Below are 72,089 nucleotides of genomic sequence, written 5' to 3'. Positions count from 1 at the left end.
CAAAACTCTAAAATCCTTAAAGGCCCACTAATAGCCCAATTTTCCAATTTGGGCCCGAACCCTTACATGGGCCTAACCCTAAAGCCCAATAACTTATTCCCAATCCAAACATACATCCTTAACTGGTTCAACAAAGTCCATGCACTTACAAGCCCATAAGAAAGCCCAAACCCGAAATGAGCCACAAGGCATAATAAGGCCCAAATCCATCATGAACCTAACCCAAGAAGGCCCAATATCCAAAAAGGCCTGAAATACGAAATGGTCAACCCTAGTCAACTCTTGGTCCAAGGTCTATAACCCAAAAAGTCAATAATCCAAGAAAGCCCAACCTGGTCGAGTACGTCCTGCGTACTCATCTGGTACGCTAAGCGTATACCTATTGGGCTAGTACATGCTGCGTACTAGGTGGGTACGCCCAGTGCACTCTCTTGTACTCCAAACTTTTCCAATAAGCACTTAATCACTTTAGCCCTTTCTCTAACTCTCCATTTTGACTCCTAAAGGTGACTTTTCAAGTAAAGTTGGCAACTTTACTAATATGCATGGCTTAATGGGACCCTAGAGCTTAAAAGACCTTAATGGATGGTCTTAATTCATGATTGAGCTCAAAATCTCCACAAAGCTTGCACCTTTATGAGAGAAGGAACCTTAGAATGTCTAGGTCTACTAGTTTGAGTCCCTAAAACGACCCTAGCTCACCAAAACCAAGCAAAAGGGACTAAAATGGCCAAAAACCAACCCAAAGTAGATCTATGAAATGAATGGCCAAGGTAGAGACTTTATACCTTGAAAGTATTGAAATAGAGATGTTAGCACTGGATCTCCAAGCCCTTCTCTAGAGGTTGAGTCTTTCACCTCCTTCTCCTCTTGCACAAACCACTCAAAGTCTTATTTTCAAGCTCTAAGCTTCATCTAAGGCAATCTAGGGTTTTATGGATGTAAGAAGGGGTGGTGGCTGACTTAAAATGACCTACGAAGTGGTATAATGTTTCTTATATAGGGTAGAAACCCTGAAATTAGGTTTTTGGTCTGAAGGGAGTACGCCCCGCGTAACCCTTTGTACGCCCGGTGTACTCATGAACCACCTGCAGCTAATATACTTTATACGTTGGGCGTACCCAGCCAAGCACGTACATGCATCCTTGCATGCATGGGACTGATATGCAAGTTTTTTCCTCCAAGGGCCAATTCTATCAATAACATCAAAATGCCATAACTCACTCATCCTAAGTCCGTTTGTAACACCCCGACTCTCAAGTATAAACTTTATAGTCTTATATTTTCATTTTGAAAGGTCGAATCGACGAGTTGGATGCCCTGACTCGTCGAGTAGGAATTGTTTTGGCCGCTTAACTTAAGTGGACAACTTGACGAGTCGGAGAACACGAATCGACGAGTTGGAGCTGGAGGATGAAACCCTAATTTTCGGGGTTTTGCACCCTATTTAAAGGATCATTAGCCTCCCTTACAGCCCCCTTTGATCTTAGAAACCCTAAATCGTGTTTTCTCTCTATATTTGTGTGTTGTTAAGCTTGGTAGGAAGATCTTGGTGAAAGGAGCTTGAAGATCAAGAAGTTTGAGGCAAGGAACTATTGTGGATCTGAATTCTACCATCACTTGAATGTAACAAGTTGTTACCTTGATCTCCTTCTAACTAGATCTTTCTATATTCAAGTTTTGGGGGCCATTTTAGCATGTTGGTGTTTCGTTTCGGGTTATGGGCCATGATCTAAATTTTCAACTTCATATCTAGGCTCATCTTGGTCCTTATAATCATAAATTTTCATCCTTTAGCAACATAATGCCTTTTTCCTTACGTAGAACCTCTTCTTTAGCTTGATTTGGGCCATTAGCACCTTGCATGTACGTAAACTTTGCAACTTTACATAGGAAGTATGCTTTAGAAACTCAGATCTACAATATAGAGATTTGGGGTGGCTTATAAGCATCTAAATCGTGAAAGGACTGAAGGGACTCGACGAGTTGCATGGCCAACTCGGCGAGTCCAATGAAGATTAGCCGTTGAAAGTTCTACATGAACTCGGCGAGTCTGCAAGACGACTCGACGAGTCAGTTAGGGTTTTGTCGACTTGTGAACATGCATGGACTCGGCGAGTTGTCTAGAAACTCGACGAGTCAACTAGGGGTTTTCACGACTTCTTGAGTTCTGGAAGGACTCAATGAGTCAGTGATCTGCACTCGACAAGTTGTGTCAACATAGACTATTGACCTTGATCGTTGACCTTAACTTTGACCAAGGGTTGACTAGTTTGACTTCTGGGGGTATTTTGGTAAATTAGAAATTTAATGAAATGATTTTATGGTAAATATAGGTAGTGGAGTTCGTGGCTGTGATTCGAGAGTTTGAGCTTATCACTTTAGTTCGACAGTTGTGAGGTGAGTTATCCTCACTATACTAAGGGGTCGAAGGTACCAATGCTATCCCATTGGATCTGATATCCTAGTAGTTGGTGATATGTTGAGTATGAGTTAGTTATGCTTGCTAGTTGTTATGCCAGATTGGTAGATCTGTAGGACTACCTGTGTTATTTCCTGATTATCTGTATGTGCATTAGTTATGTTATATGTCAACATGTTATGTGGGATGGGTTGAGGTTGTACTAATTCGTGTGATAGCCAACAAACCCTAGAGTATTCCATATATGAGCTGAGGGTCGGAAAAAGCATGTCAAACTCATACTAAGGACTCAGGAGCACTCCAGATATGAGTTGAGGGTCGGGCAGGGCATGCTAGACTCGTACTGTGGGCTCAAGAGCATACCATATACGATCTGAGGGTCGAGCAGGGCATACCAGACTCATATTGTGGGCTTAGTGGCAAGCCATATGTGAGCTGTGGGCCTGAAAGGCAAGCCAGACTCACACTATGGGCCCATGGGTAATACAGTCTGTAAAGTTGTGGACCCTTTACATGTTGTTATTTGAATATGTGTTATTTGCTGTGTATCGGTATTTTGGGGGAACTCACTAATCTTTAGGCTTACAGTTTCAGTTTTGGTTTCAGGTACCTCAGATGATTGTGGGAAGGCAAACGCGTGATCGTACAGCTCATCACATTTTATGACTATGTTTCTGGGATACTCTGATATAGAACTGTTTTGAAAACAAATTTGTAATAACTATTGGTTTCTAAATGTTTTTAAAAGTATAAATTTGGTATGATTTTTATGGATGTTACATCGTTTCCAACGAACCTTATATCCATGAAAAGTTGGCGAGAAGCCCTACGCTCCTAACAATACACCCAAGCATTAAAACCTTCCGAATAAAACCCTAAACCCATAAAAGACCGAGATATCAATTCACAATCATACCCTTGGCTTCCGAAGACACAATCGAATACATAGATCACTTAAACCATGGCAACTAGTTATGAAATGGTAAATCATTCCTTTCCCGAAGCCCTAAACTCCATGACAACTAATGATTTGGCCATAGCCCCAAGCAACAAGGAAAATCTAAACCTAAGTGTTACAAATTTTCTTTAAAAAATGCAAATTTGTGACAAAGTTACCCGTAGGGACGAGTAATCCAAGATTATAAGTACAAACGGTTGTCCAGTGTCATTGATAAAATTGTAGAGAATATGCACCTCACCTACCAAAGAACTGGTTGAAGATATTCTTATATTGTGTAGGGATTTATGTGTATTTTTGAGTTGATAATATATGATTATTGTGAAAAAATATTTTAACATTATTATGTTTCCTACTTGTTTGAAATATTAAATTTATAGATTTAGATTATAGAGAAGTCTCCATAAAGTAGCACACTTGGTACCCCCAGACCGAGTGTGATCCATCGGGCAACTCGCATGTTGAAGATTAGGCTTTTATGGTCGAGTGATAGTGTCTTACTTTAAATTTTAATCAATAAATTATGTTAGGGAATTTTATGCAGCATCCCCACTTCGAGATCTTACAGCCTGCTCAGCACTGCTTGTGGTGGCCTAATAGTTGGGCATGGATAGACACAACTGATTTACCTTTTTGATTTGTGGTTTTGAGTATGTTTTGGAGATTTTTTTCTTTCTGTAATATAAACAAGTATGTTTGACCGAACAAGATGTTTAATTTAATTTTGAAACTTACAAGTTGATACAAATATGACTATGAGTTTTTTATATCAACAATGTCATACTCTTGACTATCTGTTTTTGAATAATTTTGATTTTAGACTTAGTTTTAGACTTACCCTTACATTTGACACTTGATTTAGTCCTATGTAGCACATGGTTCCTGGTACGTACTCCTCGTGTATAATATTTTAATTTTGTGCATTTTTTCCTTGGACTCGGCGAGTTGAAGGACCAACTCGCCGAGTAGGAGCGGGATAAGGCGCACAGTTTGAACTTTGGACTCGGCGAGTCGGTCCCTGGACTCGGCGAATAGACCCTGTTTGGACAAAAACCCTAATCCGGGTGTTTGCACCCTATTTAAACGCTCTAACTTGGCCTCCTTCGTCCCTAACACTTCCAGAGAGCTGTAGAAAGAAACCCTAGCCCCCATATTGTTCTTGAGAGTGATTTTGGCTTTGTGGATAAGGTTTGGAGCTTAGAGGAAAGAAGAGGAGGTTCAAGTGTGCAAGGAGGGGAAGTAGATCTGGAATCTACACTGTGAGGAGCATCCATTCAGGTAGAAAAGTTCTTACCTTGATCACTAGTTCATTCGATCCCATTTTTGTCCCAAATTAGTGGTTTTCAAGCCCTAAAACCTCAAACTCCATGTATTACGCTCTAAGTTCTGAAAGGACTTCGGATTGGGATCTTATGGACATCTTAGAAGTATAAAGTCTCTATGGTTGGAGATATTGAGGTCCCTTTTGAGTGTATGGCCTCTTAAAGAGCTTGGATTTGCCTTCTTGAGCTTATAGGGCCATGCATGCACGTAAAGTTTGCAACTTTACGTGATAAGCATACCCTGGGAGCATGGATCTATGGATTTGAAGCGTTGCATGTCTCAGGTTTGGTCTGTATGGGAAGTGGGTCGAAGGGACTCGACGAGTCCCAAAGTGGAACTCAGCGAGTTCCATGAAGATGGTCTTAGACTCGGGGAGTTGGATGAACAACTCGGCGAGTCCTATGAAGATTGCCTGGAACTCGACGAGTTGTTCTTCAAACTCGGTGATATGAACTTTCACTGAGAAAGAGGGGTTTAAGTGTTGAAGGTCCAACCCTTCGTATCTGCACGCGAAATTAGCAATTTAACGTGTAGCAATAGTCCCAGAACTCCAAATCCTCTTAAGGGATGCTCTGATGAGGATTTGGAAGCGAGTAGGAGGTCTGATTGTGGGACTCGACGAGTTGTTCTTGGACTTGGCAAGTCGGACCACGAGTCGGTTCTATAAGTCCCGAGTGGTGAGTTAAGAGTGACTCGGTGAGTGGGAAGAGGGACCTGGCGAGTAGGATCGGGTTAGTAGGAGAAGGACTCGGCGAGTCCGTGCCACGACTCGGTGAGTCCAGTCAACTGAAAGTTGACTTTGACCAAGGAGTTGACTTGGACCTAGGTTGGGTCAGTCAATTGACCAAGGGTATTTATGAGTGGCTAATCTATGTTTATGGATTTGTAGCCGGAGGATTACCGGTGCAGCAGCCAGACGTCTAGCAGTCAGACTTTCGGTAGCTACTTTTCGAGGTGAGTTACCTTCCAGTAGCCGTGGGTCTACGGCCACAATGCCGGCCCACCAGTAGGAGTTGCATGATAGATGATTGTCTCTGCGATATTCATCTGGGGTTGCTACTACCTGTGTTATGTTTATATGCTAGTATGATATGTTGTTATGTGATATGTGTTATGTGGTAGCAGTAGAGGGTGAAATAGTCCCCAGTATCCGGTCGTAAGGACCGAAGAGGAGGTTAGCACCCAGATATGCTAGGCAGTATCCGTTCATAAGGACCGAAGGGGAGACCAGCACCCATATATGCTAGGCAGTATCCGGTCGAGAGGAACAAAGGGGTAGGTCGGGCACCCAGATATGCCCGACAGTATATGTATGTGATGTGATTATATGGTATGTGGTATAGTGGGGGAACTCACTAAGCTTGGTGCTTACAGTTTTCAGTTTTGGTTTCAGGTACCTCTTCTTCGAAGGGGAAGGAGTTGGCGCGGTAGCGGCCCATCACACACATGCCTAGTATTCCGCACTATGTGACCCTCCTGGGAATTTGTACTCTGACAGTATTATGTTTTATAAAATGTTTTCAAGACATGCGTTAACTTTTATGAACTAATATGGTTGGTGAACGTTTTAATTCTAATGTTTGCTAAGTATATGTTTTTAAAAATGAAACTTTTGGCTCGTATTTTTGGGACGTTCCAAGTTGGTATCAGAGCCCTGGTTTGAGGGATTCGGACACACCTTCGGGGGTGTCTGAACTCAAATCGAGGGATTAAAAGATTTTAAAGAAGAAAATATTTTCTAAAAAGCTAAGTAAAGAGTTTTAAGAAGGAACGAAGTGTGTGATGTGCGCGACCGGCCAAGCTCAAGTAAGTATTCCCCAAAGTACCCATACCAGCTTATGTTATGTTTATCAGTTGTAGTAGAACAGCATGCTAGAATAGGACTAAGGATCTAGGAGTGATGTCTTATGTGCCTACTTTATGTGCTTCAGTGTATGAAAATTGCATGCTAAAATTGAGTAGACAACAGTAGGATAGCCTGTTAGGGTTATGCCTGATAGTATGAGTTTAGCATTGTATGCTAGTTCAGCTTTTCTCTATGAGGACAGATTTGCTTGAGACTGTTCCCTTTTTGTCTGAATGTTGCATGCTTTGTGCTTCGTGGGACTCTGAGTGATGGGAGTTTGACATTAGTTGAGTACGTCATGTCACATGTGACCAGGGTTGAATAATCTTAGAGTGCTGGATTTGGCCCTACTGCGCAGCTCTTGTCTGAGTCTAACCGTTGTAGGGCCGAGTCCGTTACTCGAAGGATTATCTGAGCCTCACCACATGTGATGGTATTCAGGTAATGACTAATTGACATTACAAGGAGGCCTTCAGCAGCTGAGGACCGGGTAGGGTGGAGTTAGAGATTTTCCTGGGGCAAGCCTAGGATGAGTATAGCAGTGATTAGCAGTAGTGAAAGGGACCTGGTAGAGTCAAGGCAGTCCTTGGAGAAGGTACGGATAGATGTGTAAGGTAGTATGGGCCCGTACTACTGAAAGCATAGGATCCGTACCCAAACCGAGGAAGGCCAAGATAAGACCAGGGAACTTGAAGTAGGTGTGATTCCTCCAGAGGTATCAGTATCGCTAACAATTATTATTTATGTATTTCAGAATGGTGGTGCTATGCTCGAGGCCCGCAGTTGGCAGTACAGGAGAGGGATCGAGTTCGGGATTAGGTTCCGAGCCAGTAGATGAGGGACTACGCGAGTTCATCGCGTCAGAGATCACCAGAGGCATCCTTGAGTCGACCCCCATTATCTTCGAGTCGATCAAGGAGGGGATATTGGAGTTGATGGAGGATCGCCTCAGGGCATTCAGGAGCGACATGGCATCTGGTCAGTCGGGATCTCGCACACTGTCCTTCAAGTACTTCCGGGGCAGTGGTGCGCCGGATTTTCACGAGGCGAAGGACCCCATAGCTGCCAGGCGATGGATTGCAGACATTGAGTTTGCACAGATGATTAGCTTCTGCCCTGAGGGGTCGAAGGTGAGGTTCGCAGCAGGGTGTTTACGAGATCGAGCTAGGGATTGGTGGGAGTCCGTGGGTGACTCGTTGGGAGCCTCGGCTGTCGAGGCTATGACTTGATCGAACTTCGCGACCAGGTTCAGGGCAGAGTTCGTGCCGGCTGTCGAGCTTCAACAGCTGGCCAGGGAGTTCTTAGATATGAGACAGATGACGGAGACTGTGGTGGAGATCACCGCCAAGTTCTGGGAGAGGGCGTTGCTGGTGCCCCAGTACGCGGGAGATGAGGATATGAGGAGGACCCGCTATCATGACATGCTACGAGCTGATATTCGGGAGCATGTCAGTTTTTCAGTTTGCCCTACCCTGGACTCTATGATTACCAGGGCAAGGGAGAGGGAGATAGACCTGGAGCACATCCAGAAGAGGAAGGCGGGAGAGGGGCATGTTATGGGGGCTTCAGGGAAGAAGCCCAAGGGATCGGATGCGGGGCTGAAAGGCCAATAGGGGCGGGGCCGCTGCAAGAAATGCGGCAGGGCGCACGAGGGAGCGAGCAAGATGGGATCATCAGGCTGCTACAAGTGCGGCAAGTCAGGTCACTTCAGTCGGGATTGTACGGCCCCTGCACCTGTGATACAAACGTATGAGTTTCTGTGTTTCCACTGCAACCAGAGGGGCCACAAGAAGGCCAATTGCCCCCAGTTGACAGCGTCAGCGCCAGTAAAGGCTCCAGCTCCAGCTACCTTGCGAATTAATGATTGACGGCAAGGCAAGGCAGAGGCTCTAGTGGTGAGGAGCCGGGCATTTCAGCTGACTACAGATGACGCACGCGCCGCACTCGATGTGGTGACGAGTATGATTCTTTCCCTCTACTTTATTTATTATGATGTTATGTTATTGATATGTGCCCTGTATTTATGTGTTAGGATCATTCCATGTGAACGGTATCCTAGTTCAGGTGTTGTTTGACTCGGGCGCCACCCGGTCATTTGTTTCCCTTGCGCTTAGCAAGAGGTTTACTGAGTCTTCAGGCATGTTGGATTGCCCTTTAGAGGTAGAGATTGCCGATGATCGATCGGTGCGAGCATCAGCAGTGTTCAGGGATTGTGTCCTAAGGTTATTTGAGGAGCGCTATTTGGTGGATTTGGTTCCCATCCCTTTGCGGGGGAACAAGGTGATTATAGGCATGGATTGGTTAAGCCCTAATGGGGCGGTGATAGATTGCGCACAACAGCTAGTGTGGGTCAGGACCCCGAGTAGGGGAGAGTTGGTGATCCACGGCGAGAGGCCACAACGTGGACCTGCAGTATGTTCAGTAGCGAGAGCTAGGCGCTACCTTCAGCAGGGTTTCGCGGGATATGTCGCGTATGTTATGGATACCCGGGAAACAGGTAAAGCGACGGTGAGCAAGGTTCCAGTGGTGCGAGACTACACTGACGTGTTCCCGGAGGAGCTTCCTGGAATACCTCCGGAGCGTCAGGTAGAGTTCAGGATCGACCTAGTTCCTGGTGCAGCTCTGATAGCCAAGGCACCCTATCGGTTGGCTCCTCCCGAGATGCAGGAGTTATCTATGCAGTTGTAGGAGCTGCTAGACAAGGGATTTATTCGACCGAGCAGTTCACCCTGGGGAGCCCCGATCCTGTTTGTGAAGAAGAAGGACGGGTCGCATCGGATGTGTATAGATTACCGGGAGCTGAATAAGGTAACGGTGAAGAACCGTTACCCACTCCCGAGGATTGATGACCTTTTTGATCAGTTGCAGGGAGCATCTTGGTTCTCCAAGATTGATTTGCATTCAGGTTATCATCAGACGAGGGTCAGAGAGGAAGATGTGCAGAAGACTGCGTTTCGGACGCGTTATGGTCATTATGAGTTCGTGGTGATGCCGTTTGGGATCACCAATGCTCCTGTCGCGTTCATGGACCTCATGAATCGCGTATGTAGACCGATGTTGGATCGGTCTGTGATAGTTTTCATTGATGACATCTTGGTTTATTCCAAGACACAGGAGGAGCACGAGGAGCATCTGAGAGAGGTTTTGGAGACCTTGAGGAGGGAGAGCTTGTACGCCAAGTTCTCCAAATGTGAGTTTTGGTTGCGCGAGGTGCAGTTTCTTGGGCACCTCGTCAACCAGAACGGGCTTTCAGTAGACCCGGCCAAGGTGGAGGCCGTGATGAGATGGGAGGTTCCGAAGTCTCCATCCGAGATTCAGAGTTTCATCGGATTAGCAGGCTACTATCGGAGATTCATTCAGGATTTCTCCAAGATAGTCATACCCCTGACACGGTTGACTAGGAAAGTCGTGGTCTTTCGATGGGGGCTTGAGCAGTAGGCAGCGTTCGAGATTCTGAGGCAGAGATTGTCGAGGCACCAATCTTAGCCCTGCCTGAGGGTGTAGAGGATTTTGTGGTATTCTGTGATGCGTCTATCTCGGGCTTAGGCGCGGTATTAATGCAGAGGGGACATGTCATTGCTTATGCCTCGAGGCAGCTGAATCCTCACAAGGCAAACTACCCGACGCATAATTTAGAGTTGGGGGCGGTGGTCTTCTCCCTCAAGATTTGGCGGCATTACCCTACGGGGTTCGATGTACCATTTACACGGACCACAAGAGTTTGAGGTACCTCATGGATCAGCCGAATCTGAACATGAGGCAGCGTCGGTGGTTAGACGTGATGAAGGATTATGATTGCGAGATCCTTTATCACCCGGGGAAGGCCAACGTGGTGGCTGATGCGCTTAGCCATAAGGCGGCATCGATCAGGGATATGTGTACGAGGATAATGGTGGTGACTCCACTGTTAGAGCAGATTCGAGAAGCTCAGCAGGAGGCGTACGCCAGATCTTGATGGAGGAGGCGCACAAATCCCGATTCTCTATTCATCCAGGGGCGACGAAGATGTATCGGGATCTTCGTCTAGATTATTGGTGGCCCTGCATGAAGCGGGATGTGGCGTGGTACGTCGAGCGGTGTATGAACTGTAGGAAGGTCAAGGCCGAGCATCAGAGACCGCATGACAAGATGCAGCCATTGGATATTCCGTTGTGGAAATGGGAGGATATTACGATGGATTTTATCACAAAGCTTCCCCGGACGGCGCGTGGAGTAGATTCGATTTGGGTCATCGTGGATCGGTTGACCAAGAGCGCCCATTTTATTCCGATTCAGGAGAGTATCTCAGCCGAAAGATTGGCCGATATCTATATCAGGGAGATAGTGGCGTAGCACGGGGTGCCAGTGTCGGTGATATCAGATCGAGATGTGCGGTTCACTTCCAGGTTTTGGAAGAAGTTTCATGATGAGTTGGGCACTCGTCTGCATTTTAGCACCGCCTTTCACCCACAGACAGATGATCAGAGCGAGCGGACCATCCAGACGTTGGAGGATATGTTGCGGTCATGCGTGCTAGACTTTGATGGTAGTTGGGATACCTATCTTCCCTTGGCTGAGTTCTCGTACAACAACAGCTACCACGCGAGTATTGACCGTCCCCCATTCGAGATGTTGTACGGACGGAGGTGCAGGACCCTGATATGTTGGGGTGAAGTTGGCCGGAGGGTCATGGGGAGCACCGAGGTGGTGCTCAAGATGACCGAGAGAATCCAGCAGGTTCGAAGCAGGCTTCAGACCGCGCAGAGTCGACAGAAAAGTTACACCGACAAGCATCGATCAGACTTGGAGTTCTAGGTCGGGGATATGGTTCTCCTGAAAGTTTCGCCTTGGAAAGGCGTCATTCGATTCAGGAAGCGGGGCAAGTTGGGCCCGAGATTCATTGGTCCGTTCAGGGTTGTAGCCCGGGTGGGCAAGGTGGCGTATAGGCTGGATCTGCCAGCCGAACTCAGCCAGATCCACAGCACCTTCCACGTCTCTCAATTGCGGAAGTGTTTGGTAGACGACTCGGCAGTGGTGCCTTTGGAGGATATTCAGGTCGACAACAACCTGAATTACATCGAGCGGCCTGTGGCAATCCTCGACAAGAAGTCGAAGGATCTAAGGAACAAGAGGGTGGAACTTGTAAAGGTGCAATGGCAGCACCGGAAGGGATTGGAGTGGACTTGGGAGCCGGTGGAAGAGATGATGGAGCACTACCCCGAGCTATTCTAGGATCGAGCAGCAGACTTCGAGGACGAAGTCTAAAATAAGTGGGGGAGATTTGTAGCACCTGGTTCCTAGTACGTACTCCTTGTGTATAATATTTTAATTTTGTGCATTTTTGCCTTGGACTCGGCGAGTTTAAGGACCAACTCGCCGAGTAGGAGCGGGATAAGGCGCGGGGTTTAAACTTTGGACTCGGCAAGTCAGTCCCCGGACTCGGCGAGTAGACCCTGTTTGGACAAAAACCCTAATTCGGGTGTTTGCACCCTATTTAAACGCTCTAACTTGGCCTCCTTCGTCCCTAACACTTCCAGAGAGCTGTAGAAAGAAACCCTAGCCCCCATATTGTTCTTGAGAGTGATTTTGGCTTTGTGGAGAAGGTTTGGAGCTTAGATGAAGGAAGAGGAGGTTGAAGTGTGCAAGGAGGGGAAGTAGATCTGGAATCCACACTGTGAGGAGCATCCATTCAGGTAGAAAAGTTCTTACCTTGATCACTAGTTCATTAGATCCCCTTTTGTCCCAAATTAGTGGTTTTCAAGCCCTAAAACCTCAAACTCCATGTATTATGCTCTAAGTTCTGAAAGGACTTCGGATTGGGATCTTATGGACATCTTAGAAGTATAAAGTCTCTGTGGTTGGAGATATTGAGGTCCCTTTTGAGTGTATGACCTCTTAAAGAGCTTGGATTTGCCTTCTTGAGCTTATAGGGCCATGCATGCACGTAAAGTTTGCAACTTTACATGATAAGCATGCCCTAGGAGCATGGATCTATGGTTTTGAAGCATTTCATGTCTCAGATTTGGTCTGTATTAGAAGTGGGTCGAAGGGACTCGGTGAGTTCCATGATGATGGTCTTAGACTCGGTGAGTTGGATGAACAACTCAGCAAGTCCTATGAAGATTGCCTGTAACTCGACGAGTTGATCTTCAAACTCGGCGAGTCATATGAACTTTCACTGAGAAAGAGGGGTTTAAGTGTTGAAGGTCCAACCCTTCGTATCTGCACGCGAAATTAACAATTTAACGTGTAGCAATAGTCCCATAACTCCAAATCGTCTTAAGGGATGCTCTGATGAGGATTTGGAAGCGAGTAGGAGGTCTGCTCGTGGGACTCGACAAGTTGTTCTTGGACTCGGCGAGTCGGACCACGAGTCGGTTCTATAAGTCCCGAGTGGTGAGTTAAGAGTGACTCGGTGAGTGGGAAGAGGGACCTCGCGAGTAAAATCGGGTTAGTGGGAGAAGGACTCAGCGAGTCCGTGCCACGACTCGGCGAGTCCAGTCAACTGGAAGTTGACTTTGACCAAGGAGTTGACTTGGACCTGGGTTGGGTCAGTCAATGACCAAGGGTATTTATGAGTGGCTAATCTATGTTTATGGATTTGTAGCCGGAGGATTACCGGTGCAGCAGCCAGACGTCTAGCAGTTAGACTTTCGGTAGCTACTTTTCGAGGTGAGTTACCTTCCAGTAGCGGTGGGTCTACGGCCACAATGCCAGCCCACCAGTAGGAGTTGCATGATAGATGATTGTCTCTGTGATATTCATCTGGGGTTGCTACTACCTGTGTTATGTTTATGTGCTAGTATGATATGTTGCTATGTGATATGTGTTATGTGGTAGCAGTAGAGGGTGAAATAGTCCCCAGTATCCGGTCGTAAGGACCGAAGAGGAGGCCAGCACCCAGATATGCTAGGCAATATCCGGTCGTAAGGACCGAAGGGGAGGCCAGCACCCAGATATGCTAGGCAGTATCCGGTCAAGAGGACCGAAGGGGTAGGTCGGGCACCCAGATATGCCCGGCAGTATATGTATGTGATGTGATTATATGGTATGTGGTATAATAGGGGAACTCACTAAGCCTGGTGCTTACAGTTTTCAGTTTTGGTTTCAGGTACCTCTTCTTCGAAGGGGAAGGAGCTGGCACGGTAGCGGCCCATCACACACATGCCTAGTATTCTGCACTACGTGACCCTCCTGGGAATTTGTACTCTGACAGTATTATGTTTTATAAAATGTTTTCAAGACATGCGTTAACTTTTATGAACTGATATGGTTGGTGAACGTTTTAATTCTAATGTTTGCTAAGTATATGTTTTTAAAAATGAAATTTTTGGCTCGTATTTTTGGGACGTTACATCCTACTTGATGGTTCGGTTTTTGTTGAATCTGCTAGATATGCAACGTCACATTTTCTACTTGTGTGGCCGATCCTTTTAGCAATGATTTCATTTTTATGAATCAGACCTTCACCTTGGGATGGGATACTGTTATGGCTTTGTGGACGTCTTGGTTGTCGTTTGTCTATCAATGTTAGTAATATAACCACGACTTCATCTGGCTGTTCTTATTCAAGTGGAACTGGAATAGGAAACACCACCTCTCTATATGTTAGTTGATACATTTCCATTTTTAAGTACTGTTGGACACATTTATGGCAGTGTTTATATCTTTGTTCCTTAAAATTCATCATAGCATGAGAATAGGCATACCAAAAACTTATCATTTCACATATGTACAAGAATGGTTTTTTTTGTTGACTATTCCATATTTCATTCAGTCAATCACTTCATATCTGCTTTCATCAATCCGGTATACCCGAAAACCTAATGATTTGTTAATCCTCATGTCAATAGCTTTCTCAGCATAAACATTAACATGTAGTTCACTTTTTTGCTATACAATAATAGAAAAATACTCTCATGCAAAGTAAAATTTGGTAAAATAAATTGAAGGTACTATAATTTATTTAAATACCTGCAACATTACTCTGTTGACCCCACCATTGATGCATTGTTGCTTGAAAAAAAAAGTCAATTAGCATGTTTATGGTAGTTTATATGCATCTTTTAATAACACATTGATGCACTTAGTGTTGTGTGATGTTATTAAATTATGATGACCCTATGGGAAACACGCCCTTACCCGTTTATGGTTATCGATTCTATCTATCAATGTATGAAAATTATCAAATAAAGCACACCTTAGCCTACCCAAGTTGTCTATAAAATCAAACTCCCGGTAAGCATTTCATGCCCCTTGAAAAAAAAATGATCATGTCTTATTTTCCGATCTTTTCTTGCATATTCATCAACAAATGTCGACAACAGAGTTCATGATTTGCTTTTGGGAACACATCTTGAATGGGTATTTCAGTAGACTTGGCTCTTTCAGATATGATAGCCAGAGGGGTCATATCCCTAATACATTCTTTCATCTTGGATAAAAAAACATATCTAGGATTCCCCACTTTCTATTTCTTTTTTCAACGTCAAATGTTATTAGAAGGATTTGGTTATTACCATCCATGAGTATTATTAGGAACAAAATTCCCATGTATTTTTCCTTTTAGGTGTGCTCCATCAATGATAATAATATGACACAAACATGTTTGAAAGCTCGAATCTACACATTAATATAATAGTAATTAGATCCAACACATGTATAACAAGTACAAAAAATATACATAAGAAATAATATTGTTCAACCGATGGTGGACAAAACTTATTCAAAATTTTTGTTGTTATCTATCTTTAGAAGTGTAATGGTCCCTTGATTCTTCCTCTTTAAATTATAAAAATATAAAGAAAGTCTTTGAAAGCTTTCTTCAGGAGTCTCTCTCAATAAATTTAAAACATATGCCAATAGGAAATATGCACACTAATACAGTCATTTACAGTTCGTTGGATTTATTTTGCCCGCAATATATTACATGTACTGTCAGCTAATATGTCCTTCAAGAAGTGTCCCAACACTTGCTTATTGTCTTGGCGATGATAGGGACGGAGTTGTATGTTTGAGTAAGTGTCAGTTTCTGATAGTTTAGTGACTTGAAATGATTTAGTCTCTTTATCTTTTATAGCATGTAACTGCCATTTACAATTTTTCAAAAAGCAAACAGCTTCACACTTGTCTTTTGTAGATTTGCTCACTCTCATTTGAAAACCCTCATTAACACATTTGAATCCCAAATTAAGCTTAAGCTCTTCTTTTCTTTTAAAAAGTTGAAACAACTTCACATACAAAGAATGATTGTGGGCTATAGAAACTTTACGCTTTTCATATGATAATTCAGGCAATGATAAGGGTTAAGGCATACCATAATGAGTGGTTTTTGTTTCTTTAGAATCTGGAAAATAATAAGGGAACTTTTCTTGTCGGACTTTTCGGGGATTAGTTTTATCCTCTTCGGATTCAATTTCATCCCCAACAAATTTAGTGAAGCTCTTAAATTGTTCCACTGGGTATCCATGTGGAATTATATTATCATCATCAACCAATATCGTTAGTTTTACCTAATCAATTGTAGATTTATCAACATAAAATGTTGGACCGACATCAGCAAAAACCTTAACTTTATACCTAACATTGTCCCCTTCTACAAGCTCATTGTAAGAAGGAACATGATTCAATGTCATAAGTAATAAACTACAAATTTGGTTACTTCCAACACTGGAAGACCCATTGTCGCGTTCCATAACATTATTAACAACAAATAATTATACTGTGTTAGAAGGCATACTACTAACAAGAAAATATGTAACATCACTATCGTCAAGAAAACTGCATAACTATGTTTGATCTAGGACATTGAAAAGATAGACATATTTTATTAGTATATAACTTGGACTTCGAAGCAACAAATGTAATTAATCGAGAAAATTTGATAACATTTTTTAATCTATACCAAAACATGTGTAGTCTAAAGCAATATACTACATATATCCTTCAATTCGCATCCATTGTGATCCACTAGAAACATGTCTTCGAATAGTGGCTTATACAAATTCATTTTTAGTTTCCCAAAGCTGAATTTGGTTTAGGCATCAAAAATGACAATAGAAATGTCTTAATATAAGTGTTGTAGAAATCGGCCTTGACGGCCGATTAATCGGCGATTAATCGTTTGGCGGCCTTAAACTGATTACGATTAGTGTGCTTGGCGGAAATTGGTCAAAATCGATCAAAGTCGGCCTTAGCGGTCCTTGGCGGTCTCGACGGTCATAGACGGGAAATTTTTAAAATTTTCAAAAAACTTTAATTTTCAAATATTACACCAAAATTTTAAATTTTCAAATTTTTATGCTTTCAAATTTTAAAATATTAAACTAAATTTTTCAAAATTTTAAAATTTTAAAACTTTAAATTTTCAAATACTTAGTTTTTTAGGGAATATTAATTTTTTAAATAATTTTATTAATAATTAAGGATCTCCGATTAATCCCCGCCTAGTCCGATTAATCGTTTATCGTCAGTCGACCGTCGAGCGATTTTTACAACCTTGCTTAATATTATGACTCTGAAATGTTTGTACATTATGAAGAAGAGATTCAGAATGCACTTTTCCAATCTAAAATGTACAGCTGTCAAATTCTTAACAAATCTTTGTCCAACCACCACCAATTCCGGAACAGGCTTAATTACTCCGGAATACAGTATCTCGAATTATGTGATCATTTTTCAAAAACTTTAACAAAAAAAAGATTATCTTCTATAAATAACTCATTTATAAAGGTTAGTTTACTCAATTTTCAAAACTTATTTTATATGAATTAAATAAACTTTTATATCTTTTAAGATTTAACAAACATAACTCATACAAAAATGATGATATTTATAAATTTCAAAGTAAAACATGTTTAAACTATTTAATTTACCTTCTTGTTTATACATTAGAACATAACTTTAATAATCTCAAAAACATCATAAAGTAATTAGAAAAACAAAACAGTATTTGTTCTCATGTGATTGTCATCTCAATTTTCTCTTTTTCGGCCGATACTGGTTCATTACACTAAATGAGATTTACCACACGAAATCTTTTTTTCGCATATATTAGAAAAACTATTTCCATGATTCAAACCTTCACACCAACGTAATTTGTCAATCGGGAAAAAGGGAATTAAAACCATGAGGTTTACTTTACTATATATAGGTATGCCGTTAAATATTATCGAAGTTAAATGCTTTTTAGGATATCATAAATAATTAAGAGACGTATCAAGTTAGCACATATTCTTGAAAAGTTCAACAATTACCATTTGAGCCAAAGTACACTGACAACACTATCGACTTTTGAGAGAAATAATGAGATAAAAAAGTGTTAGAAATTGTTTAACATTTATATGAAAAAGTAGAAAAAAAATGTAATAGTTAAATCTTAAATGTTAGAAAAGTAGTTTGATTCAAAAACAATAACTTTTATATAAATAACAAATTTATATTTTAGATGGTTTTATAATTATAATTTTTTTTTAAACAATAAAACTAAAATATTCTTAAACTATTCCTTAAGTTCATCTATGTCCAGACTCGCATAAAAACAAAAAGGTGTTTAGAAATCAATTCATTGTAAGAAATAGAATATAAATTTTGTCTATTTATTTATTATAGCATCTTGTTAGGCAAACTTTTTATTTGATAAAAATAACCGGTAATTATAAAATGTGGAAAAAACAATGATTATTAGAATTAAAAAAAAATGGAAAACAATGATTGTTGGTTTTTTAATTCTTTCAAATTTCTTTGTAGTTTAGAAAATGGAAAATTTTCATTTTCCATGAAAAATTTAGAAAAATAGACGAACTAAACGCGTTTCAAAATTCTTATTTTTCTTGGAAAATTTTTCTGAAAAACAACCAATTTTCCACGACTAACAAAACCTTAGGGTGCGTTTGGTTGTGGAAAATTGTTTTCATTTTCTAAAAAAATGTTTTCAGAAAATAGAGTTGAATTTTCATTTTCAATTTTCAATGAAAATTTTAGAAAACGCATTTGGTTGAAACTTGAGGAGTTTTCATTTTCCATCTTAAAATTTTGGAAAACTTCGGAAAACTGTAAAAATCATTTTTCTAACTTACATACAATTTAGAAAAACTGAAAATCTTCATTTTCTTAGAAAACTTTGGAAAACTAAACGAACCAAACGCGTTTTCAAAATTTCCGTATTTTTTGAAAAAAATTTCCTAAAAAACTAAAAAAAATTTCAAAACCAAACTTACCCTTAGTGTGCGTTTGGTTGTAGAAAACTGTTTTCATTTTCTAAAAAAATGTTTTCAGAAAATAGATTTGAGTTTTCATTTTCAATTTTCAATGAAAATTTTAGAAAACGCGTTTGGTTGAAACCGGTGGAGTTTTCATTTTCCATCTTGAAAATTTTGGAAAACTATTAAAATCACTTTTCTAATTTAGATACAATTTGAAAAACTGAAAATTTTCATTTTCTTGGAAAATTTTAGAAAACCGAATGAACCAAACGCATTTTCAAAATTTCCGTTTTTTCTGGAAAATTTTCCTAAACAACTGAAAAAATTTTCACAACCAAACGCACCCTTAGTTTTTTGACAAACTATTTTTCCTCTCTCTTTCTACATGACACTCTCTCCATTGTCGTCTCTGACTTCATCCTATCAAACAACAATAATACAAAACCCAAAAAATTATATATATATATATATATATATATATATATATATATATATATATATATATATATATATATATATATATATATATATATATATATATATTCTGAAAATATTCCATTCACCCTGTTTTTAAATCATGAGAACATAGCCTTAATGGTAGATGACTATCTCCGTACGTACTTTCTTATATATATAACATCAATCACGAAAGTGTTGTATAGCTTAGAACCTCTCTCCAACTCAATATCACAAGAAGTAGACCATTCATTCATTCCGGTCAAGAACAGTCGGATGCTTTCTGAAGACATGTTCATCTCCACCAACATATTATCAGGTTGGTATTGTTAATTAGAATCCTACTCATTAATACAGACAAACGTAACAGTGTTGGTGTAAAATAACTCAAAACTATGCTCATATTCAAGATGAACTTATGGGGTTTTTGTAAACTATACGTAACTTTAAGTGTCTTTTTTATTCAGAAAAGTGCAGTGTTGATGTTCATTTTCTTGATATTAACCTCCAACGTACATCTTTGGTCCTTTCTTTGTAATTTCCTTTGGGAAGACATATATAGGAGGAAAAAGGAGATTTGAAGTCCGTGACACATGAATTATTATCATCCACACAATGAAATAAGATACCATCAAACTGATTGATTGATTGATTTTTTTTGTTTTATATATAAATGTGATATAGTTGACAAGCTCTCTTCAAATTGATACATGAAATATTCGTCTGTACAAGTGAAGAACTGTTCAAGTGTGGAGGTAAACCGTGGTTTGAATGCTTTCTAAAGCTATGGAGGTCATAAAAGGTTAGTTCTATATCTTAACAGCTCCATGATAATTTTAAGAGTATCGATGAACATCTTTAATTTGGGCTCTTAAAAGTCTTGAATTCGACTTAGCAATGACTGGTTTTTCAAGGATAAATAACATAGTTCTTGATATATACTATGTTTTTTTTGTGGAAACCTATGCATTTCAATTTGGAATATCAGAAGAACATTGATAAGTCAAGTTAATTAGATGCTACAATTTTTTTATATATATTTTTGGAATGTCTTTTAATATTTAAAAAAGTGGATGTGATTGTGCTCGGTGATTAGAAAGGAAAGTCGACTGCGGTTTTCCTTATGAGTAGAAGATAGAGGTGGCAAAAAGGATAGTGGAGAGGTGTTGGGTACTGACTCAATCGGGTGCTAAGCCTTTTTGTCGAAGATTTTTTTTTGTCTATTTTTAATATTATTTTTTTAGAAAGAGAGTCTATTTTAATATTATATATAATTAAAATGTTAAATGTAACTTAGTGTTTTAATTCGCTTTAGATGGCATTTCACTTGTTTTCTTTTTGCCTCATTTATTTATATTTTTTAGACCGCTTAGAATAAATATAACCCAAATCGACCATTTTCACAAGTAATGAGTAAAAATTGACTCGAATAAATGGTCATTGGTGTTTCACATTTGGAGTCTACAGGGTTAAACTAGATCCTAGCTAGTGCGAAAGGGTAAAAATATTTATTGTGTGTTGCTTTGGAGATTTTGTGTTGTTAGCTTTAAAAAAATGAAAAAGAAAAAAAAAATTGTCTTATACATAGTTTTAAATTTTTATTTTAAATAAAAAGTTTTAATTTAAAAAACTATTTCAAGTAGTTTTTAAATACTTTTGACCTTTTAATACTTTTAGCTTTTTAGTTTTATGTAAATTTGCAATTTTAAAAGCTAAAAAACTAACTTTATCCAACAATTTTACACATAAAAATTACATTGTCTAATTACCAATTAAATTAGACCAACTAGATTTTTCCTCCCTTGAAATATTCTAAAAAGCCATACATATTTTTTCTCATCTAGAGTAAATAAGTGTCCTAATGTAAATTATATAAAACGTGTGGCAGATTACAAGATTTTAATCGTCAAATAGAAAGCAAAATGGTTTGATTTATTAATTTCAAAAAAGAACTAGATTGACTATGAAGAAAAAGCCGAAATGGTCATACTCATAGGCAAAGCAAAATGTCAACTTTGACATATAAAGTCCAGCTTAGAGAATTCATAATTCATAGTTAGTTCAATAGGAGAGTTGAATGATGTGACATAGTATTTAATGGATTCTACCATTATGGTATGTCATTTTAGCATTCAATAGATATGAAATTCAATTACCATTGAACTCTTCAATGGAAAAAAAACATTTTAACTATTAAATATATATTTTATTGAACTCTACTGAATTCAATGCATTATTGGAAAATTAATATAAAGTTATATACTAATTAAAATAATGATGTATCAATCCATTAAACTCTAATAACTTTAATGCATTGTGGATGCCCTAAGTAAAATGATAAAGTGTCAATCTATTAAACTCAAATAAGCTAATGCATTGTGGATACACATATGTTTACTAATCTAAAACAACAACTAATTATGATTTCATCAATAAATTACACCAAAACCTTGTAATCTTGTCACCTAACACTTATTGTAACACCAAGAAATTCATACCAAATTGAAAGTTAAAATTTCAAAAGTTTGCCTAAATATCAAATGATTTTTTGTTGCATAACACACAGGTTTGAAGCTATCTGAATTTTGGGAACCATGGCTGCAGCCAGGCTCACCATGTTTGTGGGAAACTTCAAGCATTATTCTCCAACTTGGGTTCCTTGCAGTCTTATTAATCGGTCTTTTGAAGAGACTCATCGAGCCACAACTACGCACCCACGAACCAAAAACCAAGACCCATGAACTGAACCCATCCAACATCAAAATCGGCCTCTCATACAAACTAAGTCTAGCATGTTCCATACTCTTACTTGCAACACATATTATGATCCCAATAACCTTCAAAACCAGAAGCAAAGCACATTGCAAATATGGAATCCCTATTCTATCCTCCGAAATCATGCAAATTGTTTCATGGGTCATGACATTGATCGCGTTATATGTCGTCCCAAAACATAAACATGTTAATTTCCCATGGATTCTAAGAGTTTGGTGGCTATGTACTTTCTTGTTAACAGCTTCACGGATAACTCTTGATGTTAATTTTCTAGTTTTGAATCATATTCACCCGGGATTTCTCGAATACATTGATTTAATCAGTGTTCTATCGTCTACTTGCTTGTTGTTTCTTGCGATTAGAGGGAAAACGGGCATAACTGTAGCTAACCCAAGTGGCATCACCGAGCCATTACTAAACGAAAACAACGATACAAAACAAGTAAAAAGAGAATGCCCATATGGAAAAGCTTCGATCTTTCAACTCGTTACATTTTCTTGGATCAACCCTTTGTTTGTTGCCGGAAACAAGAAACCACTCGACCAAGATGAAGTCCCGGACGTTGATTTCATAGATTCCGGTAGTTTTACCTCTGAATTCTTCGGCAAATGCTTAGCACAAAACCCATCAATTTACAAAGCGATTTATCGTTTTACAAGAAAGAAAGTAGCAATCAATGCCCTTTTCGCCATTACAAGTGCTGCTGCATCGTATGTTGGGCCATATCTCATCAGTGATTTCGTGAATTTTCTGAACGAAAAGAAAACCAGAAGTTTAACCAGCGGATACCTTATCGTGTTAGGGTTCTTGGGTGCGAAATTTATTGAGACACTAACACAACGACAATGGATCTTTGGTGCTCGTCAACTCGGACTCCGACTCAGGGCTGCTTTGATCTCTCACATTTACAAGAAAGGGCTTGTGTTATCGAGCCGATCATGTCAAAGCCACACAAGTGGCGAGATCATCAACATCATGAGCGTTGACATTCAACGAATAACAGATTTCATGTGGTACATTAACACACTCTTCATGTTGCCGATTCAAATCACGTTAGCGATGTTTGTCCTTCATATAAATCTTGGAAACGGAGCGTTTATCGGATTAGCAGCAACGATGGTGTTAATGTCAGGGAACATACCTTTAACTCGAGTTCAGAAAAGGTATCAGTCGAAGATCATGGAGTCAAAAGATGCGAGAATGAAGTCGACTTCAGAGGTTTTACGTAACATAAAGACGCTAAAACTTCAAGCATGGGACACCCATTATCTTCAAAAACTCGAAAGTTTCAGGAAAGTCGAATACGATTGGTTATGGAGATCAATGAAATTGAATGCTCTTGCAGCTTTTGTCTTCTGGGGTGCACCAATTTTCATATCGGTGATGACTTTCGGAGGTTGTGTTTTAATGGGTATCCCGCTCACCTCCGGCCGAGTTCTATCTGCATTAGCTACATTCAGAATGTTACAAGATCCGATCTTTAATCTTCCCGATCTTCTAAACGTAATCGCACAAGGGAAAGTATCTGCAGATCGGGTGGCTTCTTATCTCCGGGAAGAAGAGATTGAACCCAATACAGTCGAGTTTGTTCCGAGAAATCTCACAGAATTTGACGTCCAAATCGAAAACGGAAGATTCAGCTGGGATCCCGATTCAAGAACTGCAAATCTTGATCAAATTCAGCTTCACGTCAAACGAGGAATGAAGGTGGCGATATGTGGAACTGTCGGCGCCGGAAAATCTAGCCTCCTGTCATGCATACTCGGTGAGATGCCGAAGTTATCGGGAACTGTGAAGATAAGTGGTACTAAAGCTTACGTTCCTCAATCTGCATGGATTTTAACGGGGAATGTTCGAGAGAATATTTTGTTTGGGAATGATTACGATAAAACGAGATATGATAAGACTGTTAAAGCATGTGCTTTGACTAAAGATTTTGAGCTTTTTTCCACCGGAGATTTGACTGAGATTGGGGAAAGAGGGATAAACATGAGCGGAGGTCAAAAGCAAAGGATTCAGATTGCTCGTGCTGTGTATGATGATGCTGATATTTATCTGCTTGATGATCCCTTTAGCGCTGTTGATGCACATACAGGAACTGAACTCTTTCAGGTTTGAAAAATCTTTTAGATTTTCAATTCTTTAATGTTTATGTTCAGAATATATAGCACCACAATGATTATGTGTTTGCTACGTAACAAAATAAAAGTGAAAGCTAGGCATTTTATGATTTTATCATCTTTTTGCCATACGTTGATGTTCCATAGTTTTTCATGTGTCGCTAACCTTTTTGTAATAAAATCTCGTTATGTCTTCAATATGAACAATTTTTCTTAACGATTTTATTCTGTCGCTAAATTTGTTGATTCTTTATTTTTGTTATTATAGAAATGCCTTCTTGGAATGCTCAAGGAAAAGACTGTACTCTATGTTACACACCAAGTCGAGTTTCTTCCAGCCGCAGATCTCATTCTGGTAATTAAGCCAATTTTTTTAAATATTATCTTCAATTTGTTAACCATTAGGGTCTTGTTGATAAAACTGAATCATATAATGCTGAATGATGTCAACCTCTTAATGGTTAAGAGAAGATTGTGTTCCATAACCATTCAGAGGCTTTGGGGAGATAATCTTGGACTTCAATATAGTATCTAATAATGACGATAAATTCAAAAACAGGTTATGCAAAATGGAAGAATTGCTCAAGTTGGAACTTTCAAAGAACTTTTAAAACAAAACATAGGATTCGAAGTTCTAGTTGGAGCTCATAACCAAGCTCTAGAATCAGTTCTAGCAGTTGAAAACTCAAGTCGAGAATCCGAACAAACACAAGGAGAAGAAGAACCAACTTTAATCACAGAACTCGCACAAACTCGGCAAGATTCAGACCATAGTTTATGTGTAGAAATGTCAAAAAAGGAAGGGAAACTGATTCATGAAGAAGAAAGAGAAAAAGGAAGCATCGGGAAAGAAGTTTACTGGTCTTATCTGACTTTAGTAAAAGGTGGTGTTTTAGTTCCGATCATACTTTTAGCTCAATCTTCCTTTCAGACTCTCCAGATTGCTAGTAATTACTGGATGGCATGGGCATGTCCGACTGATTCAAATGATGAGATAATCAATGGAATGGGATTCATTTTACTTGTTTATACACTTTTAGCAGTAGGAAGTGCTTTCTGTGTTCTTCTTCGAGCCTCACTTGTTGCTATAGCTGGACTTTCCACTTCTGAAAAGCTCTTCAACAAGATGCTACATAGCGTTTTACGTGCGCCTTTGTCCTTCTTCGACTCCACCCCAACTGGCCGAATCTTGAATCGAGTGAGTAAACTAAATTTAAATTGAAGATTTTTTAGGGTTTCAGTTTTTCGTGTTAAACGAAATTAAATATGCAGGCATCCACGGATCAAAGTGTGTTAGATTTAGAAATGGCGAATCGAATAGGATGGTGTGCGTTTTCAACGATTCAGCTTCTGGGAACAATGGCAGTTATGTCACAGGTTGCATGGCAAGTGTTCGCCATTCTTATTCCCGTCACAGGTGTCTGCATATGGTATCAAGTAAGAATTTACATTAAAAGTTCGCGTGTTTCCAAGATCAAAAGTCAGAACACATTTTTTTTTTTTACCAAATCGATGTTTTCATGATTAATTTACAGCGATATTACATACCAACTGCAAGAGAATTAGCACGATTAGCAGGCATAGAAAGAGCCCCAATTCTTCATCATTTTGCAGAGTCTCTCACTGGTGCAGCAACAATCCGTGCTTTCCATCAACAAGATCGGTTTATTGAGAAAAATCTTTATTTGATTGATAATCACTCGAGACCATGGTTTCATAATGTCGCAGCAATCGAGTGGCTTTGTTTCAGATTGAACCAGTTATCAAATTTCGTCTTTGCGTTCTCACTCATTCTCCTTGTTACTCTTCCTGATGGAATCATTAATCCAAGTGAGTTCATAATTTCACAAAAATGGATTATTTGTTTATCACGATCCCCAAATTATGAAAGTTGAATCGAATTCGAATGTGTGTTTTTTTTGTCATCGCAGGCATTGCAGGATTAGCAGTGACTTATGGGATCAATCTAAATGTTCAGCAAGCTTCTGTTATATGGAATATATGCAATGCAGAAAACAAAATGATCTCAGTGGAAAGAGTGTTGCAGTATTCAAATCTTACCAGTGAAGCGCCTCTTGTGATCGAGGATTCTCGACCCTCAAGCCAATGGCCACAAAACGGAACAATTTCTTTCACGAATTTGCAGGTATAAACAATTAAGCTTCTTCAATTCTGCAAATTCGAAATCAATATAAACTAAAAGAAAACCGAAATTGTGTCAATTTTTTTATGCAGATTCGATACGCAGATCATCTCCCTTCTGTCTTGAAAAACATTACCTGCACATTTCCAGGAAAGAAGAAAGTCGGTGTTGTTGGTAGAACAGGAAGCGGAAAGTCAACTCTTATACAAGCCATTTTTAGGGTTATAGAGCCTACAGAAGGTTTTATCACCATAGATGGTGTAGATATATGCAAAATAGGCCTTCATGACTTGAGATCAAGACTTAGCATTATTCCTCAAGATCCCACCATGTTTGAAGGAACAGTTAGAGGAAACCTCGACCCCCTAGACCAGTATCCCGATGTAGAAATCTGGGAGGTAATTCATAATCGTTATCAAAGGGTATAATAGTCATTTTCATGTAACCCTAAAAATTTGTTATTTTCATTTCAGGCTTTGGACAAATGTCAACTTGGCGATATAGTTCGTGGGAAAGAAGAGAAACTTGAATCTTCAGGTGAGATCATAAAATAAACAGATACATGAAATTATGTTTGCGATTTGTTGCATTTAGAGATTAAAAAAAGTAAGTGGATTTTGTAGTGGTTGAAGGGGGAGAAAACTGGAGTGTTGGGCAAAGGCAATTGTTTTGTCTTGGTAGAGCGTTACTGAAGAAAAGCAGCATTCTTGTTCTTGATGAAGCAACAGCATCCATTGATTCGGCTACTGATGGAATTTTACAGCAGATTATTACCCATGAATTTAAGGATCGAACAATTGTCACAATTGCCCACAGAATCCATACTGTTATAGATAGCGATCTGGTTTTGGTTCTTAGTGATGGTAAGCATCATCACATTCATATACTCCTTTCTCATAAACTTTGACTTTTTAAAGTCAATGATTTGAATTCCACATGAATGTTTAGAAATGGGAAAATTTAAAGTTTATAAAAATAGTATACAAGTAGGGTTACATTTTGATCTCAAAGTTTATAAAAATTAAACTTTGACTTTCGAAGTCATTGAGATTACTTGTAAAGTTTAAATTGGAAATGAATGTTTCTTGACTTGTTAAAGATTTTGATAAAATTTTGTGAAGCAATTGTTTTTAGATTTTGGATTTCAAAAGTCAAAAGTTTGAATATGTTAAACAAATGGAAACTTAACTTAACTACTTAAATATGGGCTTGAAACAGGGAAAATAGCGGAGTATGACACGCCATCAAAGCTATTAGAAAGAGAAAACTCATTCTTCTCAAGACTCATTAAGGAGTACTCAATGAGGTCAAATTTCGACACTTTTGTGAGCTAATTTGATTGAAGATATGTAGTTCATTCGAGCGGAGAGTATTCTTATCAAATAATTGAAATGGACAAATGTACCCTTCGAATTCTTCATGTTGTAGATCAGTTGTATCAACCCTAGATTTGCCTTAAAAAATGCAAGGAGAATGTTTGATGAGTCCAAAAAGATCGAGTAAAACATATTGACAATTCTTTATAAATTATCGAAGGTAGTCAAATTTGGTACAAAACTAGATTCAATGTTTAAGTATCTGTGTCTTTCAACATTTTGGTTGACAATTTGTTAGATTAATATACAAGTTCCACAAAAAGTTCCCAATATATATAGGAGTGTCAAGTGAGACTGTAAATCAGGTAGGCTGGCTCGTTGAAACATAATAGAAGTAAAAACACCAATGTGCTTAAGATTTCACAAAAGGAAAAATGTTTATTAATTTCAAGGTACCTTGAAAGACTTACATACAACCATTTGTATATTGTGGAGGTAAACTTTTGGCATGGATTGCCAAATTTCAGGAAAATCAAAACCGACACTAATTTACTGAAATTGAGTAGTTTAGTTATCTAATCACGTGATTACAGAAAATCAAGGAAATCACATGAATTACAATTAAAAAAAATATTGTAAAATTTGAAATACTCAGAAATCGGAGGTATACACAACACAACTGTGCTCTAAGGCCGGATGGGTATCATGAGCGGGGAAGGCCGCGGGAAGAGTCCCGCACGGCGGAACACCGCACCATCGGTGCGGGGAAGGGTGTTGTGGGGAAGGCTGAGGGGTTCCTTTGCAGCGTTCTTCCTCATTCATTGATTGGTAGAAATGTTTTTTTTTTAACCCTCTACAACCACTATTAATACTCATACTCATTTATCTTCAATCAAATCCTCTACAACTCTATTTTCTTCAAAAAAAAAAAAAAAAAAAAAAAAAAAAAAAAAAAAAAATGAATCCCGACAATCAAATCCTAACCTCCGATAGAAGTAAAAAAAAAAAAAAAAAAAAAAAAAAAAAAAAAAAAAAAACCCCTCATGTTTCGAGTTTAAGCACCCTTACTTGAAACATTTTTGCTATCGATTCATCATCACAATGAGTTTTTCGTCCCCAACTCGATGCTCCTATTCAATCTCCACTATAATTTCAATACCAAAATGTTAGACAATATTACCCGGTCCAAGTTTCAAATGTTACTTCGCAAATGTTTTCAAAATTTGTTGTTTTTTCCGATCAACATTCGGCAAATCAACCTCAAACCCAACCCAAAACCCAAACCCAACAACAATTCCAACTTGTCGATGAGTTGGATGACTCGGAAGAAAAAGAGATGGTTCTTGAAACTCAATCGACACCACCCCCACAACGACGCAAGGGAAAACAACAAACACGCAAGGGTGTCGCACAACTGGGAAGACAGAAGCCGACAACATGGCTTCCACAAGAAGAGCTAGCTTTGGTAAAAGTTTGGGTTGACATTTCTGAGGATTCGAAGACAGGAAATGCACAACCGAGAGAGCATTTTTGGTTTCACATTTTAGAACGGTTTCAGGAGGAGCTAGAAAAAGATGATGACTACCGTACGAAACACCAATTGAATTCGAAGTTTCGAGAAATAGCAAAGGGGGTTTCAAAAATAAACAGGTTGTACAACAACCTAAAAACCCAACGAAAAAGCGGTCAAGGCGACGGAGAAATACTTCAAGAAGCTTTGCAATTTTACCTTGAGGAAGTCGGAAAACCATTCAAGTGGCACGATTGTTGGAAATTATTGGTTAGATATCCTAGGTGGAAAAGATACAAGCAAGATTTTATTTTTGGAGTACAACAATAAAAGCGAACGAAAACGGGTTCTAGTGGTTACACAACTTCCTCTGATGCTCGGGTCAGTCTAGATTTTAATTAGGAGGACGATCTCGAGCTAGAAGAAATTGTCCGACCAATGGGTATGTACAAAGCAAAGAGGAAGGGAAAAGCGACTTCCTCGGGTACATAGGATTTCAACATGGACGTTGACGAAATGCGAAAAATAACAGCGTAGTTTGATCGAATATAATATTAATTTCTCTAAACGTTTGGCGTTCAACAAAGAAAAAGAAGAAGCAATGAAGGAGCTCGCGGAGAGATAACAAACGGAAGATATGAAGTTTTTGATAGAAAACACCGACCATTTTTCGGGACCGGTTCTCGAGCTCGTGATGAAGAAGAGAAAAAAAAATTATGAAAAAATATTTTTCATAGGTTGTTGGTTTGTTTGATTTTTTGTTTGTGTTTTTTTTTTAATTTTTTGCTTTTTTAAATCTTAGGTTTATTGTAATCTTTATTTTAATTAATGAAATGCATTATCTTTTTAATTAAATTTTTGGTTGTTATTAATTTAGAAATTATAAATCATTAAAATCAATTAATTTTATCTAAAAAAATAGTGTGGAAAGCTTCTCACCCATTCTTTGGGTTTAAGCAGTGAGGGAAAGAAAACTGAAAGAAAATGTGATATGACCCACAAAAAATAGAGTTTCCCATATACACCCTTCGGTCTTTAACGCCTTGTTCCCGAGTTTTTTTGTAAATTGATTAAAAGAAAGGGAAGGAAAATTTTGACGGAAAGAAAGGGAGGTGATGGAAAATATTCATTATTCCGTGTTCCCGAGTTCGAAGAAAATGAAAGGAAATGGAAGGAAAATTTTAAGTTTTTGTGTTCCCAAGTTAGGAGGAAAAAGCAAATAAAGCATAAAATTTTTCTTCCCCCTCACTTTCTTCCCAAATCCGCCCAATTTGGGAGGAAATTTTAGAAGGAAAATATGACTCCAAAATCCTTCCCCTCCCCTCACTTTCCTTCCATTAATGAAACTTGGAAACACGATTTTCCTTCGACACTCCTCACTTTCCCTCCGTATCCTTCTATTTCTCTCCTTAAGTAGAACTCGGGAACAAGGCGTAAAAGCTTTTTGTCCACGTAAAATAGATAAAATTTCTGATATATAAGTTATATTCGTTTTGGACTCATTGACCCATTTGGCCTTTCTTCCATTTATCCGCAATGGCAATCAATATGATAGATTAATGCATGCTTGAAAGTATATTTCAACTTGTACAAAATCATTGATTCTTGCAAACTACATTATTTTCACAAGTTACATATATCAAGTAATTGATATGTTGGATTATTTATATTTGATGTTTTGTCAAAAACATGTCATATATATTACAAATATCAGAAGAAAATGGAGTCACGCTTTAAGAGAATGGGTAATCATAAAACATAAAAAGAATCAAGTGAAATGTTCCTATTAGTATTTATATTTCTACAATTAGTCCAAATTCACATACAAAATGGTTGGTTTGAAACGAAAACCAAGTATGATGGTAAATTACATCACTTTATATATTTAAATCAAGTATGGTACTTCTAAAAGCACTAATGTCATAGAATAACAAGGTTTAAAAATCTCATTTATAATTACAACATGGAAGTTTGAATCTGCAAAATGGATTAGATTTGTACATGGGATGAGAGTTGGGGGTAACTTAGTCAATTCCTAGGCCAGAGAAGTGTTCATAGCCTCCCTGTTTACAAAACACATAATACATACGAATTAGTATTTAGTAATACTCCCAAATTTTGTCAAATTGTTTTCCTTTTTGAAAAAAAAATGTTTAGATTCTGTATCGGTTTTAAATTTTAAGTCAAAAAGTAGACAATTTAAGTGTTTTTTAGGGTTATATGCAAGAAAAAAAAAAGTAAAAAATAAATAAAAAGAGGGTCTTACAGAGTAGTCATCATGCACACGCCATATGCTTTCACCAAGTAAGTTTGCTACAGATAAAACAGTGAGCTGTGGAAAATAGTTCTTTTCTGAAACTGGAACAGTATTTGTGATAATCACTTCTTGAAAAAGCCCACTTGACAACCTCTCAATCGCTGGTGGACTGCATATCAACAATTTAATAATAAAATATTAAACCTCAAAAATAAAAAAATTCATGACACCAATTCATGACACAAATTATGAAAAGTAATGGACCTAAAAACAGCATGTGTGCAGCATGCATAAACTTCTCTTGCCCCTTCATGATGCAATAAGGCTGCACCTTTCGATATAGTACCTATAAATAAATAAAATCCATAAATAATTTTTAAATTAAATATATAAAGTTTCAATAACACTAAACTAGAGCGTTTGTTTGGTTTTTTTTTTTTTGGAAGGAATGGAATCTATCAATATATATATATATATATATAAGGAGGGTATTTTAGTCTTTTAATAAAAATAATCCATCTCCAATCCATACCAGCAGTGTCGATCATGTCATCCACCATAACTGCTACTTTACCCTTTACATCACCAATCAAATTCATTACCTGCAACCCCATACATACAACTTTCATATATGGGTATTTTCGTCTTTTTAACAAATTAAGGATGAAATTAAAATCCAGTTCCTACAAACTTGGAAGGAATGGTAATCATTAACCAAAGTCCCCATGGAATAGAATCTGGAATTGAACATTTACATTTTACATTATATGATGTTGGGCAACAAAACATGAGGTTTTTTTCTTCAAGGTCAATTTTGTAATTTGCGAAGCAATAAAAAAAAAAGTAAAATTACTTCTGCCACATTGTGGCCATGACGCCGCTTATCAACAATGGCCAAAGGTGCATCTGATAATTTTTTGGCAAAAGCTCTTGCTCTAGCAACTCCACCAACATCAGGTGACACCACTACTAAATCATCAGTTTTAATTGTCTTGCTTGCAAGGTAATCAAGTATCACAGGCTGCTTATCCCAAAAAAAAAAAAAAATCTCAAAATGTAGTTTCATTTTAAAAAATAATAATAATAATAATAATAAAGAATTAAAAAAGTAGTCTGATTACCTGACCATGTACATGATCAACTGGAATGTCAAAATACCCCATTGATTGCCCAGAGTGAAGATCACAAGCAAGAACTCGATCTGCTCCTGCTTCTGTTATCAGATTTGCAACAAGTTTAGCTGCAATTGATTCACGCCCTTGAGTCTGAATCCATCAATTGCATAAAAACAAATTATATATATAAATATGTTAAATTTATAAATTTACAGTCGAATTTATAATGCAAAGTTACCTTTCGATCAGCTCTTGCATATCCAAAGTATGGAATAACTGCAGTGATAGTTTTTGCAGATGCTCTGCGACATGCATCTATCATGATCAAAAGCTCCATAAGATTCTCATTTGCAGGAGGACATGTTGGTTGTACAAGATACACATCACACCCTCTAACACTCTCACGTAACTGAACATATATTTCTCCATCAGCAAAACGTTTTATGTCAATCTTTCCAAGGTCTAAACCCATGTAACATGCAACTTCCTATCAAATACAACAAAACTCAATCAACATACACATTTGAAATGAGTGATACCCAACAAAAGATATAGAAACAATTGACCAAATTGTACCTCGGATAATAAAGGATTTGCAGTGCCTGAAAAGATCCGAAGTCTGTTGTCATCTTTTTTTGTTGGAATTCTCTCGAATTGATTCAAATTCAAGAAATTAGGCATTGTTTCTTGCTCGTTGGTGAGGATTTGTGTATTCAACCTCCCGTTTTCTTTAAAATTCACCCTGCAATTCTGCTTCCATGACACTAGAGTTAACACGCATATAACATTGTGCAATCATTAGTTAACAAGCATGCTACTATTTGTATGTTACAGTGAATTATTTATTATCTCCTATCTATACAGGACTATTTTGAATCAGATAACATTTCTTTAAGTGAATCAACAGATGGGAACTAGAATTCTTCTGTGTGTCCATATATATAGAAACACAGACATAAAAATACACACATATCATAGATGCACAGATTTTCAGGTGATCGTGTAATGTCTAGAAGCTAATTGAAGATGTTCATCCTTTCTTCTTCATTTGAAAGAAATGAACTTCTGTAAATAGATTATTAATCCCATTTCTATATAGCGGAGATATATAAATAACATACACAGATATTTTTAAAAGCTACTGATAAACAAACAGTGAAAATACTTGAACGCAACGAATCTTTGTATAGAGTTAAAGCAATTTATGAAGTGTTTATACATAGATATGAATCGGAACCAAACTTTGAAGTGTTTGCCAAAAGTAAACTGAAGAGACAGTAAAAACTCACAATTACGCCGTTTCTAGCGGGGATTGCAGAGCTAAATTTGTTCGTAGCTGCGAGATTCGCTGAAGAAAACGCAAGAGAAGCCATCGGCTGTTGGCGAGAAACTGATTACACTATCGGTATTATGTGCGTGTTAGAAAGAGCAGCCAGGATTTAGGGTTTTGGAGTATACGTGAGGTACTGAGTAGTTAAAGTTGTGGTAAAGGACTAAAGGGGGTAATGGCGTATAAACAGGACAGTTGCAAAAAGATGTTGGTTATTGGTTAGCCAACGAGGATCTATTGAAAATTTCCAGCTTTTGATAAGTGTGTTTGGATAGTTGAAAACTTTAAATTTGATCGTTTCTTTTCCTACATTTTGTTTTGCTTTTGGTTTGGAAATAGAAATACAAAAAAAAATGAAATTGCTTAAGACTTAAGGGATAATGACTTGAAAGGGTAACGAACTTTCGACTTTTGTCACATTTAGTCACTAAAATTTTTTTCGTTATCTATTTGTCATTGAACTATTGAAATTGTTCATATTTTACCCTTATGACCGGCTATTACCGGTCATAAGGGTAAAATGTAAACAGTTTCAACAGTTTAGTGGCAAATAGATAATGAAAAAAAATTTAGTGACTAAATGTGAACAAAATTGAAAGTTCGTTTCCCTCTAAAAAGTTCAATGACTAAATGTGAACAAACTTCCTATTGTATTATGTTTTAGCAAATTATTTATTTTTGTTTAATAGTAGCAACATTTGTTGATGAAGAAATCTATGAAATAAAAAAAACAAAATGTAACATCCGGATTTACAGGTATCATAATTTAAGTATTTTTCTTTTGAGTTAAGAAGAGAGACTCGACGAGTTGACGCCTCAACTCGTCGAGTAAGGTCGCGACTGATGACTCAGATTAATGAATGGACTCGACGAGTCGGTGAGGCGACTCGACGAGTCCGCATTGTTGGCAGAAACTCTAAATCTTTGGGCCCGAGCCATAGTTAAAGGCACTTATGACCTTCAATTGCGACTACCTTTCCCATAAGTGAGAACCCTAGCGAGCTTGAGTGTGTAGAGTGAAAGAAAGAGCTATCTTGAGCTTTTTGGTGTGATAGATCTGGACCCTTCTAGGTCCATAGAGCCGAGAATATGAAGCTTTAGTAGAGTAAACCTTGGGGTTCGAAGTTAGGAAGCATTTATAGGATTTTTATGGTATATATAGTTATTTTCATCTTACACATAGATATGAAGTATTTTATATAAATTACGTGCTATGTATGCATATTATTTGAATACGTGTTGTCTATGCTGGATGAACGATTTTATACATGTTTTAAAAAATTTAAACGGTATATTTATTTTATATCTACAAATATGTTGCGGATGAAACATGGGTAGATGAAATAGTTGGTGTGTGATGAAATAAAACGATGAGAGATAGGTGATGATAAAAAGGTGATGATAATTAGGTAAATCGATGATGATGAATATGTGATGTAGGATGAAAGGAGATACCATAACCTTAACCGACAATGTGGCGATGTCGTCATCTATCAGAGTATAGATGGCGACCACAAACTATTCTAGACAACTCAGTGGAAACATCAGCAGACCCATAACCTGTAGGTGATGAATTACGAGTTCAGGCGATGTTGTAACTACGTATTCATGCGATGATACTCTAACCCCTTACTATGAATTACGAGTTCAGACGATGTTGTAACTACATATTCATGGGATGTCACAAATTCCGCATGCCAAACTAATGGTCAAAATTCACATCAATGAGAATGGTTCATTTTTTTGTAAAACCAAAATCAGATTGGAAATTTTGATTTTTTATTTTGGAAAATGTCAAACCATTGGTTTTTTATTTCGGTTTTGGTTTTTTGTTTTTTTTAAATATAATTTCAGGGTTCAGTTTTTTTTTTTTTTTATTTCATAGATTTCTTCATCAACAAATGTTGCTAGAATTTAACAAAAACAAATAATTTGCTAAAACATAATACAAGAGAAAGTTTGTTCACATTTAGTCATTGAACTTTTTAGAGGGAAACGAACTTTCAATTTTGTTCACATTTAGTCACTAAACTTTTTTTCGTTATCTATTTGCCATTGAACTATTGAAACTGTTCACATTTTACCCTTATGACCGGCAACAGTCGGTCATAAGGGTAAAATGTGAACAGTTTCAATAGTTCAATGGCAAATAGATAACGAAAAAAAGTTTAGTGACTAAATGTGACAAAAGTCGAAAGTTCGTTATCCTTTCAAGTCATTATCCCAAGACTTGATGGCTTAAGCCTTTCATTTAAACCCGTAAAAAGGAGTGCAATAGAAAACATGTTGTAGGTTGAAAATCGTAATTTCCTATATCATAGGGGTGAGGTTTTTATCGCGAGTTATATACAAGAGTCTATTTTACTTTTTCTATAGACTTTGAGACCTAATTCCAAACTTAAGCAGGTTTAACATGTCTTTTGTAACACTCTATTTCAATATGTTTCTTAATCCACAGTTTGTGGGCCCTAATCGATCAAGAAAAAGCTTTAGGCTTTGAGGAAGTAAATTTTAGACCTTATTGAAGGATGTTAATATTGGTCTGAGATCTAAGCTCTTTGATTTGTGTGTTGGAACCAAAGGGTAAAATAGGAAAAGTTATATGTCAGGATTTTTGCATGGATTATGGTTTTAGTTCGGCATGTGTTAAGCCAAAAGTAACTAGATAGAATTGTGGGGCTCTACAATACCTTTATGTGCATATAAAGAACCCTAAAAATGGAGTTGAAACGAAGAAGATATGGTTGTTTGAAGTTAAATTGGAAGTTGGGGGTTTTGCCCTACGCAAGGCGTAGATGCTGAATGAGGGATGCATTTTTATTAATCTACGCATGGCATAGGTTTTGCTACGCAGGGCGTAGTCGTTGCTGATCAAAACCTTAACCCTAAGGTTTTGGGCCCTATTTAAGGGCTCTGGCTTCTTAGAACCTTTCCCATTACCAACCTTTAGTACCTCATATCGTTCCTTTGAAACCCTAGCCACCAATTATGAGTTTTGGAAGCATTAGTGTGATTTTTGTTTGCATTCTTGAAGAAGGAGTTCATTAGAGAAGCAAGTGTGAGCTCCAAGCTTTGAAGATCCATACTTTGCACTTCATCACCTATCTCCAGGAGGTATAAAGCTTGCATCTTGATGTTTCTTTTGTTAGATCTAATTAGTGATAAGATTAAAACTAATAAGATCGATAGATTCAAAACAGGTAGAATAATTAAACATAAAAAAAGGAGATCAAAGTTATGCTGAATGATTAATAAGCACTGCCTTAGAAGAGCCCGACTAAGAACTGCTAATGTAAAGGCAATGTAGGGTTACAAGAAGATCGATACAAAACATGGTGCATGCATGTACTATAAATACCCTAACCCTAGCACAATAAAGAAGCCAGGTGGACAGGCCCAACTTGTTATGGACTATAACAATACAATACAAAATTGACACAACACAATATAGCCCCAACAATCTCCCCATTTGTGTCAATTAGGAAGGCAGATTCTTCATTGTTGTTGGTGTCTCTGAACTGTAAAGAGTTTCGACATTATGCTCAGCAGTGTCTTGCGAACCTGGATATACCAATTGATCATATCCGAGAAACATTTCTTGTCTACGGCACTGTTTGCTTTGTTTTTATTCATCATCTCCATAATGTATTCAAGGCATGATGTGGAGAAAAGATACTTATCAGGTAGATAGAAGCAAGCTTTGTGAAAATCAACATCAGGCCTTTCTCGAATTTGAAATGCCATACACCATCCATCCTTTGGTATTCTGCTCAACTTCATTTTGTCAAAATCTTTAGGAGCTTCCTTGGGAAACACGGTTGGCTTCCTTCGCAGGACCGCAACAATTTTAACATCCATTCTTCCAACCTCCGGTATGTAAGAGATCAGCATCCTCTTAAGATATGCAACGATGGGTTCAAACTTCTTTTCATCTCTCATCAACAAATTAAGTAGCAAAATCCAATCATACGGGTTCAGGCATGGAAGATCTGCGAGAGTAAACTCGTATACCTGAATCGTAGCACCCCTTGCGACTTTGAAATGAGCGTTCAGAAATCTTTTAGTTTCAATCGGTCCGAACACCTTAACAGTCGTGATCTTCTTTGAGCTCCACGTTTCGTATTAAGGCCTCATGTGCTTTAGATAAAGGAGAAGAGCATTTGATCAACACCTGAATCAGAAAGATCAATGTTCGCAACCCAATCAAAGCAGTGAAACTGGAAAGCCTTCGGAGTCATCGGCAGATCAAGCCGCGAATCCAAAGAGTTCTCCAATTCGAATGAAACTACAGGTTCTATTCAATACACACTTGGATTATCAATTGCTTCACTCATTATACGCGCCATAGTCCACAAAGGAAATAACGGTTTCTGAGTTTCCAATGTGACTTGGGCTTCACAGAGTGTCTTTTCTTTTTCATCAGCTTCCTTAGCCACTCACAGAGTTTCATCGATTTCTGCAATGCGAGATTTACGCTTTAGTTTCGCATCATCATCATCCTCATCATCATCATCATCATCATCATCATCATCAATTACCTTTAATTTTCCTCTTGAACTTGAAGCTACATTATCCTTCGGTTCATTTGACTTAGGTTTCTGCTCATTGTCATCATCTGTGACATCCCCATTTTCACGGCCAGAAAAGACCGATTTTGTTTATGCTTTATAAAAATCAGAGTATCTCTTTCAATAAAAATGTTGCGGAATTTGTTCCCAGAAAAACATGATAATTTCATTATCAAAGCATTTTCAACGAAATGTATTTTTATTCCTTTTAAAATACTTGGGATGTCATCGTCAATACAGAAACATAAGCATAAACAGAACTTACATTCATTTACACTAGTGATCTATATCTCCTTAATCTCTCAGTGTAATGTAACTTCACATCTTCACCTGTGATACAAGTAAATTGAGTGGGTCAGTTTGGGAAACCTGGTGAGTACATAGGGTTTTCTGATGGGTTTTAGGTAAAACAAATAAACTAGAAAACAATTCCTAAGTTCACATGCAACCTACTTTGGATCTATGTTTTATCTATTGAACATACAACTTTGAATTGCAAAACAAGAACCCTAGAGGAGAGAGGCTATAATCGAAATTTACAAACTAGGGTTTAGTAATTACATACCTTTCAATTGTTATAGTAAAAAATTGATGATTCCCTTGATCTTGATCTTGATCTTCTTGGAAGCTTAGCACCACAAGTGTAATGCCTCTAATGGAATCACACCCAAACTAGCAAGAAGGAAAGTAGAGGAGAGAGGGAAGAGGGAGTATGCAAAATTTCGGCCCTTAGGGTTTCTTCAAAAGAAAAGAGTGACCAAAACATGAACCAGGAGGCTCCTTATATAGCTGAGGGATCTAGGGTTTAGGGGAAACCCTAGTTATCCTTTGCTTAGGGCCTAAGAAAACCCAAGGGCCTTATCCAAGCCCCTATGGACGAAATTATTAGGGTTTCCCCTAAAGATTTCGTCCACCCTTATCCAAGGGGGTTCTAGAGCCTTCCACTCAACTATTAGATAATTGCAAACTAGTCCCTGCACCTTATAATTAATTATTTTAACCCCGAAATTAATTCTAATTAATTTCTGGCTAACAATTAATTAAACAAAATAATTTCTTATTAATATATTAATCTTTTAACATATTAATAAATTCATTTATATTAATTTATTAATCTTATAATAAATTAATATCTCTCCTTTCATAATTTCCTTGTCCGGTTGCTAGGTTTGAGGGCAACCCAAAAGGACTGTGCTGTTATCAATTCAAGTACATACCAATTATAGTTATGGGCTTAGACACCTAATCCAACAGTCTCCCACTTGGATAAGTCTGTAACTATAATTGCTAGTATGCCTTCTAAATTTGACCAGCAAATTGTAGCTTCCAAAAAAGCTGCTGCCGAACTCTGACCCAGTCAGTTACGTGTCCTAAGATAAGTGATCATATAATCCTTCGTTCTGCTAGATATCCCTAGACAAAAGACATGGAATGCAATCAACCTCTTTGTCCAGAATATATGTTTCCCGATTCCTGATTAGTGATGATGTAGGACTTCTAATTGAACACATCAATTTAGTCCTGGCTGGGCCCAGCACATAAGTCAACACCAAATCATCGAGGGGCCCACAGATATTGCTTTTTCCCATTAAGGAAAAAGGAACGAATAAACATTGACTCATATGCTTGTATCTTTTACTCATCAAACCATACATGATAATACGTTTTATAACACCAAGCAACTGATGCGTTTTCATATTACCAATGCATAGCCGACTTGCAAATTACAACTCATATATCTCTGTTTCAAGATTATAAGATATTATCGTCTCAGTATTACTCGTGATGAATTCCATGAAGTAATACTCTGAGCGAGGGTTTATCCAATACTCAAATCTCAATTTCTGAGTACTCATGAACGTTGCAGCAAAATCTATTGCCATGTCTATCCTTAGACAATCTACAATCCAGTTCATGACAGTCTTGATTCACTACTTACTTCCAAAAGTATGAGCGACTATGGAGTTTGAATAATCTTATTATTCGGGAAGTAAAACATGCAAAAATGAAACACAATAATAAACAATTGACAAAAGGTAGAACCCAAACTTATAAATAATACTTTATTATTTAATCACCAAAAGTCAATTACATTTACTTTGTTACAAGTTTCAGAACAAAACTAATCTAACTACTAAAACTAATATCATATTTCAGTCCTATGCTCCGAGCATGCTGAATATGCTTAGCCCTATTCAGACCCTTTGTGAGGGGATCTGCTGGGTTATCTTCAGATGACACCCTCTTCACTATAAGATGGCCTTCTTCTACTCTATGTCTGATGAAATGGTACTTTCTGTCGATATGTATGGTTTTACCATGATCTCTCGATTCCTTTGTCAAGGCAACCGCTCCTTCATTATCGCAGAACAGTTCCATAGGCTCCTGGATGGTTGGAACAACTCCGAGATCCCCGATGAAGTTCCTCAACCAAGCTGCTTCTTTCGACGCTTCACTTGCTGCTATGTACTCTGATTCACAAGTAGAATCAGCCACCGTATCTTGCTTGGAACTCTTCCAAGTAACTGCTCCTCCATTTAATAAGAATACCCAACCTGACTGAGAACGGAAGTTATCTCTATCCGTCTGAAAGCTGGCATCGCTGTAACCATCTACTCTCAAAGTATCATTGCCACCAAGTACAAGGACCCAGTCCTTCGTTCTTCGCAAATACTTGAGTATATTCTTCACGACTATCCAATGAGCTCTACCTGGGTTTCCCTGATAGCGACTGACCATGCTCAAGGAAAATGCCACATCAGGGCAAGTACATGTCATAGCGTACATGATCGATCCGACAACGGAAGCATAAGGTACACGACTCATGTCATCTATTTCCTCATTTGTACTCGGGCATTGAGTCTTACTCAATTTGGTATTGCTCTGGATAGGTAGCTCTCCCTTCTTGGAATTTTCCATACTAAACCTCTTTAGTACCTTATCCAAGTATGTGCTCTGACTAAGTCCAGTTAGTCTCTTCTTTCTATCTCTCAATATTCTAATCCCAAGAATATAGGCGGCTTCTCCTAGGTCTTTCATGGCAAAACACTTTCCAAGCCAAGACTTAACTTCATTCAAGGTTGGAACGTCGTTACCAATGAGTAATATGTCATCGACATATAACACCAAAAAAGTTACTATACTCCCACTAGCCTTGATATACACACAAAACTCATCTTCACTTCTAGAGAAACCAAACTCTTTGACTTTCTCATGGAAGCAAAGATTCCAACTGCGAGATGCTTGTTTCAATCCATAAATGGATTTCTCAAGCTTGCATACTCTATTGGGAAACTTTGCATCAACAAAACCCTCTGGCTGATTCATGTAAACATCCTCAGCCAACTTCCCGTTAAGGAAGGCAGTCTTGACATCCATCTGCCAGATTTCATAGTCATGAAAGGCAGCTATGGCGAGCAATATCCTAATAGATTTAATCTTAGCCACCGGCGAAAAAGTCTCATCATAGTCAACCCCTGGGGTTTGAGTGAAACCTTTTCCAACCAGTCGAGCCTTGAACGTATGCACATTCCCATCCATGTCTGTCTTCTTCTTGAAGATCCATTTGCACCCAACTGTCTTCTGACCTGGTGCACTATCAACCAAATTCCAAACTTGGTTGTCATACATGGATTTAATCTCGCTGTCCATTGCTTCTTTCCACTTGGAAGCCTCTAGGCCTGCCATTGCTTCCTTATAAGTGACTGGTTCATCTAAGTTTACCAGTGTTCTATCACTTATGAATGTGTCACCATCTGAAGTAATATGAAAACCATACAACTCAGGTGGCACACTCACCCTAGTGGATCTTTGAAGCGGTAATGATTTATCAACCGGTTCAATAGGAACTGTTTCCTCTGGTTGAGTGCTAGTGTCATCTAAGGTTCCTTCATTGGTTGACTCTTGAATCTCTTCAAGGTCAATGGTACTCCCACTGTCCTCTTTGAATACGAGCTCTCTGTCCAGAAAGACTCCTCTTCGAGCTACAAACACCACGTTTTCACTAGGTCTGTAGAACAAATATCCAAAAGACTGCTTTGGGTAACCAATGAAAACACATTTCTCACTTCTAGCTGCTAGCTTGTCGTGAGTCTCTCGTCTTATGAAAGCTTCACAACCCCATACTTTAATATGTGCTAACGAGGGAACTTTCCCTGTCCACATTTCGTGAGGTGTTTTGGCAACCTTCTTTATAGGGACAAGATTGAGGATGTGGGCGGCTGTCTCTAAGGCATACCCCCATAAGTGAATAGGAAGCGAGGCACGACTCATCATAGAACGAACCATGTCTAACAAGGTTCGATTACGCCTCTCAGCTACACCATTTAACTGTGGTGTCCTAGGAGGAGTCAATTGTGAGACTATCCCACATTCTTTCAGATAGTCGTTGAACTCGGTACTAAGATACTCCCCGCCTCTATCGGATCTAAGTATCTTGATCTTTCTGCCCAATTGATTTTCGACTTCATGCTTAAACTCTTTGAACTTTTCAAAGGTTTCTGACTTATGTTTGATCAAGTAGATGTAACCATATATGCTATAATCGTCAGTGAAAGTCACATAGAATCGATTAGCATCCCTTGTGGTTGATCTGAAGGGCCCACACACATCTGTGTGTATGAGATCCAACAGACCTTCACCTCTTTCACAAGACCCTGTGAATGGTGATTTTGTCATCTTTCCCAAAAGACAAGATTCACACATATCATCTGATTTTAGGTCAAATGATTCCAACACTCCATCCTTTTGGAGTTGGGCTATGCGTTTCTTGTTAATGTGTCCAAGACGACAATGCCACAAGCATGCCTTGTCTACACTATTAGACAAGTCAATATTAAGTACACTATTTCCTAAGCTATCAACACAAGTCACTGTTTCATACACACCATCACAAGGTAAAGCTTCAAACACAAAAACACCATTCTTATAAACAGAAATTGAACCATTCAAATCATTAAAAGAATATTTAAAACCTTGTCTGAACAATGCATGAAATGAAATAATGTTTCTCGTCATCTCAGACGAATAGCAACAATTTATTAAGTCTAATCTAACATCATTACTAAGCAATAGTTGATAAACTCCGATCTTGGTCACTGGTGAAGACTTTCTGTTCCCCATAGTTTATCCTCCCATGATCTATCTCCTCACTTTCCTTTAGCCCCTGCAAATCAGAACAGATATCATCCTGTATCAAGGACCCATGAACGAGAAGATAATGAGTTATTAGCAGAAATAGTGTAAATACCTGCCGAGGATGGCTTCACTTTGCCATCCTTGATATCTTGTAGATATTGTGGGCAAGATCTCTTCCAATGCCCCTTTTGATTGCAGTAAAAGCAAATGGCCTCTTTTGGATCAGAAACATGGGGAGTGGAACCATTGGGCTTAGCCTTCGGGCCATTACTAGATGACACAGCTTGAGCCTTGCTCTTCCAGTTTTGCTTGGGAGGACCTTTCCTCTTCTTCCCCTTTCCCTGTCCAATGGCCAAGACAGGGGCACTTGCAGGTGTGGAGGGTATACTTTTACCCTTCATCCCTGCCTCAGCTGTCTGCAACAAGTTGTGCAATTGGGCCAAAGTCTGCTCCGTTGTCACACCCCCGAACCAGACGGCGGAAACGTCCGGGGGCTGTCGTGACTCAATTGAATACCATAACATTGAATATATATGAAACATAACAACATTCGTCACCGTGCATTAATATATTACAACCAGTAGTGTATACATGTCATACATTGTTTAAACATTACATTCCCAAAAATTAATTTGTTCAATTCATACAAAACTAAACTGCAAGCCATCACTGAATAAGATTTCCTTTGATTCACCGGTTCCCTGAGAATACAAGTATTTTGAAAAACGTCAACATATGAAATGTTGGTGAGTTCATAAGTTGTATTTGAAAACAATGCTTCGTATCGTTTGAAAACCACCAGAAAATCCGATATTTTCTGAAAATAGTATAGTCAAAAAGGTGTGAAGATCCATAAGTATGCTTGTTTGTTTTCTATACTTGTAAAATATTGTTTATTGAAATCGTATGTGTTCTGAATTTGTATGTATTGAAAACCCTAGGAAAACCCGATGTTTTCCTAATTCTTTGAATTCCATGAAATTACTTGAAACCATTGCAACGCATGAAGTTATCATTCCAGACGACATTGGATTATTTTTTAGCATGACTATCCGCCACAAACACGCGTTACACAAACGACTAGTCTATAGCAATACTAACGATCCCGAAGGCGTCGTCCGTACTAGTCACGTTATCCAACCGTCCTGTTGTCCCACATCCGAAGAGAAGGAGGACACGAAGGCCTCGACGACTCCATTAGCCGGTTGGGGATAAAAAGGTACGAGGGGTCCCAGACCCGCCTCGCAAAAAGGCAGACTCTACTAGCGACACTAAAGGACCCTTGGGGACCAGTAGTCTACAGCCATTGAAAGTCCGGTTACGTCGTGTCGGGTTGGTAAAACCCAACACTTCGTAAGATGAAGTCTTTGGGCCTTAAGATCAGGTCGTCGGGCTAGCTAGGCTCAACGAACAAGATTTTACACTTGTGGGGCCCAAAGATAGTGCGTAGACGTCTGTGCACATGTATAATGTATTCCGAATCGTTATTTGTATGAATCATAGTATTGTAGTATCATAGTATCGTTGTGTTAGTGGTTTCGAATTTTTATTGGTTCGAGACCGAACCAATTCGTTTAACAACGACTTTTGGTATTATAGTGTATTGTATTTTGTCGATAGTAGTAGTACCATTATTTGATCATATTGCATGTATTGAATTAGTCTTGGAAATTTTCTGTTTTCAGCCCCTCCTCGTTTGTAAAATTTACCTTTTCAACCCTTTATTTAAAATATTTTCCGGTTTGGTCCTTAAATCAATTTTCTTGACATTTTAACCCCAAAAATTATTGAAATAAACATTTTCCAGCATATTTTTCATAGAAAACAGCTTAAGACCCTGAAAATGCAGTTTTCTCGGTTTTAATCCCTTCTTTTCGCAACTTTGACAATTTTGGCCCAAATTGGAAAATTTTTGCAACTTTGGTCCTTTTTAAATTTAAAAAGCATTTTAAACCTTTGAAAAGGATTTGGAACACTTATAGTCCACTGTTTTACAGAAAATTACAGTTTTGGCCCTCCAAAACAGAAAAATTCGCATAATGGGCCTCATTGGGCCGAAATTTTCATTTTTAGCCCATTAAGCTTGAAATTTATGTTTTTAACCCTCTAATTGAGTATAATTCCAGAAATAGTTTTATGGAAACTGTTTTGGCACACTTCATCCATCATAATCTGTGAAATGTCAATTTGGGCCCTTAATTTTGTATTTTTCACATTTTTGGCCCAAAATTTGGGTTTTTAGCTTAAAGAAAATTGTTACTAAATCATTTAGCTATCTTTCTTGAAACACTTTGTATGTAGAAATACATTTCATGCTAAAATCATAAAACTTAAGTTATATCTCGGTTTTGAGGAGTTTTATGGCTAGATCCAACATTAAAACACATAAAAGCATACATATAAGCATGGAAATCATACAAGGCATATAAACACATATAGATCTACACTTTCACTTGTATTCCCCCCCCCCCCCCAAAACTCATAAAAACAGAAAATTGGGGGTATGAAGCTCACCTTGGTTGTTGATTCGGTTTTTGAAGAAAGATTGGAAGAAATGAAGTGATTTTTGGCCTTTGCACTCCTTGATGAACTTTTCGAGTTTATGGGGTTTCTAGAGTGCAAGATCATGATTTTTGCATGGATTAGGAAGAGATTTTTGATAAATAAGGAATACAAGTCATAGATCCAAGCAAAACCTTACCTTAGATGATGATTTTGTGGAAGAACTTCCTTGAATGCTTCCTAATTTTCGAGATTTTGGATGGAGAAGAGGAAGAAGTCTTGAGTGAATTTTAGAGAGAGTTTGTGAATGTTTTGTGTGTGTGTGGTGTTGCTCTCGGCCGAGAATAAGAGAGGAGAGAAGAAGAGATGTGATCTTGAAGTGATTTGCATGGAAGAATGGGAAATAATGCATGGAAGTCCTATGGGTAATAGTGAGGTGGCAAGCAAATAGTCAACTCTTTCTTGGATTTGGGCCTTGGGCCGAGATTTTGGAAGGGAAAAGAAAAATTTGGGGCTTAAATGCTTAAGCCCAATTCTCATGGTTAAGTTGAGTGATTTTTGGTCCAAATAAATATAAAGGTGATTTTTATAACTTGTTAGGGTCAAATTAGGTCAATTATGGATCAAAGCTTTCAATTTATTTCATCCTAGGCCCAATATGGCCCATAATATTGAAATAAATTAGTGTGGGTCCAAATAGAGCCCAATTAGGGTTCTAAGCCCATGATAGTCTAATTGGAAGCTTATTGGTCCATTTGGATCCAATAAGGAAGTTCTAGTCCAAAATAGACTTAACAAGAACTTCTAGGGTTTTCCAATTGTTTGATGACTACTAGTAGTACTTGTATGATGTATTTGATTGAAGTTTTTGATTCACACTAACTTGAATGTATAGATTACATGGCTCAAAATTTTCAGTTGTGACATCATCCCCCCGTTAGAGGGAATTTCGTCCCGAAATTCTGTTTGAAAGCTAGATTTGAGAATGCTAGAATAGACGAGGGTACTTCTGCTTCATTTGATCCTCGCGTTCCCACGTGAATTCTGGCCCACGCTTTGCGTTCCACCGTACTTTCACGATCGGGATGCGGCTCTGTTTAGTACGCTTCACCTCCCTGTCCATGATTTCGACTGGTTCTTCGACGAACAGGAGATTCTCATTGATTTCGATTTCGTCAAGAGGAATGACAAGGGTTTCGTCTGATAGGCACTTCTTTAGGTTTGAGACATGGAACACGGGGTGTACACTGTTGAGCTCCGCGGGTAGTTGTAGTCTGTAGGCTACGGGGCCTATTCGGGCGACGATTTCGAAAGGTCCAATGTATCGCGGGTTCAGCTTTCCCCTTTTTCCGAAACGTATAACCCCTTTCTAGGGTGAGACTTTCAACAATACTCGATCACCGACCTGGAATTCTAAGGGCTTTCGCCGTTTATCAGCGTAGCTCTTTTGTCGGTCACGCGATGCTTGTAATCGAGCTTTGATCTGGACAATCTTTTCTGTGGTCTCGCGAATGATTTCCGGTCCCGTTAATGCCCTGTTTGACGTATGCGTTCTTGCTAGCTGGGTGTCACCTACTTCAGCCCAACATAACGGTGATCTACATTTACGCCCGTACAGTGCTTCAAAAGGGGCCACCTTGATGCTCGAATGATAACTATTGTTATATGAAAACTCGATCAACGGTAGGTGGGTATCCCAAGACTTTCCGAAGTCTATCACACATGCACGAAGCATGTCCTCGAGCGTCTGGATGGTTCGTTCGCTCTGACCGTCCGTTTGTGGGTGATACGCAGTACTCATATCAAGATGAGTTCCCATTGCCTTGTGGAGTGATTGCCAAAACCGCGACGTGAACCTACTGTCCCTATCCGAGATGATAGATTTTGGCACTCCATGGAGTCTTACGATCTCTCGTAGGTACAACCGCGTCAGTCTCTCCATCTTGTAGGACTCTTTGATTGGTAGGAAATGGGCAGATTTTGTCAGTCGGTCGATTATTACCCATATGGTGTCCAGACCGTCCGACGTCTTGGGCAGCTTGGTCACGAAGTCCATAGATATCCCCTCCCATTTCCACTCAGGGATTGCCGGCTGCTGGAACAATCCTGAAGGTTTCTGGTATTCCACCTTTACCCTGGCACACGTAAGGCACTTACTAACATAAGTTGCGATTTCCGCCTTCATGTTAGGCCACCAATAGTGTTGCTTAATGTCCAAATACATCTTGTCCGAACCAGGGTGAATGAAGTATCGTGTCTTGTGGGCTTCCTTCATAACGGTCTCTCTAAATCCTCCGATTTTTGGGACCCAAATACGGTTCATGAAGTAGTATACCCCATTCTCCTTGACTTCTAGATTCTTCTCCATTCCGCGTAATGCCTCGCTAGTTCTATTTTCCGCTTTCATAGCCTCTGACTGGACTGATGCAATTTGAGTGGCCAGGTGAGATTGAATGGTTATCGAGTGCGTTTTCGTACGGCAATTTGTGTACTCCTTCCGACTTAATGCGTCAGCTACCACGTTGGCCTTGCCTGGATGGTACTTGATCTCGCATTCATAGTCATTTAGTAATTCCACCCATCGTCGCTGTCTCATGTTCAGCTCCTTTTGATTCAAGATGTGCTGGAGGCTCTTGTGGTCTGTGAAGATGGTGCACTTTGTACCGTACAGGTAGTGTCTCCAAATTTTTAGAGCAAAGACCACGGCTCCCAGTTCTAGGTCATGGGTCGTATAATTTACCTCATGCGTCTTTAGTTGGCGGGACGCATATGCTATCACTCTTCCACGTTGCATGAGAACGCAGCCTAGGCCCTGATTCGACGCGTCACAGTAGACTACAAAGTCTTCTGTTCCTTCAGGTAGAGATAGCACAGGAGCGCTACAGAGAGCTTGCTTCAAAGTTCGAAACACAATCTCTTGTCGGTCGGTCCATTTGAACGGCACGCCCTTTTGCATAAGCAAGGTAAGTGGCTTGGCGATTTTAGAGAAGTTTTGGATGAATCTCCTATAGTAGCCTGCTAGGCCTAAAAACTGACGAATTTCTGTGGGTGTAGTCGGAGTTGCCCATCCTTCTACAGCTTTGACCTTAGAGGGGTCCACATGAATTCCGTCTTGGCTAACCACGTGGCCTAGGAAATTCACACTCCGAAGCCAGAACTCACACTTGGAGAGTTTGGCGTAAAGCTTTTCCGATCGCAGAGTGTCTAGAATTTGTCGTAGATGCTGGCCGTGCTCCTCCTTGCCTCGTGAATAGACGAGAATGTCATCGATAAACACAATGACGAAGTTATCAAGGAACGGTCGACAGATTCGATTCATTAGGTCCATAAATGCGGCAGGTGCATTTGTTAGACCGAAAGGCATTACAACGAATTCATAATGTCCATAGCGGGTTCGGAAAGCGGTTTTGGGAATATCCTCTTCTCGGACCTTGAGCTGGTGGTATCCGGACCGTAGGTCTATTTTGGAGAAATAACTAGCTCCTTGGAGCTGGTCGAATAGATCATCGATTCGGGGGAGTGGGTAGCGGTTTTTAACAGTGAGTTTATTCAACTCTCTATAATCGATGCACATTCTGAAAGATCCGTCCTTCTTTTTGACAAAGAGCACTGGGGCTCCCCACGGCGAGTAGCTAGGTCGGATAAATCCCTTGTCCAGAAGCTCACTGAGTTGGCTGGACAGTTCCTGCATTTCGGCAGGAGCCAACCGATATGGTGATTTAGCGAGAGGAGTCGCTCCTGGAACGAGGTCGTTTCGGAACTCAACCTGTCTCTCTGGGGGTACTCCCGGAAGATCTTCAGGAAACACGTCCGGGAATTCACACGCTACCGGAATGTCTTGGATGTTAGTTTCTTCTTTGGTCCTGTCCACTATGTGAGCCAGGAACGCCAAATTGTTCTTTCGCAGGTGTTTTTGTGCTTTGATGCACGAGATGAGGCAGAGATTCGTACTGGGTTTGTCTCCGTAAATCACTAGGGTTTCGTGATTCGGAAGACGAAGGCGAACGGCCTTCTCGCGGCACAAAATCTCAGCATGGTGGGGGCTTAACCAATCCATGCCGATAATTACATCGAAACTCCTAATTGATACTGGCATTAGGTCTATTCGAAAGACGTGCTGGTTAAGGGTTAGGGTACATCCAGTGTAAATCTCCTCAGTGGATTCGGTTTTCCCATTGGCCATTTCTACCGTATATGTTTCATTTAGCCTCTGAGGTTGTTGTTTTAATAGATGTTTAAACTTCTCGCTCACGAAACTTCGTTCCGCTCCGGTATCAAATAAGATGCATGCATAAGTGTGGTTTAGGAGGAACGTACCGGTCACAACTGCGGGATCCTGTACTGCATCACTCTGACCCATAGTCAGCATTCTTCCTGCTCCTCTGTTTCCTGAGTTGTTGTTAGGGCAATCTCGGCGAAAATGTCCCGTCCTTCCACACCCGTAGCAGGTGTGGCTAGGCCCTGCATTATTGCCGCCGGCATTGGTGTTGTTGTTATTGCAGTAGTTGTTGTTGTTGTTGTTGTTCTGGTTGTTCCCCTGACTCTGGTTCCTAGGAGGGTACGTTCTGCAGAATCTTGCAGTGTGTCCCCTTCGGTTGCAACTGGTGCAATGGAGTTCCCTGCATTCGCCGTAATGGTGGAGGCCGCACTTATTGCAACTAGGAAGATTACCGGAGTAGGGTCTTGAAGCATTTGAAGCAGCTGAGGCTGGAGCATGTGGTGTGACTGGAACCGTTGTGGTGACAGCGTTAACTGCCACTGTTTGCTGCCTTTTAGAGGTCTCGGGGCCCTGACGCCCCTTCCTCTTGTTGTTCCATCCTTTCTTACCATCACTCTCCTTCTTCTTCTCGGTCTCCATTGGTTTCTCGCCTCTTTTGTTGTTATGATCGTACAGCCTCTTTGCCAATCTCTTCACACTGTCAAAAGTTTCAGGGTTCGCAGCTATCACATTCCCTTGAATGGGGGATGTCAGTCCCCAAATGAATCGTTCAACCTTCTTCCCTTCTGACTGATCATACCCGGGCACAATAGGGATAATTCGCTGAATCTCGAGATGTATGCGTCGATGTTAGCATTCTGCACCGTGAGATTCCATAGTTCTTGCTCCATCCTTTGAATTTCGCCTCGGGGACAGTACTCAGCCATTAACATTTCTTTCATTTCTGCCCATGGGATAGAGTTGGCGACAGGAAGTGTCATAGCTTCCACATGTCCATTCCACCAAGTGAGGGCTTGGTCCACGAAAGTGCAGGCCGCGAACTTCACCTTCATCTGCTCGGGGCATTCGCATATTTCAAACACCGACTCTACCTTCTCGATCCATCTCTTCAAGGAAATCACCCCTCCCGTGCCGTTGAAAGTTCGGGGTTTAGCGTTCGCAAAATCCTTGTAGGTGCACGTTTTAGTGAGTCCTTGGTTCGTCCAGTTGTTCGAACTTCCAGAGCCTTGACCATTGCCTCCTCCATTGTTCCCTCGGTGAAGTTGTGCCATAGCTGCGGTGACTGCAGCGGACACGGCTGCCTGGAAAGCAGTGGAGTCAACTTCGGGCGGGGTTGGTTCGGGATTTCCGCGAGTAGCTGGGCGAGGCATCTTTCTGTCATGAAACGGAAAGATGTTGAGTGTAGGTGGTCTCTGTGAGGTCGTGATCCTACTAACTAGATGTATGATACGAACCTAAACATTACTACCATTGAGCATATAATCATTACTTCTCATCGCATAACATCTTGTAATATCATAGCAAAACACATAAAAGTTTACTTAATATTATCCGAGTTTAGTACAAGAAAATTTGCTCGTAAGAGCTTACATAAGTAACACTAATCTGACAGCATAACGGCTCCATGAGTAGTGTAGTCACTTAAACATAGAGCCGGAGTACATAACATAGTTCCTAATAACCTAATATGATAAGTTTGTCCCTAATTGCGATGAGCTGCGTCAGGTGGTGGTGCCGAAGATGTGGATGCTCCCTGAAGACGAGCCACTAGGCGTTCTGCGTCCTGAAGTCGAGACTCCCACCTTACCTGCCTCATGTGAAACTCCCGAAGGACGTCACGCGTCTCCTGCTCCGCACGCTCGACCCTAGTCCACAACTGGCGCACTTGATCAGCAGTGCCCTGAGCAAGGTCGCCGGTGTCCCGTAATCGTCTCACCATGACCGGTAGGGCTCGGTCGGCCGGTCCTCCGTCCCTCAGATCAAAGAACTCCCGCGATCTGCCAAACGGGGGTCGCTGTCCCTGATGTCTGCTCCATCTCCAAAGATCGATGCCCCAAGGAGGGGTAGGTCCAGTGGGACCCACACGATACGCAGGCACCCTGATCGGGTAAGGGGGGTCGATGACCTCGGACTCCGCGTCCGAATCACTCCCTTCGCTGTCCTCGAGCTCCTCTTCGAATTGCTCTTCGTCTTCTTCGGGTTCGGCAGGCTCGTCCTCGGCTTCTGCCTCCGGTTCTCCGTCAGATTCTTCTTCGGGGTCTTCCTCAGGTTCCTCTTCAGGCTCTTCCTCAGGCTCCTCCTCCTCCATCCACCCGTTGTTTCCCTGATTAGGGAAATAGGGGTCTCCAGGGTGATGAAAACCAGCCATGCTGTCTGCGCGAGTACGTGAATATGCTAACATTATTCCTAGGTTCTATGACTATTGTACAGACCAAGCAAACGTTCTCTTGTTGATGATAAAGGGTATAATTTTAGGTTACCTAGCTATCCCGATCTCATCAAGACGTGTGTTAGTTTTACTTTGGAGAGAATGTAGTTGATCAGGCTACATTCACCCCTTGGTATCACTAAGAACAGTCCCGAATTAACCGAGATACCAGTGTTATTGTGTTTGATTCGGCGTTAGGTTCTTATCCCTAATGCAAGCAAGCGTGTTTTATTTACTTGTTTTGTTCAGAGTTATGTTAGTCCCTCTTTTTGGTTTATAGTTGCATATCAATGTATGGCTCGACATGCTAGTTCACTATAAACAAAGCTCTAATACCAACCTGTCACACCCCCGAACCAGACGGCGGAAACGTCCGGGGGCTGTCGTGACTCAATTGAATACCATAACATTGAATATATATGAAACATAACAACATTCGTCACCGTGCATTAATATATTACAACCAGTAGTGTATACATGTCATACATTGTTTAAACATTACATTCCCAAAAATTAATTTGTTCAATTCATACAAAACTAAACTGCAAGCCATCACTGAATAAGATTTCCTTTGATTCACCGGTTCCCTGAGAATACAAGTATTTTGAAAAACGTCAACATATGAAATGTTGGTGAGTTCATAAGTTGTATTTGAAAACAATGCTTCGTATCGTTTGAAAACCACCAGAAAATCCGATATTTTTTGAAAATAGTATAGTCAAAAAGGTGTGAAGATCCATAAGTATGCTTGTTTGTTTTCTATACTTGTAAAATATTGTTTATTGAAATCGTATGTGTTCTGAATTTGTATGTATTGAAAACCCTAGGAAAACCCGATGTTTTCCTAATTCTTTGAATTCCATGAAATTACTTGAAACCATTGCAACGCATGAAGTTATCATTCCAGACGACATTGGATTATTTTTTAGCATGACTATCCGCCACAAACACGCGTTACACAAACGACTAGTCTATAGCAATACTAACGATCCCGAAGGCGTCGTCCGTACTAGTCACGTTATCCAACCGTCCTGTTGTCCCACATCCGAAGAGAAGGAGGACACGAAGGCCTCGACGACTCCATTAGCCGGTTGGGGATAAAAAGGTACGAGGGGTCCCAGACCCGCCTCGCAAAAAGGCAGACTCTACTAGCGACACTAAAGGACCCTTGGGGACCAGTAGTCTACAGCCATTGAAAGTCCGGTTACGTCGTGTCGGGTTGGTAAAACCCAACACTTCGTAAGATGAAGTCTTTGGGCCTTAAGATCAGGTCGTCGGGCTAGCTAGGCTCAACGAACAAGATTTTACACTTGTGGGGCCCAAAGATAGTGCGTAGACGTCTGTGCACATGTATAATGTATTCCGAATCGTTATTTGTATGAATCATAGTATTGTAGTATCATAGTATCGTTGTGTTAGTGGTTTCGAATTTTTATTGGTTCGAGACCGAACCAATTCGTTTAACAACGACTTTTGGTATTATAGTGTATTGTATTTTGTCGATAGTAGTAGTACCATTATTTGATCATATTGCATGTATTGAATTAGTCTTGGAAATTTTCTGTTTTCAGCCCCTCCTCGTTTGTAAAATTTACCTTTTCAACCCTTTATTTAAAATATTTTCCGGTTTGGTCCTTAAATCAATTTTCTTGACATTTTAACCCCAAAAATTATTGAAATAAACATTTTCCAGCATATTTTTCATAGAAAACAGCTTAAGACCCTGAAAATGCAGTTTTCTCGGTTTTAATCCCTTCTTTTCGCAACTTTGACAATTTTGGCCCAAATTGGAAAATTTTTGCAACTTTGGTCCTTTTTAAATTTAAAAAGCATTTTAAACCTTTGAAAAGGATTTGGAACACTTATAGTCCACTGTTTTACAGAAAATTACAGTTTTGGCCCTCCAAAACAGAAAAATTCGCATAATGGGCCTCATTGGGCCGAAATTTTCATTTTTAGCCCATTAAGCTTGAAATTTATGTTTTTAACCCTCTAATTGAGTATAATTCCAGAAATAGTTTTATGGAAACTGTTTTGGCACACTTCATCCATCAGAATCTGTGAAATGTCAATTTGGGCCCTTAATTTTGTATTTTTCACATTTTTGGCCCAAAATTTGGGTTTTTAGCTTAAAGAAAATTGTTACTAAATCATTTAGCTATCTTTCTTGAAACACTTTGTATGTAGAAATACATTTCATGCTAAAATCATAAAACTTAAGTTATATCTCGGTTTTGAGGAGTTTTATGGCTAGATCCAACATTAAAACACATAAAAGCATACATATAAGCATGGAAATCATACAAGGCATATAAACACATATAGATCTACACTTTCACTTGTATTCCCCCCCCCCCCACAAAACTCATAAAAACAGAAAATTGGGGGTATGAAGCTCACCTTGGTTGTTGATTCGGTTTTTGAAGAAAGATTGGAAGAAATGAAGTGATTTTTGGCCTTTGCACTCCTTGATGAACTTTTCGAGTTTATGGGGTTTCTAGAGTGCAAGATCATGATTTTTTCATGGATTAGGAAGAGATTTTTGATAAATAAGGAATACAAGTCATAGATCCAAGCAAAACCTTACCTTAGATGATGATTTTGTGGAAGAACTTCCTTGAATGCTTCCTAATTTTCGAGATTTTGGATGGAGAAGAGGAAGAAGTCTTGAGTGAATTTTAGAGAGAGTTTGTGAATGTTTTGTGTGTGTGTGGTGTTGCTCTCGGCCGAGAATGAGAGAGGAGAGAAGAAGAGATGTGATCTTGAAGTGATTTGCATGGAAGAATGGGAAATAATGCATGGAAGTCCTATGGGTAATAGTGAGGTGGCAAGCAAATAGTCAACTCTTTCTTGGATTTGGGCCTTGGGCCGAGATTTTGGAAGGGAAAAGAAAAATTTGGGGCTTAAATGCTTAAGCCCAATTCTCATGGTTAAGTTGAGTGATTTTTGGTCCAAATAAATATAAAGGTGATTTTTATAACTTGTTAGGGTCAAATTAGGTCAATTATGGATCAAAGCTTTCAATTTATTTCATCCTAGGCCCAATATGGCCCATAATATTGAAATAAATTAGTGTGGGTCCAAATAGAGCCCAATTAGGGTTCTAAGCCCATGATAGTCTAATTGGAAGCTTATTGGTCCATTTGGATCCAATAAGGAAGTTCTAGTCCAAAATAGACTTAACAAGAACTTCTAGGGTTTTCCAATTGTTTGATGACTACTAGTAGTACTTGTATGATGTATTTGATTGAAGTTTTTGATTCACACTAACTTGAATGTATAGATTACATGGCTCAAAATTTTCAGTTGTGACATCCTTGTTGTTCAAATGGTAAGTTAAGATAAACTGACCATAACAATCAGGCAACGTGTTCAAGACCATGTCAATGGCCAATTCCTCTTCGAAGTGAATGTTGAGCTTGACCAAACGCTCTATGTAGCATTGCATTCTTTGCACATGAGATACAATCGATTCCCCCTCTTTCATCTTGCAAGCCATGAGTGACTTGACTACCTCAAACTTTTCTTGACGAGCTCGCTTATGGTACTTTTCCATAAGGTCCTTGTTCATCTCAAAAGGCCAGTAGTCCTCATAGTACCTCTGCAATTTTGGGGACATGGTTGCAACCATGATGCATGCCACTTTGGTAGCATCATCATAGTGTTTCTTGTAGGCAGCATACTCTTCGGGAGTGGCTTTTGACTCATCAAGTTCTTTGAGCTCCTTTTCAAGGACATACTCTTTGTCCTCGAATCTAAGCGCCATCTTGATGTTACGCATCCAATCGTTATAGTTGGAGCCATCCGTAACGACTTTGGAGCAGATGTTTAGTAGAGAGAAGTTGTGGCTGGAGGATGATGAAGCAGAAGTGTTTCCAGGAGTAGACATCTGAAAAGAAAGATAGTTTTAGTTAGATTACAAGACACCTCAATATAATAACCCAAAGATATCATATCAAGGTTAGGACCCAACTATGACGATTTACAACTTAGAAATGGGATGTCGATATCCAAGTTCAAATCTCATAAAGGTGGGTGAATGACGATTCACCAATTCCACCATTAGACAAAATAAACAAAGTGAAATTCCTAATTCTTTTGAGATACATTAAAACTATTTAATGGCATGTTTTAATCTCGGATTATGCTCTACTATTTGTGACTGGGATACCGAGGATCACAAACTAGATGTGAATAACCATGCAAATGTGCTTGGTAACCTTATTGTCTTTATCATTAACTATTGATGTGCCGGTAAACCACACACGCTCCATCAAAATGATAATTATAAGATACCCATTACTACTCTTTATTAGTACCTTTTAGTGTGCCGGTTTACCACACACGCTCCACTAACGACCAATAAAGCATAATGTGCAATTTCATGGATTAGCATACTTTTCACATTTTTCCTATAGTAACTAGAGTTGGGATTTTGAAAAATAGTGTTCTAGTACTTTCTTTAATAGCATTATACTTTTGATGGGAAGTAGTTGTCCTATCAAATCCGTTCTGCTAACGACCCTCCACTAATCAAGGAAGCGGTGGGTGAGAGTGGACACCCATTCAACTACCATTTTATAGGCAGTTTCCTTATACCCCCCTTATAGACTAGCTTCGTGAATGAGGCATACTAGTGATTTGACTGACCATATTCTTATACATATATAATATTTAACTTTTAATTATAATATATATATATATATATATATATATATATATAAGGTGTGTTTTAAAACATTTTAAAACTCCAAGGGTTTATATTTTATTTTTTTCGAAATTTAAACTATTAAATTTTAAATTTAAATAAACCAATTAATTAGATTTAATATTTATCTATTAATTAACTTTTAATTAATTTATTAAATCTTGTAAGGATTATCTAATTAAATTAAACAATTAATTTAATCCTAATCCATATCCCTTCTAGATTTCGAAAATATGGGGATAGGATAATTTCCTTATTTTTCTCAATTATCCAATAAGGCAACTATTATCCAAAACAAAGAAACCCTAATCTTTATAGCATATTTCGAAATTTTCAAGGGAGGAGGCTAGGGTTTTCAAAACCCTAACCCTAATTTCGATTAGGGTTCTTTGGAGGCTAGGGTTTTCAAAAACCCTTTGATCCATAACCCTAAAAATCGAAAAAATGGCCTTTAGGGTTTAATAGCTATAAACCCTAATTTGCAATTCAACAATTATAACAATTCAATTTAAAACAAACAAAGCTCTGATACCACTGATGGGTTTTAGGTAAAACAAATAAACTAGAAAACAATTCCTAAGTTCACATGCAACCTACTTTGGATCTATGTTTTATCTATTGAACATACAACTTTGAATTGCAAAACAAGAACCCTAGAGGAGAGAGGCTATAATCAAAATTTACAAACTAGGGTTTAGTAATTACATACCTTTCAATTGTTATAGTAAAAAATTGATGATTCCCTTGATCTTGATCTTGATCTTCTTGGAAGCTTAGCACCACAAGTGTAATGCCTCTAATGGAATCACACCCAAACTAGCAAGAAGGAAAGTAGAGGAGAGAGGGAAGAGGGAGTATGCAAAATTTCGGCCCTTAGGGTTTCTTCAAAAGAAAAGAGTGACCAAAACATGAACTAGGAGGCTCCTTATATAGCTGAGGGATCTAGGGTTTAGGGGAAACCCTAGTTATCCTTTGCTTAGGGCCTAAGCAAACCCAAGGGCCTTATCCAAGCCCCTATGGACGAAATTATTAGGGTTTCCCCTAAAGATTTCGTCCACCCTTATCCAAGGGGGTTCTAGAGCCTTCCACTCAACTATTAGATAATTGCAAACTAGTCCCTGCACCTTATAATTAATTATTTTAACCCCGAAATTAATTCTAATTAATTTCTGGCTAACAATTAATTAAACAAAATAATTTCTTATTAATATATTAATCTTTTAACATATTAATAAATTCATTTATATTAATTTATTAATCTTATAATAAATTAATATCTCTCCTGTCATAATTTCCTTGTCCGGTTGCTAGGTTTGAGGGCATCCTAAAAGGACTGTGCTGCTATCAATTCAAGTACATACCAATTATAGTTATGGGCTTAGACACCTAATCCAACATTTTCAACCCATAATAATATAATTATTATGTTTAATCATCAAACAATTAACCCAATTACCCATCCCCATTATCTTCTTTATTCCTAAGTACCTTCCCTAAGGATTTATCCTAAGGGTCGTCTCCTACATCATATTTACCTCTCGTCTCTTTACATCGCATTTCCTTATATGTTTATTCCTAAGGACTCTCCCTAAGGATCATCCCTTACATCGCATAGACCGTATTGATTCAGGGATTACTCCCTCAATACGTGCCCAATAAGGGTTAGGGTATCATCGCATGAATATGTAGTTACAACATCGCCTGAACTCATAATTCATAGTAAGGGGTCAGAGTATCATCGCATGAATACGTACTTACAACATCGCCTGAACTCGTAATTCATAGTAAGGGATCAGAGTATCATCGCATGAATACGTAGTTAAAACATCACCTGAACTCGTAATTCATCACCTACAGATTATGAGCCTGCTGGTGTTTCCACGGGGTTGTCTATAATAGTATGTAGTCACCATCTATACTCTGGTAGATGACTACATCTACAAATTGTCGGACAAGGTTATAATATATTTCATCCTACATCACCGATTCATCATCACCTATCTATTCTCACCTAATTATCATCACCTATCTCTCATCATTTTATTTCATCACACATCAACTATTTCATCTACCCATGTTTTATCCCAACATATTTGTAGATATAAAATAAGTATATTGTTTAAATCATTTAAAACATGTATAAAATCATTCATCCAGCATAAACAACAAGTATCCAGATAATATGCACACATGGCACGTAATTTATATAAAATACTTCATATCTATGTGTAAGATGAAAATAACTATGCACTCACTTGTTAAAGTGATGATTCCAAACTCGAACAGCGCTTCGCTTCTTAACAATATTATTTCCTTCGACGAAACCTAGTATTATTACCACTAGATTTTAGTCTAATATTTACCGTGACTAATTATAAGTCTTAGCATTATTATTATTATTATTATAAGTGTTTAAATAATATTTTCCAACCACTATGTACAGACAGGGGACAAACATAAAACATCGGAGGGCAGGCTCATTTTGGCATATAACACTTCTAAAATCCAACAACCCTATGCGGCCCTTTAAACCAGATTCCCCGTATCGCGAGTGGTTAAAAAGATATTATAACGACACTTATATAACACATAATAATAGCCCAAATAATTATTATAAGGTCCTAATAACATTACAATATTTAAATAAAAAGCTATATTAGAAATAGTGTAGGCGTAACTCACTTACAACGGATTTTTATTAAAAAACTGGGCTTCGCTGGAGCAGCGTTTCCGAGCCGAAAGCTTTTCTTCTCGGAGCCTTCGGGTGCTCTGGGGCTTCCTTCTCGTGCTAGGGAGGTTCCCTATACTTGGTAGGGGTTTAAGGAGTCTATAGAGAAGTTAGAGAGAGAAAGAGAGGTTATGGTGTGAAGAAAATATGAAGGATTCATCTTTTATTTATAGGGATTTTATCGTATTGTAGTCTCTAAGCTTCATCTGTATCTTCCGTGTATGAACTTTGTTTTCTATGTTATTTATATCCACGCATTGGTATTTACAAGTACTACAACTTTCATTTAGACCCCGTCAGCTAATTCTCATTGTATCTAAGATTTACAAAACTGTATTCGAATTCGCCGCGCTCGAAAAGTAGAGACTAAGCTTCATCCATATCTTTCGCATACGAGCTTCGTTTTCAATGTTATTTATATCCACATGTTGGTATTTATGAGTACTACAACTTTCATTTAGACACCGTTGGCTAATTCTCATTCTATCTCGGATTTACAAAACTGTATCGAATTCGCCGTGCTCGAAGAGTGGAGACTAAGCTTCGTCCATATCTTTCGCATACGAGCTCCGTTTTCATCTATCTTTTTATCGTTTAACTCCTATTAACGATATCTTCATTCCTCGTTTAGATTATTTTGGCTGAAAATCGACCGATCTAAAATTCGAATTTCGGGCTGTGCACTGCTATGCTAAATCTTAGAAAAATCATAACTTCCTCATACGAAGTCAGATTTGGACATTTTTTTATGCACACTCTCAGTTTAACATATAGTAAGTCTTTTTTCTAGATCGCTAAGGCTAGAAAGTATTTTGTCGTAAAGTCACTTTTTACGATTCCTAGTGTCGCGCCGGTTTTGCCGTAAACTTCGAGGAGTCATAACTTCTTCGTTATAACTCGGATTTTGGCGTTCTTTATATGTACAAAACCTTTGTGACATATACTATAACTTGGTTAAGATTATTTATTCTAAATAATGTTCTATCAAAATTTTATTTTTGACGCTCATTGTCTCTAAAGTGACTAGCCTAGATCTACGGGTGTTACATCATCACCACCAGAAGTTCCTGTTCCTGCACCAAAAGTTCTCGCAGGTTCTCCCCCTTGTTTTGGAATAAAGGATTCTAAAATATCTTCAATCCTGTTGATCATTGAGAAGATGGGCTTGAATTTGTCTGCTAGATGCTAACGGACGAAGACAGTAAGGAGAGAATCACGAGTCTCGATTAATTTGTGCAAGTCAGCATTCACATCAGCCACTCAACTTTTGATACCAACTTTCTCAGATTTCAGCTCGACAATTTGAGAGTCCGCATTCACTAAATTTACCGATAGAACTTTCACCTTCTCACTTTTGACAGCGAGCTCATCCATAATTTTGTTCTCAAGTGCTAAATCATCATGAAGCTTGTCTATTTTGGAAGAGATTGAAGTGTGAAACTCTGTATTATTAGATTGAATACCTATACGAACCTGCTCAAGAGCATCCTTCTTAGTGTGAAGGGTAGATCCAATACTAGAAATCACCTGATTGGCTTTGGTAGTGTTAGTTTCAAAGGATGTCTAGAAAGTACCCATAAAGGTTTGAGCTTTAGAAATTAGTTTTTCAACTTTTTAGGTCGTTTCCTTGCAGACAGTCGAAGAATCCTCAACAACTTTATTTGCTTTTTCAAGATTGGCAGTATGCTCTTTCGTCATTGTCTCGAGCAAAGCTTTGTGAGCTGCAACTGAGTAATCTGAGCTGGAGGAGGTATTTGATGATTCAATCAAAGTATCCAACTTCTCTTGAAGAACCTTGAATTATTAATGAGTCATAAGAGCATCGTCATCGTTGAACTTGTAACACCGAAAATTTCAAAACAATTTTTCATTTAAAAATAATCGTTTAATTCTTAGAAACACTTGTTTAAAATCTCATTCATAATCGAATTACAAAACATAACTCCATTTTCACTTGCATAGTAAACCAGGATCCTCTAAGCATTACTCTTTCTCTGGTGTGTACAATCAAGCCGGTGCCGTCCCGTGATCCTGAAAGAAACCTGAAACACATACATAACACAAACACTGTAAGCACGAAGCTTAGTGAGTTCCCCAAAATACCACATATAACAAATATTATCCACTCGAGGCTATAACTCTGTGGGTCCGTGCACCCAAACTCTATGAACCCTCAGGTTCTAACTCTTTGAACCTTCCGGTTCCATCTCTATAAGCATGCACAGCATAAATCACATAGAAATAATGCAGTACAACACATCACATACATATAGCATACAAATACTCTGTCACATAACTCTGATTACCTACTCAAGGTAAAGTATAGTGAGAAGACTCACCTGGCAAGCAGAAAGCAGATATCCCCACCCTTGAATCTCAAACTCGCCACCGCCTAACACGTAAGGCAAATACTCTCATGAATATAACTCTCGAGACTAGAATCAACCCTCTCATGGCACCCTCTTAAGGGTAAAAGACTATTTTACCCCTCTCTTGGCCCAAAGGCCACATCGCTGACCAAACCCTAAAAGTCAACGGTCAACTCTTGGTCAAAGTCAAAGTCCTCAGTCAAAGTCAACCCTCCTGGTTGACCCTGCTCGCCGAGTCAACCCGTCGACTCGTCGAGTCCCCATGTTCAGAACTTCCCCAATCCGCGACTCAACTCGCCGAGTCACCCCGAGACTCGCCGAGTTCCACAACTCTGAGTCCACTCGCACACAGCTCACCGAGTCATCCCTTGACTCGCCGATTCTCGACTCAACCAGAAAATATTAGGACTCTTCGACAAGACTCGCCGAGTCCAATAACAGACTCGCCGAGTCTAAGGCTATCTTCAACCTACTCGCCGAGTTGTTCATACAACTCGCCGAGTTCCAGGCCATCTTCATCCAACTCGCCGAGTTGTTCTTCCAACTCGTCGAGTCCCAGCTCATCTTCAAGAAGCTCGTCGAGTCCACCCGTGTGACTCGCCGAGTATCACCAGTCTGAATCCATTCAGAAGCACTCCAGGCCATGCAATTGATCCAAAACATAGATCTAGCCTCCTACAACCCATCCATCACGTAAAGTGGCAAACTTTACGTGAATCCAAAGAGATCTATGCGTTTTCACTCTAGGGTTTGGGTTTGGGACAAGATAGCTCTATCAACCACTCACAAACGGGGACTTTCATGCATTCCAACCCTTCTCCATTCCAGATCTGTGGTAGCAACCTCAGATCTAACCTCTAAACTCCAATACATCCAAAGATATGATCTCTAACACCCCCAAAATGATGCATCTAAGAAATAGCAGCTCAAAAAACGAGATATTACCTCAAAGGAACGCCCCAACTGCAATGAAACTCGAATCCAAGCAAAGCCCCTTGCTCCAAGCCTCTTACCCTTCAAAATTTCCTAAACAATTGTTTCTCCAAGCTTCCAAATGCACTTGATCCACTCACACACGAAGGTTAGGGTTTCTGGACTTGAGGATGAGTAAGGAGGCTGAGGAAATGGATGTTATGTTCTTTATATAGGGCTCAACCCCGAGAATTAGGGTTTTCTCCACTCAGCGCCTACTCGCCGAGTCCATCTTACTGACTCGCCGAGTCGGCCACTTAACACGTGACCAAGCCGCGACTCTACTCGCCGAGTCCACTCATGGACTCGCTGAGTCGCTCTTTCCCAATTTACTCTTTTAGCCCTTCAACTCTACTCTTGATATTTCGGGACGTTACAATTCTCCCCCACTTACATTAGGCTTCGTCCTCGAAGCCTACGACAACTCAACTCCAAAATACTCCCATGACGCGCCACCTGGCCCTAACTGGACAAGGTTCCTCAAAGCATAACCATCAAACTCGAACTCACTTCCTCTTTCCTTGCGGTGTCCTGACCACCATCTCAAACCGGGCACCGGCTGTACCCTCTGATAATCACACTCAACAATTGAGAATTACCCGAGATGCATCACTGCTCCAAATCTCGACAATCGCTCGACCCCCTACGAGCTAGAAATAATCACGAACCACCGGATCCCCGATCCGAATCCCACTCTATCCATTCCATGCTGACAGAAAGACCCACTCTTCAATCTCAGAGCAACTCCCACGAGTCCTTTTCTTGCAATCACACACACATGCTACACCAACCTTTGCACCCTCGGGTTAGGAAACCAGACACACTGACGACATCTCTAACATCCCCAGGAGGAACCACCACTACGCACACAACCCTTGATCAGAATCAAGCTGGGAGTCCCAGACTCCATCCCTGCATCCATCCTGAGACTCTTGGCTCTACACCCGCGGAATCCCTTCCGCGTCCTCAGCAGACATCCCATCGTGATGTCGTTCCATACCACTGCCACAGACGCAGTGTTCAACCACCATACTCCAAATCATCCATTCTCGCTACTACTTTCACTTCCGTGAACCAACACTTTCCCCCCCGGGGTTACATACCTTTCTCTTCCCTTACCCAGGGAAATTTACTTGTCAACCTTGCCACTACTCCATGTATCGCACATGCTCTGGATCTGCTTGCAAGGACTCTCGGGTCCATGCGCTACCTCTCCCTAGCAAATGAGGGTCCGACACCTCCTCCCATACAACAGCTCAAAGGGTGGCATACCAATGCACTAATGATGGCTGTTGATATAGGATAACTCAACCAAGGATAAATACGTGCCGCAACTCCCTCCGAAATCTAATACACATGCCCGAAGCATGTCTTCGAGCGTCTGAATTGTTCGCTCGCTCTGCAGTGTCCTCAGACATCATCATGATAAGCTCTAGCTCATTTCTCATATCCCTCTTCGAGACTGAGCACCAGGTCAGCTTTTGACTCCACAGCTGAGCCTCCAAAGGTCACCCATATCATGATCCAAATATCCCACTAACTTCCTCCCCGAGACCACCATCCCGTCCCAGTGACACGCAAGTCACGAAATTCTCTTTTCCTCATGCGAGAAAAATACAATCCAGCCGAGGATCGTCTCAACTCTGATCGTCTCAACTCCTCATGCGCATCTCGCCGCATCTCCCGAAAGAGACGGAGACCCCAGTCTCGCCCCCGGTTCAACACCCAGGCTCCAAAAACTTAATACTAGGGCTACTCAAGCCCAAAACTCTTCCACATCATACACTAATCGGAGAACATTCCATCATCACATTCTCTTGCCATCTAGTGAGTACTACGGCTCCCCGTAGTATCACAGCACCCTCTGACTAGTGAGTACTACGGCTCCCCGCAGTATCAGAACACCCTCTGACTAGTGAGTACTACGGCTCCCCGCAGTATCACAACACCCTCTGACTAGTGAGTACTACGGCTCCCCGCAGTATCACAACACTTTCTGACCCCACTAGCTCATGCTCCGCAGACTATCATAGGCAGCTACCCATACTCGACTCGAATATGCATCACAGACTCTGGAGGCAATCGACATATCAGAATGCCCACCCTTGCGAAGATCCACTCTCTTAAATAATCTCCCTGGATGCCCATACTCGAAGGGCTCCCACTAGATCCATAGATACCTGATATACCACAAGTCGTCTCAACTCAAGATTCACGAATAACTCTGAAATAAAGATATCAATACCCGGATACCTCGGAACACCCCCACCAAACATCACAAGATCCTGCCACAACCACTGATCTCCTGCCCTAAGCACCATATAGATGCAATAATACATTTCCTCTGAACCCCATAATTAGATCTTCATTTCCCAAATTGCAACTTCGGTGTATCCAATTTCTCAATTGGAATACGAGAAACGCTAACGCTATGAAATACGCTGATAATTTTCCGAAACCCTTTTTCCACCGCTCAAAATCCAAGCAAGGATACGCATACCGACCCGGGAGTTGGCTGCCCAATCATTCTCTATCTACTTGCAACAACACTGACCACTGCTAGGTTCTTGACCATTAAACGCCTACCGTGGAGACATTCATCCTTCTCAAACAAGTACTTCCCGCATTAACTCACTCTGACCCCCTTCCCTCGATCGCCGACATCTCTGGTCTCATGATTTCTTACCACAGATCTCTATACTCCACTTATAACTGCTCTTGACAAATCTCTGCTTTCTTACATACGGTACCCGGTTCTCCCCCACTTAGGGTTCGAACCATCACCAATTAGCACACAACCAACCCACAACTATTTTCACCAGCAAAATCGCACCTGCCCCTGGAAAGTGCTACACAACGCCCGATAATCCCCTTTAAGGAAATCAATCGATCTCATATACTCTAAACCTCTGATGAACTCCTCAAGAACTTCTCGTGACGACTGCCTCTAGTCGTTCCAAATCTCGTACCAATCTAGTACCAAACAACTCAACTGCTCAATAACATCCCTGGCTCATAGACTGAACCACAAAATCATCGTACCCCTCCTCAACTCATCAACCAACGCTCCAACACCGGGATCATCCCAAGAACAGGGACCCACTCCCATATTCAATACCCAACATAGATAGAAAACTCTCTGCACTGCTAAACTCGACTGAACTCCCCACTGATACCACTACAATACATCCTACTATACTCAAATAGGTGTAGTGTGGTCCTCGACTATCTCAATCCCAACTGACTTTCTGCTCATGATAAATCACTGCCTCGCGGCACACATGCTACCTGATACTATGGTGAAGAATCATCATCAATGACAACCTGCAGGGTTACCCCCAAACCCATAACTTAAACATCATGTTTCTCATGTTTTGCACACGAACATAATTAGTACCACCCAGATCATAGAAGGTGACATCCCCTCTTATTGACTGATCGCTCAACTCAGATCGAAATTCTCCCTTCTCACTAACTCCTTACTAAAATACTCTGAGAGGCTCTCGATCTCCCTCTCAAGGGATGCCTCTTCGAACTCAATGCTGAACGGATAGCCGGAGAACCACAAGCATCATTCCTTACGAACCATGGTACTCATTCCATGACATCTCTTCTCAATATGCTCCGATGTATGGTACTCGAACCATAACATCACTCCTCAGTCCGCTCCGATGTATGGTACTCGAACCATAACATCACTCCTCAATCCGCTCTGATGTATGGTACTTGAACCATAACATCACTCCTCAATCCGCTCCGATGTATGGTACTCGAACCATAACATCACTCCTCAATCCGCTCCGATGTATGGTACTCGAACCATAACATCACTCCTCAATCCGCTCCTATGTATGGTACTCGAACCATAACATCACTCCTCAATCCGCTCCGATGTATGGTACTCGAACCATAACATCACTCCTCAATCCGCTCCGATGTATGGTACTCGAACCATAGCATCACTCCTCAATCCGCTCAGATGTATGGTACTCGAACCATAACATCACTCCTCAATCCGCTCCTTAGAACCTCCAGAATACCCCCTGTATCAAGTATGGGTCCTCTGCTTTCAGTAGTACGGGCCCATACTACCTGCCACATCTACCCATACTTTCCACACGGGCCATCCCAGAGCTCCAAAGTAGCTGCCCGACCTGCTCTTTCACCAATCCCATCGCGCGTGCTTGCTCCCCAGCGAAATTCTCTACCCTACCAGCGCACTCATCTGGCTAAGGTTACTCCCTAGGCTCTTCCTTGGTCCTCCTACTTCTTTGCTATCAGCTGCTGAAGAGCTCCTAATGATGCCAGCCATCTACCTCCTGACATATTCACTTGGTAGCCGACTCCCATCATCGAGAGTTCCACAAAGCACAAAGCAAGCAGCATTTGAGCATCGAAGAATACATAGAACTCACTCTCGGCTCATCCTCGAAAATACCATTGAACTCTGTAACTCTACCCCTGACGGGTTCTAACTGGATACTCTCACTCATCACATACTCAAAAGCATAACACATATAACAACAAGTCCTAGGCTAAGGCATCACAAATCAGGCCACTCTAGTCCTAAGATATGAAATACCTAGCCTGTCTCTAGCATGCAATAATATCTCATAAAGTGCATCATAAATATCTCATAACACAAAAGTAAGGGTATTTTGGGAAATCACCATTCGGGCTCTGGCTGATTGTACACACTGCTCTTTCTCGCTTTCTCCTTGAACTCTTATTTGCTTTTAGAAAATTATTTCTTTGAAAACTTTTCTTACTTCCTCAGTTTGAGTCCAGATTTACCCGAAGGCGCATCTAAATCCCTCAAACCAAGGCTCTGATACCAACTTGTAACACCGAAAATTTCAAAACAATTTTTCATTTAAAAATAATCGTTTAATTCTTAGAAACACTTGTTTAAAATCTCATTCATAATCGAATTACAAAACATAACTCCATTTTCACTTGCATAGTAAACCAGGATCCTCTAAGCATGACTCTTTCTCTGGTGTGTACAATCAAGCCGGTGCCGTCCCGTGATCCTGAAAGAAACCTGAAACACATACATAACACAAACACTGTAAGCACGAAGCTTAGTGAGTTCCCCAAAATACCACATATAACAAATATTATCCACTCGAGGCTATAACTCTGTGGGTCCGTGCACCCAAACTCTATGAACCCTCAGGTTCTAACTCTTTGAACCTTCCGGTTCCATCTCTATAAGCATGCACAGCATAAATCACATAGAAATAATGCAGTACAACACATCACATACATATAGCATACAAATACTCTGTCACATAACTCTGATTACCTACTCAAGGTAAAGTATAGTGAGAAGACTCACCTGGCAAGCAGAAAGCAGATATCCCCACCCTTGAATCTCAAACTCGCCACCGCCTAACACGTAAGGCAAATACTCTCATGAATATAACTCTCGAGACTAGAATCAACCCTCTCATGGCACCCTCTTAAGGGTAAAAGACTATTTTACCCCTCTCTTGGCCCAAAGGCCACATCGCTGACCAAACCCTAAAAGTCAACGGTCAACTCTTGGTCAAAGTCAAAGTCCTCAGTCAAATTCAACCCTCCTGGTTGACCCTGCTCGCCGAGTCAACCCGTCGACTCGTCGAGTCCCCATGTTCAGAACTTCCCCAATCCGCGACTCAACTCGCCGAGTCACCCCGAGACTCGCCGAGTTCCACAACTCTGAGTCAACTCGCACACAGCTCACCGAGTCATCCCTTGACTCGCCGATTCTCGACTCAACCAGAAAATATTGGGACTCTTCGACAAGACTCGCCGAGTCCAATAACAGACTCGCTGAGTCTAAGGCTATCTTCAACCTACTCGCCGAGTTGTTCATACAACTCGCCGAGTTCCAGGCCATCTTCATCCAACTCGCCGAGTTGTTCTTCCAACTCGTCGAGTCCCAGCTCATCTTCAAGCAGCTCGTTGAGTCCACCCATGTGACTCGCCGAGTATCACCGGTCTGAATCCATTCAGAAGCACTCCAGGCCATGCAAATGATCCAAAACATAGATCTAGCCTCCTACAACCCATCCATCACGTAAAGTGGCAAACTTTACGTGAATCCAAAGAGATCTATGCGTTTTCACTCTAGGGTTTGGGTTTGGGACAAGATAGCTCTATCAACCACTCACAAACAGGGACTTTCATGCATTCCAACCCTTCTCCATTCCAGATCTGAGGTAGCAACCTCAGATCTAACCTCTAAACTCCAATACATCCAAAGATATGATCTCTAACACCCCCAAAATGATGCATCTAAGAAATAACAGCTCAAAAAAACGAGATATTACCTCAAAGGAACGCCCCAACTGCAATGAAACTCGAATCCAAGCAAAGCCCCTTGCTCCAAGCCTCTTACCCTTCAAGATTTCCTCAACAATTGTTTCTCCAAGCTTCCAAATGCACTTGATCCACTCACAACGAAGGTTAGGGTTTCTGGACTTGAGGATGACTAAGGAGGCTGAGGAAATGGATGTTATGTTCTTTATATAGGGCTCAACCCCGAGAATTAGGGTTTTCTCCACTCAGCGCCTACTCGCCGAGTCCATCTTACTGACTCGCTGAGTCGGCCACTTAACACGCGACCAAGCCGCGACTCTACTCGCCGAGTCCACTCATGGCTCGCCGAGTTGCTCTTTCCGAATTTACTCTTTTAGCCCTTCAACTCTACTCTTGATATTTCGGGACGTTACAGAACTGTTGAACATTAAAAGGACTGTAATGAAAGTCCTCAAGGTTATCCTGATTGTTTACGAACACAGTATTCTGGTCATCTTGACGAAGTGGAGAAACAGGAGTGAAAGCGTCACCAAAAGATACACCCGAAGCACCTACCTCCGCATCAGATATGTTGACATTTACTTGGGGTGTTGTAGTAGTTGTGGTGGTCGTCGTTGTGGAATTTGTGAAGAGAGGGGTTGATAGAGCAATTGACGCTTGTGGTTGCGCAACACCCATTGAAACGTTGCATTGTTGTAGTAGTGGGTGATGGTGGTGTGAAATCTTGAAAGAAATCATCAGTAAATGGAAATGAAGTTGGCATACAAAATGATACCTTAGGATTAATAGTTTTAGGCTCCGAGACCATAGGATGCGAAGTCGCAGCTGTGTCTTCTTGTTATTGCTGGACTTGCTCTGGAATGCGAATGTCGGAGATTGTCTTGGATTGCGAATCCTCCTCATTACTTGGTGTTGGAGTTTGTTGCATGTGACTGGCTCGCTTCTTTGTCTTCAGAGCCTATATAAGTTCAGAGGGTCCAACCTTTGCTTTCCTTTTGCCCCTTTCTCTGGCTTATCATCCTCGTAAAGAACTTGTTGCACTGCAGTTGTCTTTGGATGAGGACCTGAAGCTGGTTTGTTGCGATAGGATTGGATGACTTCGATGTTATCCAATACATAACGAAGCATCAATTTAGGAATTGATCCAGTAAATGCGAATCTTGAACTATCAGCCACGATAACATTGGAAGTGTGAAAATTTGGAATAGCAACGATGGCCCAAAAACATGCACATGAAATATCGTTATGACGTGTAACAGAAAGAGTAGTCTGGACAAGTTGAGCCCAAAGCACTGATCCGTAATCCAGATTAATGCCTGAGTAAACACCATTGAGGATTGTTAGAAACATCTTACTTGCACTATCCAATCTGGTTACCGTCTCTGAAAAGCTCTTGAAAATTAGGGTAACAAAACCATTCCACATGGTAGGGAGGTTTGGCTTCTTGAATTTGGAGACGACAGCAAGATACTCTCTGTAACCCATATTGTAGAACATCTCCAGAAGAGCAGAGTTAGATATGGTTTCAGGATCAACCAAATCACGAACTTGATAAAACCCTAACAGGCGACAGAACCTGGTCTTGGTAATGTTGGTCTTTTGTTCGTCAATCTCAAAATAGAAGTGGAATCATGCTCTTCATATCGTGTAGTAGAGTAGGCCTTAGAAAGAAGAGCTAACGACACGTTCTCCATTTTTGAAAGGGCAATAGCCAGTGGAGAGTGACAAATACATTTGATGAGAGGCTGAAGAAACGCGTCATAGTTAGATGAATCAAGATCAAGAATCAGGTTTTGATTGGCCTTGATACCTAATAAACTTGACGAAGTTGTTTGACCGACAGCAGATGAAGTGTCGGATGAAGTTGCCATTGAAGTAGTTGGAGAAGATGATGAAAAGTGCTTGAGAGAGAAAAGGTTTTTAATCGCCGATAAAGAAGGTCTTTGAAAGCGGTAATGAAGAATGAATTGTCAAAGCCCTTTTATATGTCGGTATAGGAGAGAGAAATATAGTTGGAGACTGTTCACTTTCCTGAAAAAGTGTGTGTGACATGTGTGATGTCAGGCGTCTTAACTGACAAGGCATGATGTCAGTCCATTTTAAATCTTGCACGTGCCATCATCGCAATCTTATCGCTTAAGATTTGCCAATTCGTATTCCTTAAAGACCGCCTTTTTCTAAACTGCCCATTCGTATTTGATTGCCATTGCTTGTTCTCCGAATCTAAAAGTAACCATTATAACTCCGAACCAAACTTTTTGAAAATCACAAGGAACTTTGTGTAAGAGTGTGCCAAGGATAAGGAAATAATGCAAAATTTCTAAGGGATTTTAGGGATGTCAATAAAGACATGAAGCAGTTGGATCCCGGGCAACGATCTCTTCCTTCGGAGTCAATAGA

At 39.8% G+C, this 72,089-nt stretch overlaps 2 protein-coding genes across 2 annotated transcripts; one reads left to right on the top strand and one right to left on the bottom strand.

The window, feature by feature from the left end:
* Positions 1–19,308: 19,308 nt before the first annotated feature.
* On the top strand, positions 19,309–27,782 carry LOC111898371 (putative ABC transporter C family member 15). The gene is made up of 12 exons (XM_023894291.3): positions 19,309–19,506; positions 19,872–19,989; positions 21,754–24,074; positions 24,351–24,437; positions 24,642–25,280; positions 25,355–25,519; positions 25,618–25,912; positions 26,014–26,228; positions 26,318–26,623; positions 26,699–26,762; positions 26,849–27,088; positions 27,444–27,782. The coding sequence occupies exons 2-12, from the start codon at positions 19,959–19,961 to the stop codon at positions 27,557–27,559; spliced, it is 4,479 nt and encodes a 1,492-aa protein (XP_023750059.1). The 5' UTR covers positions 19,309–19,506; positions 19,872–19,958; the 3' UTR covers positions 27,560–27,782.
* A 3,126-nt stretch (positions 27,783–30,908) lies between these two features.
* LOC111898372 (ribose-phosphate pyrophosphokinase 1) lies at positions 30,909–34,010 on the bottom strand. Its single transcript, XM_023894292.2, has 9 exons — positions 33,713–34,010; positions 33,000–33,173; positions 32,662–32,910; positions 32,430–32,573; positions 32,162–32,329; positions 31,841–31,910; positions 31,573–31,654; positions 31,318–31,477; positions 30,909–31,114 (listed from the first exon to the last, which is right to left on the bottom strand). Exons 1-9 carry the CDS (start codon positions 33,794–33,796, stop codon positions 31,076–31,078), a joined length of 1,170 nt encoding a protein of 389 aa, XP_023750060.1. The 5' UTR covers positions 33,797–34,010; the 3' UTR covers positions 30,909–31,075.
* Between the last annotated feature and the right edge of the window lie 38,079 nt (positions 34,011–72,089).

The sequence above is a fragment of the Lactuca sativa genome, chromosome 5 (genome assembly GCF_002870075.4).
Source record: "Lactuca sativa cultivar Salinas chromosome 5, Lsat_Salinas_v11, whole genome shotgun sequence".
Taxonomy (NCBI): domain Eukaryota; kingdom Viridiplantae; phylum Streptophyta; class Magnoliopsida; order Asterales; family Asteraceae; genus Lactuca; species Lactuca sativa.
This window is presented reverse-complemented; position numbering and strand designations above follow the sequence as displayed.

Excerpts from the sequence above, each read along its gene's own strand:
- LOC111898371 (XM_023894291.3), top strand. The coding sequence starts at position 19,959 with ATGCTTTCTAAAGCTATGGAGGTCATAAAAG. Across the intron at positions 26,229-26,317 it reads TTTCTTTCACGAATTTGCAG|ATTCGATACGCAGATCATCT; the intron begins GTATAAACAATT and ends TTTTTTATGCAG. Across the intron at positions 26,624-26,698 it reads CCGATGTAGAAATCTGGGAG|GCTTTGGACAAATGTCAACT; the intron begins GTAATTCATAAT and ends TTTTCATTTCAG.
- LOC111898372 (XM_023894292.2), bottom strand. The coding sequence starts at position 33,796 with ATGGCTTCTCTTGCGTTTTCTTCAGCGAATCTCGCAGCTACGAACAAA. Across the intron at positions 33,174-33,712 it reads CCGCTAGAAACGGCGTAATT|AATTGCAGGGTGAATTTTAA; the intron begins GTGAGTTTTTAC and ends TCATGGAAGCAG. Across the intron at positions 32,330-32,429 it reads TTGATCATGTACATGGTCAG|CCTGTGATACTTGATTACCT; the intron begins GTAATCAGACTA and ends TGGGATAAGCAG.